At 62.8% G+C, this 60,948-nt stretch overlaps 7 protein-coding genes across 14 annotated transcripts; 2 read left to right on the forward strand and 5 right to left on the reverse strand.

The window, feature by feature from the left end:
* Positions 1-10,436: 10,436 nt before the first annotated feature.
* KAZALD1 (Kazal type serine peptidase inhibitor domain 1) lies at positions 10,437-16,537 on the reverse strand. Its single transcript, XM_037400198.1, has 5 exons — positions 16,399-16,537; positions 14,273-14,873; positions 12,910-13,070; positions 11,471-11,618; positions 10,437-11,259 (listed from the first exon to the last, which is right to left on the reverse strand). Exons 2-5 carry the CDS (start codon positions 14,772-14,774, stop codon positions 11,174-11,176), a joined length of 897 nt encoding a protein of 298 aa, XP_037256095.1. The 5' UTR covers positions 14,775-14,873; positions 16,399-16,537; the 3' UTR covers positions 10,437-11,173.
* A 6,069-nt stretch (positions 16,538-22,606) lies between these two features.
* Positions 22,607-28,739, reverse strand: SFXN3 (sideroflexin 3). Of its 5 annotated transcripts, none has more exons than XM_037400505.1 (11): positions 28,530-28,739; positions 26,832-26,998; positions 26,432-26,602; positions 26,203-26,301; positions 25,854-25,929; positions 25,314-25,399; positions 24,773-24,900; positions 24,598-24,647; positions 24,393-24,442; positions 23,877-23,924; positions 22,607-23,574 (listed from the first exon to the last, which is right to left on the reverse strand). In XM_037400505.1, the coding sequence occupies exons 2-11, from the start codon at positions 26,993-26,995 to the stop codon at positions 23,478-23,480; spliced, it is 969 nt and encodes a 322-aa protein (XP_037256402.1). In that variant the 5' UTR covers positions 26,996-26,998; positions 28,530-28,739; the 3' UTR covers positions 22,607-23,477. The 5 variants fall into 5 exon arrangements, with proteins under 5 accessions (XP_037256402.1, XP_037256400.1, XP_037256399.1 ...); XM_037400503.1 differs by lacking the exon at positions 28,530-28,739 and adding an exon at positions 27,803-28,523; XM_037400502.1 differs by lacking the exon at positions 28,530-28,739 and adding an exon at positions 27,779-28,523.
* PDZD7 (PDZ domain containing 7) lies at positions 27,632-36,915 on the forward strand. Of its 3 annotated transcripts, none has more exons than XM_037400500.1 (17): positions 27,632-27,677; positions 29,756-30,163; positions 30,349-30,489; positions 30,888-31,062; positions 31,411-31,587; positions 31,805-31,952; positions 32,178-32,238; positions 32,761-33,186; positions 33,686-33,889; positions 34,097-34,138; positions 34,320-34,477; positions 34,668-34,759; positions 34,905-34,996; positions 35,091-35,162; positions 35,667-36,161; positions 36,481-36,581; positions 36,713-36,915. In XM_037400500.1, the coding sequence occupies exons 2-17, from the start codon at positions 29,971-29,973 to the stop codon at positions 36,860-36,862; spliced, it is 2,727 nt and encodes a 908-aa protein (XP_037256397.1). In that variant the 5' UTR covers positions 27,632-27,677; positions 29,756-29,970; the 3' UTR covers positions 36,863-36,915. The 3 variants fall into 3 exon arrangements, with proteins under 3 accessions (XP_037256397.1, XP_037256396.1, XP_037256398.1); XM_037400499.1 differs by lacking the exon at positions 27,632-27,677 and adding an exon at positions 28,917-29,043; XM_037400501.1 differs by lacking the exons at positions 27,632-27,677; positions 34,097-34,138 and adding an exon at positions 28,918-29,043.
* A 171-nt stretch (positions 36,916-37,086) lies between these two features.
* LZTS2 (leucine zipper tumor suppressor 2) lies at positions 37,087-44,708 on the reverse strand. The gene is made up of 8 exons (XM_037400106.1): positions 44,679-44,708; positions 44,273-44,322; positions 43,850-43,877; positions 42,044-42,112; positions 40,489-40,956; positions 39,632-40,147; positions 38,823-39,092; positions 37,087-38,739 (listed from the first exon to the last, which is right to left on the reverse strand). The coding sequence occupies exons 1-8, from the start codon at positions 44,706-44,708 to the stop codon at positions 38,059-38,061; spliced, it is 2,112 nt and encodes a 703-aa protein (XP_037256003.1). The 3' UTR covers positions 37,087-38,058.
* Positions 44,709-45,022: 314 nt separating this feature from the next.
* On the reverse strand, positions 45,023-50,223 carry TWNK (twinkle mtDNA helicase). Of its 2 annotated transcripts, none has more exons than XM_037399518.1 (5): positions 48,895-50,223; positions 48,113-48,353; positions 47,341-47,448; positions 46,842-46,983; positions 45,023-46,126 (listed from the first exon to the last, which is right to left on the reverse strand). In XM_037399518.1, the coding sequence occupies exons 1-5, from the start codon at positions 50,144-50,146 to the stop codon at positions 45,908-45,910; spliced, it is 1,962 nt and encodes a 653-aa protein (XP_037255415.1). In that variant the 5' UTR covers positions 50,147-50,223; the 3' UTR covers positions 45,023-45,907. The 2 variants fall into 2 exon arrangements, with proteins under 2 accessions (XP_037255415.1, XP_037255414.1); XM_037399517.1 differs by having other exon boundaries at positions 45,023-46,162; positions 48,895-50,222.
* Positions 50,224-50,389: 166 nt separating this feature from the next.
* Positions 50,390-51,545, forward strand: MRPL43 (mitochondrial ribosomal protein L43). Its single transcript, XM_037399519.1, has 3 exons — positions 50,390-50,562; positions 50,989-51,095; positions 51,316-51,545. Exons 1-3 carry the CDS (start codon positions 50,432-50,434, stop codon positions 51,528-51,530), a joined length of 453 nt encoding a protein of 150 aa, XP_037255416.1. The 5' UTR covers positions 50,390-50,431; the 3' UTR covers positions 51,531-51,545.
* A 51-nt stretch (positions 51,546-51,596) lies between these two features.
* Positions 51,597-60,534, reverse strand: SEMA4G (semaphorin 4G). The gene is given in 17 exon segments (XM_037399515.1): positions 51,597-52,414; positions 52,497-52,615; positions 52,807-54,060; positions 54,158-54,219; positions 54,440-54,591; positions 54,950-55,065; positions 55,150-55,372; positions 55,451-55,595; positions 55,759-55,928; positions 56,078-56,244; positions 56,442-56,555; positions 56,787-56,880; positions 58,055-58,153; positions 58,238-58,300; positions 58,861-59,009; positions 60,248-60,432; positions 60,434-60,534. Coding segments are annotated over 15 exon segments (2,691 nt in total). The 3' UTR covers positions 51,597-52,414; positions 52,497-52,615; positions 52,807-53,209.
* Positions 60,535-60,948: the final 414 nt, after the last annotated feature.

Raw genomic sequence — 60,948 nt, forward strand, 5'->3', positions numbered from 1 at the left:
TTCAGCCCACTCTTATGGGAGGACTGTTTTTTTCCTTCTTGCCTCTTCATGCAGCTTCAAGGCTTCATGTAAGATTGGCAGAGATCTTTTCCCAAACATCAAGGAGAGCATGAGAAAGAGCACATGGTTGGATGCCTTCTGCTCCATGGACCTCCCATCACTGCAAGCACAAACACATGTTTGAGCATCTCTCCCTCGAGATTTACTGGAAGAAAATCTGGGATCAGGGTCCCAGCTCTGCTACCATCACAAGTCTCTGAAGTCCCATTCCATAAAGCAGCCTCTGGCTGGATCAACGTTCAAGTCTTTTGGGTGGAAGAAGGTTTGGAGGTGCTATTATGAGCAGTCCCCAGCAGACAGACAGCACTGAGCATCCCTCCTCCACACGCAGTGACAAGTGACTTGTCCTTCACTTTCCTCCCTGGCCAGTGGCTTTAGTGCTAACGTAATCATTGCCATTAAAAACTCGCTTCAACTGCTGGAGCTGAGATGACCATGATCTTTCTCTTTGTTTCCCAGGACACATATCTTTTCCCAGAGAAGCTTTCAGATTTGCTGGCCTGTTTTTCACCTTTGCCCTCCCAGTCAACAGACCCACTGCCCAGGAGGCACCCAGCCCCGTTGTCCCAACAGGGACAGGACACAGCTGCCTTCAAAGTAGCTTCTCTCCATTTTTCAGCCAGATGTGGAAAATCAGTTCCTATGCAGCAGACAGGAGCATATTGGGCTCTCCCAGGAAAAGCCAGCTGCTTTGCCTCTCAGGCAGTTTTTTAGTAGTTAAGGGATGCTGTGACAGGGGAGCACGTGCCCTGCTGTTGCTGGTTTTCCCCACTGCCCCCCCACAGGAATTCCCCAGGCAATGGGAGTAGAGGGTGACCTTTTCTGCTCCAGGAGGGTTTGGAGGGGTTCATCAGGAAGGTTGGTTCATGCCCCTTCCCCTGGTGCTCCCTGAAATCTGGCTTAGCTCTCACTCGTGTGGAGGGGCTGCCAAAGCAGCTCTCAGCATCTGACTTCAGGTGGGCTGCAGGCTGGGAACCACAAGCCTAGGAGATGTGCTGGCTCCTCAGGGCAGAGCAGCACCCAGGTGTCCATCTCCTGCCTTCCCCTTGCTCATGAGCACAGACACTGCAGCTGATTCAGAGTGGTAGAGCCACCCCCAGGTGCCCAGGATGGGAAATTACCCCCATTCCCATTCCCAAAGAGGTCTGGATTTTATCCCATGCCATGAGCTGAGGGATGAGAAATGCCAACATTGGCAGTTTTTATCCCCGTGGAAAGGTTTTCATGGATGACCCTAATGGGAAGGTGTGCCTCAAGCCATTCCCAAACGGTGCCTTTCCAGGCTTTCCGGCCATTTCAGTCTCGTTTGATGCCATTTAGCTGCAGTTGCTGAAGGAAACATCACTTCAAATTAAACCAAGGGGGAGCACTTCAGCTGGACAACTTTGAAGTAGGACGTTTTGATAAAAGCCTGCATTTCCTTCCCCTCTTGATCTTTTTTCCTTTCCCCTCTTCATATGGTGAGCTTTGGCATGGCTGCTCCTGCACAGCCAAGGGAAAGGCTGCGACTCCCCCCTGCAGCAGCATCTCCCCTCACTCAGCCAAACAGCCTTTGGCCCAGGATGATGTGCTCGGTACCAGCAGCTGAACCCAAATTCAATCCCTCCATATCACCCAGCAAATTTAATGCAAAGCCACTCAGAGGTTCTTTCTCCCTCCATGTGCACCCCAAACAGACCACCTGGGATGGTGCAGAGCCCAGAAGATATTTCAAAGGACTTAAATTCCGAGAGGAGAGGAGCAGCACAATGATCCTAATCCACTGCCAGCCTGCCCCACAGCTTAGACACTGAGATTGCCAAATTGCAGCCAGAGTAGGATGGCCTCTTCAGAGCCAGAAGTGCTCTTCCTCTTTTAAACCCTGAGAATAATTGAGAAGACACTTTTAAGCTGCCATTTAGTTACCCCCTGCCTTCCAGACAGCTCCCACAACCCCAGGAGACTCCTATCTCCCCAGAGGCTTTCCCAAGTCCTTTCAAACCCCATTGCTCAGCCCTGGGAAGGCTGGGCCATCAGTGCACTGAGCAAGCCAGGGCTCTGCCCATTTTCCCTAGCAAGCCCCCAGTGCTGTCCTTGGATGGAGGTTCATCTCCCAGCTCCTCCTCACCAACCCTCCTGGAGAGCAGCAGGAGCACCCAGGATGCAGGCAGCATGTGTGCCTGCCAGGGAGGACGTATAAGGAAGGCTGAAGAGCTCAGAGCGCATCCCTCCCCGTGCGACAGCTAAACAAGCAGAGACAATTAAATGTGCCATTTGATGGCTGCCTGGCAGAGCCAGAGTCTCTCTCTCTTTTAATAAAAGGCCTCTTTCCTGAAGTCGCTCAGGCTGTGGTGAGGGCTGCAGCTTGTGAAGTGCGGGAGACCTTCACATTTAATTAAACAGCCCATCCAAGCCTGCCTCACGTCAGCAGAACTTGCTGTGCTGCCAGAGATGCCCTGGCACCTTACACTGCATCCCTCACTGGGTGAAGCACCCCTACTTGGGCTACTTGGACACACCCCCCCCCCCCGGCTTCCATCTGCACCCCCAGCACAGGCAGAGCTGAGCCCCAGCTGCATGACGCCACCCCAAACTGGGCTGCCATGCCCAGATATCAGTGCCCAGAGGGTACTTAAACCTTGCAGAGCCATCATCCCCTATGATGCGAGCTTAACTCCCAGAGGAGTTAAGACCCAGCAGCTCATTACATGCCTACTACAGAAATGAGGTTCCCCTGGAGGTCTCTAGGGTGTGAGACAGCCAGGGACAGGGGACCCCCTCAGTGGGTCTGGCCCCATGGTGGACCTTACTGCCCCTCCACATCTGCTATCTGCGGCTGCAGAGGCCACCCTGCAGCCAGGACACCATGGCCATGGCCTCCCCAAGCCCTGCACGCCATCAGCGCTGGCTTCCGCCTGTCGCCAGCTCTGGTCCTTGTCAGCCCAAGGAGGGGAAATGCCCTGCTCTTGCCCAGGGCAGATAAGAGAGATGGATAAGGGTGGGGGCAGAGGGGAGACCAGCATTTGGGTAGCTTGGCTGGCTTTTTTGGAAAGCATTCTCTTTGCCGAGACCTGCAACTTAACCCTTCCTTCCCCAAGGTCAGGGCAACCTGGTGGTGGGAGAGAGGACGACTCCTGAGGACACCATGCTAACATGCTCAGTGCTTTCGGCCCTCTCCCCATGTTTAAAGTGAGCCCTTAGGCAGGACAGGCAGCATCCTCCCTCCCAAAATACCTTCGGGGGAGCTGCCACTCCCACCCTGCAACCCCAGCAGCCCAGCGGCTGTTGGCTTGTTACCTACAGACATGAAGGCTTCAGTCCACTGGCTGCAGCTGTACCCGCAGGACACACCGTACCTGCAGGACACACCACACCAGGGCTCCCCAAACCTCTTGGTCCCACTGACCCCAGCCAAGATGCAATAGCAGATATTTTTTTTTTTTCCTGTTTTTTCCTCCCTACCTGAGCTCTCCTGGCGGGGAAGGACTGGCTCCAGTAGATGTCTCAGAGATGCTGAATGGCCACCCCAGCCCTCCACCACACACAGCAGCAAAACAGGAGTGGTAGATGGGAACAGGAGTTGTGAGTCTCCTAGTGCTTCTGCCTCTCCCCCCAGCTGTGGCTGGGAGAGGGAGGTTATTAAAGAGGAGGGCTCAGGCTGTGCTTTGAGTGTGGCCATCCAGCCAGGTGATTTTTTGGGGTTCTCGCTAGTAGCCAAACGCTGCTGTCCCATGCTCCCTCCCATGTTTCCAAACCAGCTGAGCCCAGGCAGCTGGGGAAGCTGCTGATGGGTCTGAGCGCTCCCCAACCCATGAGGGCTCAGGGGCTGCTCTGCAGAGACCCCATCACTCACACTTTCAGGCCTGCCAAGCCAAAGGCACAGTAATTGCAAGCCAGATACCCCCCCACTTCCGAAACAGCGTGCTCCGGCAGGGACCAGGGGAAGGGGCTCCCATTTCCGCCTGCCTCTGGCTGTTATGGAGCAGAGAAGTGACAGAGAGCAGCGCCGGGGTGGGGGGGGGGCTGCGAGGAGAGACAGCAACCAGTGCTCAGATAAGGCAGGTCCCTGCTGAGCACCTCCTTGCCTCTGAGATAACGCACCCCAGGCACTCCCCGAAGGGTACCCGTGCTCTCTGCAGGCTGTGCCCTGGCACGGGTTATTTGCCACAGCCCCCCCGTGCAGAGGGGAAAGCCCAGCCCAAGGGGAGTGGTGCTGGGCACAGGGAGCGGACCCAGGACATCAGACTAGCATATGAGCAGAGGTATAATCAGGACCATCTCCACGCTGTCCCCACATGTTACCAAGGGCACGTCTTTCCCCCAGTTGACCATGGGTGAAGGTCAAAAAGCCACCTGTGTTGCAAGGAGACTCTACTCCATCTGGAGAGCTGCAGGGGACCTCCAGTTCTGCTTGGGCTGGTGCCACTCTTGACAACTTTGCACAATGATCGTCACCTCAAGGGGACAGGCAAGACACCATGCTCCTTCACCGGATCCAGGTTCAAGATCCCGTTTGCAGGCTCAGTAGTGGACACACGGAGTGACATCAGCAGCCCTTGGACTTTTAAAGCCAGAGGCAGCAGGGCTTTCAGCAAACACAGCTGAGAAAAAAAGCAGTATCAAGTTAAAACCTTTTACAGGCTCCACCAGGCAAAGGTGTTGGCAGAAGCCTGAGGGTGTTACTCAGCATCAATCCCAGCATGAACCCTCTGCTGTCAACACCAGCTAAAGAGCCCACGAAAGCTGCCCCACGCACAGCCCTGCCAACACTTCAGCCAAGCTGTAAGATGGAAGCTGCCTGTGTGGCTTTATCTGGCTGGAAAGCCCTTCTTAAGATAGGAGGCCGCTCACTCTGCTTGAAGCAGCTGCAGGTGCCCTGGAGACTCTGGCTCGGCCCCAGGCTGTCACTTGGCTGGACTGGGACAAAGCCTGCCATCTCCTACAACCTCGGTGAGGAAGGGACTCTTTGCTGTCTCATATAGGATGGGCAAAGCTTGCATCCAGGGAATTGCCTCTCCTTGAGGCCATTCCCCCAAGCCAGAGCACAGGCAGTCATACAAACCCCCGTTTCCCCAGAGAACCTGCACGGGCAGTCCCTGCACCACTTCTTACCTCTCTTCCAGCTGCTGTGCTAGTCTCTGCAGGACTATGTACTGGGGTTTGCCAGAACCCCTCCCAAACAGAAAGGATGCAAGACCATGGAGTGGAGACAAAAAGGCCACATCCCTGGGGGAACTGTCAGGATTCAAGTGCCCAGGGAAGCCCACAGCGAGAAAGCAGTGCCCACTTCCTTCTAGGTGATAAACATGGGATGCTGCCACCTCCTTCACCCCTCATTTTTAGATTAGATATTAGGAAGAAATTCTTTACTGTGAGGATGGCGAGGCACTGGAACAGGTTGCCCAAAGAAGTTGTAGATGCTCCCTCCCTGGAGGTGTTCAAGGTCAGGTTGGATGGGGCTTTGGGCAGCCTGGTCTAGTGGAAGGTGTCCCTGCCCGTGGCAGGGGGCTTAGAACTAGGTGATCTTTAAGATGCTTTCCAACCCAAATTATTCTGTGGTTCTGTGACTCACCTACGCACAGAAGTGCCTCCAGAGGTAGCTGGACTAGCTACTTCACACCCAGCTCCATCCTTCAGCTCAGCCACCTCCCTGCAGAGCTCCTGCTTTTCACCAGCCCTGGAGCAGATCCGTGGCACAAAGGGATAGCCATGCAGCCCAGTAGGCAACACACAGGCTAGCTGCAAGTGCCAGCTACCAGCTCCTGTACCCCACACCTTGCAGCACCTCACCTTCACACAGCCATACAATACACATTCAGTGTAAGGCTCAGCTGCTCCTTCTGCCTGTTTTTAAAGGCAGCTCCAGCAGCGGCAAAGGTGGAGCAGCTGGGCAGGGCTGCCCATGTGAAGCTGAGTTAAGAAGGGGTGTGGGTGAGAAAGTCTGGGGCAAGAGGGACAAAACCTAAGCCGTGATGCTAGGGCTAAAGCTGCCCTGGGTGGATGGGCAGCCGTAAGGGGCGTAGCACGCAGGGTGCAGGCATCATTTCATGCCTTACCCTTGTCCATGTATTAATTCCCATTTCCCCCTGGTCTGGCTCACATCTCCATGTCCTGCTCATGGTCCCTGCAGTCCCATTTGAGGGGGCACATAGCAAAGCAAACCGGCTCTGTGTGCCTCTGCAGTCAGCTTGGCCAGCCTCCCCCCACAGCTAGCACCCCGCCGCTTGCTGTGACTGATACAGGGATCCTGGTGCTTTTATTAAACTCTTTGCTTCCTGTTTTAAGCTTAATAATAAATTGCATGTCACATTATGGCTGTGTTTATTAAAACCCATTGGCGTGGGCTCTGCTCTGCAACAGCATTTGAATTATTGAAAGCAACCCCCCACGGAGACCTATTTGCTGCAAACACAGGAGGATTTATTTCCATTTTGTTTATCAGATGGCATAAGTGCTGGGTGGAGGTAGGGAAGTGGTCTTGCTCTTTTTATTTTCTCCCTGAGCCAGCACAGCAGGGCAAAGAGGTGCCATATAGGGGGCACAAGGGAAAATGTCACCTCCCACAGGGATGGGGACAGGTTGGCAACAGAAGTCCTGTGTGTAGCTGGCCGCTCTGCCCTGCTTGTCTCTCTGGCTCTGGTTGAGTTCCCCACACCTGATTGCTCTGTACCTCAGTTTACCCATTAGCATAGCAAGGTTACGGTGCTGCAAATCACATCCAGGCATGACCAGCACTCAGGCTGGCTGAGACCCCTGCCAGAAGCCTGGGAGATACCCACAGCACATGGGGATGGGCAGGGTGGCAACGAGGCGTTTTGACCCTTTTGCAGCCTTGGGTTAAAGCACACCCCCAAGGACAGCAACTGAACATCTCCAAGCTCTGCCCCATCCCAGCTGCGCTGGCCACAGCTGCCCAAAGCAGATGTCAAGAGGGTGCTCTGACTCCCGTCATCATCGCGGGGGACAGTTTATCACCCATGTCCCTTAGGTAGTATCGCCCCTCACAGCAAGGCAGAGCTGCTGCCGGGGGCAGGGGGAGGGCATGGGGCGGGCAGGGCTGGATGTAGGGGTCGGGGTGCTCCAGTGGTGCCTCTGCCGGCCCCCGGGCGCGGGGGCGCGGCTCGGCGCAGCCGGCGGCTCTGCCAGGTGGTGGCGCTGTTTAGCGGCTAATCCCGCCGGTGGCCCCGTCCGGACTCCGGGATGCAGGAGCAGACGTGCCTCCTGCCCGGGCCCAAGCTGGGGGCAGGTCCCGGCACCCCCGAGGGCACAGAGGGACAGGGACAGTGTGTTCTCGCTCCTGAATCATATTTACCTGCCAAACCTGGTGGGGTGTCCCCACAGACCACAAACCCCGTGGCTTGGTGGCTGCTGCCAGGCGAGCTCTGGGCAGCGCTGCGGGACTGGGGGGCAAGGATGAGGGAGGTGCTGGGGGTATTGGAGCGGCTGTTCGGGGAGCAGGGCAACCTGGTGTCATTTCTGGGTCAGCTGCCGACTGTCTCGGTGGTCTCCTGACCCATGGTGATCCCTGGAGTGGTCTGGGGACCTGGATGGTGCCCCCATACTTAAGGCTGGAGCAGTGACAAGTGCCGAGGTCCCTCCAACAGCCTGCAGCAGGGGCCGGGTGCAACACGAACTGCAAGCCTGGGGCAGAAAGCAGCTGTTTTAGAGGCTGGGGGGTCTGTTTTTCCTGAATAACCCCCCTTGCACCCAGTGCTGCGAGTACACAAGCAGCGTGGCCAAAATGCTTGATGGTGGCACAGCAGTGCCAGCCCTGTGCATCTCCTCCAGGGACTGGGGTCCAGTGGGTTTTTAACCACACAGTTTTGGCTCCATTAGCGTGTGTCTTCAAGGTGTTTCAGGTGCCAGCAGGATGAGCCCCGCTTTCTTTGCCCCCAGCCTGGCAGTGACCTCCAGTGCTGGGAGAGGCACCCGCACCCTGCTCACCCCAGGCAGCTGGGAGGTGCCAGGGCTGGTGCATGCCCAGGGCTGGTGGTGGCCACGACAGCACTTCCCAATCCTGCTGACCCCATCCCTGACGTCAGCCCAACATCTGGGCTGAGCTGCTGCTCTGAGAGCAGGCAGCTGGGCTAGCAGAAGCCACTCAGCCCCCTCTGCTCCCACTGCCCCCAGAAAGCAACCACTCCAAAAATTGGGCAACAAAGGGATTTGGTGCTGAACGCCATCAGGGCATACTCTCTGTCCCACACTGACACCAGGTTTGGTTGGGTCCATGGGACCATCCAGGTGCCCAGAGCTGAGGAGAGCACCTGCAGAGCCCGGGGGGACTCCCTCCCCAGGGGCAGGGGCTCTGGGAAGCATCTGAGCAGCTGGCAGCAGAGCTGACCAAACACTTTTAGAGCCAACAAATAACCTCAATTAAGGTCTGTGGCAGTGACCGATTCCAGCTGTGCAGCGATATTGGCTCCTTTAATTTTTAAGCGGCCGGAAATGGCAAAACTGGGAGCTGGGGCAGGGGGACACCAGCCACCTCTGTGCCCTTGGAGCTACTCTGCTGTCCCTCATCTTGGGGGCAGTGGAGCTCCAATACTGGCTGAGCTGCCAGCCTGCAACTCAGACAACCCTCTCGCATAGTGGGATCTGAGAAAGCTAGGAGAGACATCCCCCAGTTTGGGTAATTTTAGCCAAGGGCTCTTGTTCAAGCTCCCCCCTCTCTCAGCCACCACGTCCCCGCTGCCCACCCTGCAGGGCAAGAGCCGGAGCCGACAGCTTTCCCTGCCAGGTACCTGTGGGATACCACAGTGACCAGGTGCGAGGCTGAGGGAGGCTAGGAGTGCCACCAAAATGTGGATGCCCACATGTGTCCGGGCAGGGCATCACATGCAAAGCACATGGAGAGCCATGGATGGGGTCTGACCCATCCGTCACCCCCCAGACAGCCCAGTGCTGCACCCACACCCTGTACGACCTGGATCCGTGTGTACATGGGCAGGGGGGGCAGGGGGAGCAGGGGGAGCGGGGCCTGGCCCTGGGGAGGGTTGGCATGGCAGCCCTGGCTGGGGGCCAGCCCCAGGCACCGGCGGGGAGCCCAGCCAGCCGCTCCTGCCTGCTGAAGCTCTGGGCGCTCTCGGGTTTCCCTGCAGCAGCCTCAGCCTGAGCATGGCCCAGTTCCACCAGCTGATTTGTGTGCAAAACGGGGAGGAGATCAGCATGGGTGAAAACGCCTTGGCTTCTCTGAAGGTGGGTTTTGCACCCAAAAAAAAGCAAAATAAAAGCCAAGGGCACGTTTCTGTCCCTGGTACCCTCCTGACCCCACCCTGTGACTCTGATGTAGCAGCCCCAGGAGGATGTTATTATATGGAAGGAGAAACTGAGGCACAGGTGGCTCTTGCATTTCCCCAGCCACAAAGGGCTTTGCTGCCAGAGAGGACAGGCAGCCCAGCAGGCAGGCAGGCAGGGCAGCAGCACTGCTGGCTGTGCCCTGTCAAGCTGCAGCACAGGGGCTGGCCCAGCCTCACCGGCTGCAGGAATTTGGCTCTGCTGCCAACTCCAGACAAATCCCTTTTATTTGCTTGTTCAGGTTTCGATGCTGTAATTGCATCGCCTGAGCCAGCTCTCAAAATAAAGAGGAAGAAAAGAAAAAACAAGGGACGGAGAGCAGCATGGCACCCGAGCTGCCAGACTCATTGCATCCTGCCTGCTCCTGCCTGGGGTCTGGCTCCCTGCCGCAGCTCTGAGACCCCTGGAGCTGGGACCAAGTAACCAGGAGTGATTTGGTCCATGGAGAGGTTTTGAGTCCCAGAAGTCCTGTAAACACTGCTGGCTGGGGTGTGTGGGGTGGCAGAGCACCTCTTGAGTGTGAGCTTAGCCCTGGGATGCCCACGGGAAGGGGTCCTGCCAGCCCCCTCCAGGCACAGACAGCACAGCTCAGCTCTAGGCTTCCTTCCCACACTCCCCCAAAATGATGGTTTGCTCTAAATCACCAGCTTTGGAAGGCAGGTGTTTGTTTGTTTTTCAAATGGAGCATTTCCAGTGGAAATGGGAGCCTCTCTGTCCTTCCCCAGCCAGGCACAGAGCTGCTCTGCCCCCTCCATGCTGGCAAAGCTGTGGTCACCTGGGTGATGACCACAGTGTCATGGGATACAGAACCCCAAGATGAAGATGGGCAGAAGTGGGATGAGATCCGAATTGATGGGGGGTGCAATGAACCAGCTTGATGCACCCCCACTGCACAGGGGATAGTCTGCTGCGGACCCCCATCCTCACATGTGGTGAGATAGCCAGGACCTATGCCAAGACCAGCTGTGAGCACCAAGATGAGCAGGAGGGCTTCTCAACCCGAGAACCCCCACAATGGACAAGGTAGCATCCACAGCGTTTGCACCCTCCCTCACCCCCAGAATAATTCTTGTGGATGGAGGACAGCAGACTGGTCTGTGTTGGCTTTGACCTACATGTATATTTTAACTAACAGCTGAAATGGCAAAGTAAAGAGCTCCATGGAAGGAAAAGCACAATGTTGGCTGAAAAAGGCCAGAGTGTTTCTGACCACGTGGGTGGTTGGGCCAGAGAAAAGACAGTACTGAAGACCACAGGTGTCTGGTTTCCTCAAATCACTACTTTTCTGGTTAAAAACAAAACAGAAGAGAAGGATGTTTTGGCAGCAGGTTCCCCGGGTCCTGGGGAGAAGCCTGGCTCTCCCTGTGCTTGGGAGACACAGATCAGCCCCGGGGGTGATGCACTGGCTGTCACAGCCAGGTCCCAGCCCTACGCTCTGGCTTCCCCAAAACACTTCACACAGGGTAGAGATGCCTCTGCCCTGGCCTCCTTCTCCCGGGGGGCGCTGCCTCCACCCCCAGCACCAAGTCTTTGTCACACACAGTGTGGCTGTCTCCGCAGTGTCCCACCTGCCACCACGTCCCGCTCTCCCTGCCCCAGGCAGAGCCACCCTTGGTCTCAGTCTTGTGCCACCAACCACCCAGCATCCCCCCACCCCCAGCAACCCAGCAGAGGGATGTGTCACCCCATCTCCCACCCCAAAAAGAGGCTGCTGTGCCAGGACTGTTCAGAAAAGGAGTTTTGGGCTGGGGGGTGCTTGCTCTGGAGATGTCCCTGACCCCTGGGAACAGCCACTATGGCCAAGGTGATCTCTGCAGCCAGACATCCCATCTCCAGGCTAGTAATAGTCCTCCTCGCTTTCCTCGTAGTCCTCAGGCGTCGTGCGGGGCTTCGGCAGGGAAAAGCCTGTCAGGTTGAGCTGGTCTGAAACAGCAGCATGGGGACAATGTCACACTGTCCCCCTCAGTGCCTATCTCCTTCCCCACAGGACCAAAGCCAAACTGTGCATGGCAGCTTGCTGGGGCACCCCCAGCACAGCCCTGTGCTCCAGCAGCTCCCACCGTACCAGTGCACCCTGCCCAAACATCCCCTCCCTCGTCCCCATGAGAGCGTGGGGTAAGGACGTGGTGCTCACCCGGCGTGAAGACTGTCAGGCTGGCTAATGCCACCACCTCCCCGACCCTGTTCCTGGCAAAACACCGGTAAGTGCCTTCGTCTGTCACCCGCACACCCTGGATCTGGAGCCAGCCCGTCACTTCGTATTTCTGGGGACCACCTCTGAACTGGAAGACAGGGGCATTTTGGTTAGCACTGAGGCCAGAAAAGCCCCCCATGAGGCTTGGATGGATGGGAAGGGGAACGCAAGCCCAGGGACTCTTTGCCCCCCACGAAGTACCACTCTGAGGGTATGGGATGCAGGTCCCCCCTTTTCCCACTACCCGGGGGGTGGGGGGTGGGAATGGGCATCTTCTTGCCCTCAGCCTGGGAGTCCTGCTTTGGGCAGGACCCTGCAGATGTGACCAGAGCCCCAGCTGTGTCGCCAGTGCCACTGGTCCCCAAACAGCAGGAGGATGCTGGCATTGTTGCCCTGAAGGGTGGCAGAAGCAACAGGGCATCTGTGCCATGGGCACAGCTAGCCCAGGACAGCTCAGAGGAGCCCCAAGTCCACTGTTTCAGCAGACAGTGAGGTCCTGGGATTGCTCTGGCACCAACCATGTTATTTTCTGTTCGTCCCCAGCAAGAAATAACCTTTTCCTGACCCAGCTAGGCTGCAGCTGTGTTTGCAAGCTGCTATTATAGTGTGGTGGTAGGGTGGAGGCCAGCTGAGTCTCCTCCAGCCAGGCAGGGGTAGCATGGCTTGGGGTGAAGGCTCAGTCAGACTGTGCAACAGGCTATGGAGTGGCATGAAGCGCAGAAAGATGGAAGGGGACCCACACGTCACCCCACAATGTTGCCAGGTCCCACCTGCTCCCCTGCCTCCCCCCATCCGCCCCACCAGTTTCTCCCTGCTGGTGCCTGCCTGCGGTGCACGGCTCCTCTGCTCTGCCCACACCCTCTAATAGCTGGGTACTATATTTGGGGCAGCCGCAGGCAGGATGCTGACCCCGGCCAGCTCTGGGAAGGGAACCCTGCTTGGAGCAATGGGCAGAAAAGGGCACAGACTGCCTGAGTCTGCTGGTGGGACCAGTGGATAACCCAGGTGCCTTGGCAGGTCCCCTCTTTCAGCCCTGCTGGTGGGGCTGCAAGTGAAGCCAGCTGGCAGAGCAAACTAAAGGCAAGGAGGTGGGAAACTCCTTGCTGCAGGATTCTGCATGTCCCAAAGAACAAAAAGTTCAAAAACTTCTAGATACAATTGCAGAAGAGAGCTATGCTGATGGCTCCTACCACTGAGACACCAGCCCTGGCTCAGCCAGTCCTCATGGTGTGCAGGCTCCAGTCATTCCCTCCCATCCCCAGGTAGCCAGGCTTGGCCACCCCCAGAGGATGACCACCCTCAGGTCTGGTTGCCCCTGGGATCTGGGAAGGGCTGGGTAACCCTGGAGCCATGTCCAACACCCTAGTCACACCACTCACCTGAACAGAGATGTGGGGGTCATCTCCAGGCAGCAGCATCTCCATGCCATCCTTCCTCCACTCGATGGATGCCATGGGGTAGGCAAAGACCTCACAGCCAAAGATGACGTCCTGCCCAGTGATGTTCCATGTGTCATAGGGAGGAGAGGTAATCTGGGGCTCTGGAGAGGGGGGACAGGAGGGCAGGGTGGTCTCAGAAGAGGTCCCACCCTCAGCAGGCCCCCTGGGCTCTCCTAGGCTGGCAGCATTTGGCGCACATAGAAACGCTGGGACTCTTCCCATGCCCATCTCCTCTCGCACCCATGGCAGACCATCACTTTGTCCCAGGACACAGTCCCTCCTCACAGCTGGGACTGGAGGATCCTTCCCCAGCCCCCCCAGCCCATGAGGCGTTGCCATCCCTCCTGGGCTTGCTGTCCCTGCCTGCATGGTGGTGCTCAAGGACACACAGGCAGCAGGCACAGTTCAGTAGCAGCAATGCTACAGAGCAAAGCTCTCCTGCACAATCAGAGCACACTCCTGCGGGGGAAAGGCCCAGGGGCACCAGCCCAAGGCTGGTGGGGATGGATGATGTGAATGAGCTTCCAGCTGAATGAGGACTCTGCTCTGGCACAGGGTCAGGTCAGCAATCAAGGCAGCCAGCAGGTCCCTGGCTGCTGTATGGAGCAAATACCACCAGGTCCCACATCCCTTCCCTGGAGGAGGGATGGAGTGAGGTCTACTTTTCCTACCCACACCTACCCCAAGATCTGGACCATAGTATGAGCCAGAAGTCAAGGGAAGGTCTCCACCTCCAAATATATCTGGGGGAAAAACTCAAAGACATGATGATCTACAGAAAATAAAGTCAACTTTGATGCCTCTCAGGCTGTGGCGACAGCATTAGATGACCTGTACCCCCCCGCCACTGCCTGTCCCCCCCGCCAGGTTTTAAACAGGAGATGGGAACTGCGCAGCCAAGTCAAATCAACCCAGGTTTCCATTTGCAGGAAGCAGCCACGTTTCTCAGGAGCACCAGGCCAGTGTGAACCCAGCACTGCCGCCAAGAATTTGCTAACAATTCCTTGCAACTTCCCCATCTGCTCCGGCAGGATTTGCTGCTTCCCATAAACCCCACTCCCATTTGGCAAAGCTGCTCCCAGAACTCTCCAGGAGTCAGATCTGCAGGAGCTGCTCCAGAGCAGCAGAGTGGGGGCACTAGGAGGGACCTGTCACCGTATGGAGCAGCCCCCACCACTGCCATGCCCCTGTGAACACCATGCATTTGCTGCCAGGTGGAATAGTTAAGACCCCCTTGCTTGTCCTTTCCTGCAAGGTACAAGCCTCTGTACTGCTGCTCGCACAGCTGCTCCTGGGGCACTACCTGACTCGCAGGGACCCTCATGGGCCACGGTGAGATTGGCATCAGGGTGGGCACGGGCAACCTCCAGGAACCTGCAGATCTGGGCGTAGGTTTTACCATCGGAGCCACAGAGGGCCAGGTGGGAGAGGCAGGCACACTGGGGCTCTGGCACCTCTCCGTGCCGCAGGTCCCCGGTGTCCAGCCGGCACTCCAGGTGTTCCCCACACTTGCCATAGAAGTGGTTGGTGTTGTCCAGGTCACAGATCTGTCCCTCCAGGTTGGCACACTCCCAGCAGCAATCACAGGCGTCACGCACTGTGCCAGCAAGACACCCACGTGGTGCTGGGCAGTCCTCTGGCTGGCACTCAGCGCAGCCCTCCCCTTCTTCCAGCAGCCGCTGCCAGCCCCGCTGGAGGTAGTCGGAGGTGCTGGGAAAAGCCTGGCCCAGCTGGAGCACAGCCCAGTGCAAGGAGAGCAAGGAAAGCACGAGGCAAGAGGAGCTCAGGGTCTTGGCTTCAGACATCCTTGCGGCAGCTCCTCTATCCTGGTCCCACTGTCACTTGGACAGGGATCTCCAGCACTGCTCTGGCCTCCCTGGCTAGATCCGAGGAGCCATCCTGGCCTGTGAGGAAGAAGGATGTGTTACCCATGCAGAGAGCATCTCCCAGCCTTCTGGCTCCTGGCTGGCTTGCCCTGAGCTACAGTGCTGCATGATGTGCAGGGGAGGGTCAGTCCCAGCCCCTCTCACCCCCAGCCATGTCCTTCCCACCCTGGGCTCCCCAGCCAGCTCCTGCCCTGAGACACTGAGCATCCTTCAGTGGGACAGGGCTGCTGAACCCAGACCCACCAGGTTTCATCCTTCCCTGGCAGGCTGGCAGGCAGATCCCAGCCTGCCCTGTCCCCACCATGGACTGGGGAGCCACAGGGCTGGCTGGGAGCCAGACAGGCTTCTCTATACCGTCATGGCTCAGCTGGTTTGTACGCTGCTCCTTGTCTCCTCTCAGGAAGCTGCTCTCAAACCAGGCGTCCCTTTCCTTTCCCCATTGCTTTGCAAGAGTCACGAGCCCTTTTTTCCTCCCTCACCATTCAGATGAGTGCAGTGGAGTGGCTGATCCTGCAGACAAGGGGCTTTTTCCATGCTGGAGGCAGCCAGCCAAGAGGAGCAGAGCCAGAAGGATGCTCCTGGTCATGCCTGGCTTTTGTCCTCCTCCCCTCCCAGCACCCTAACCCCTTTTTTTAGGCACCATCCACCTGAGCAGGGGAAGAAACACCCCCCCAGAAAGCTTTGTGAACCCTCAGTTATCACACAGGCAACTGAGGCTGAGCACAGGGGAACTCAGTGCACAAGTGGGCAGTCAGCGGACTGGCAGCAGGCCCAGCATGGTCTGCCTGTGCTGACCCAGCAGAGACCCTGTCCCCAAACCCCAAACCTGCATTACCAACCCCCCTCCCCGAGTAAGCAGAGAGGCAGATCTGCCCGGGGCTTCCCATGTCTGCTGGGGGGGACGACACATGGGGTCCTGCAGCCTGTCCCGAGGGGGTGATGATGAACCAAGCCCCTCTGCAAACATCCCTGGGCCCCTGGTTACATCCTGGCTGCCTTCCCTGAGATGGAGTGAAATTATGGTCCCCTGCCCCTGGGCCACCCAGCACGAGTGGGGCTGGGGAGGGAACCCAGGCAGCTGGGCTGCTCCCAGCAGGAGAGAAGGGGGCAGCACCCACGGGCAGGCTGCAGCCCCCCAAGCTGCACCCCCCCAACCCCTCTGGGGCTAACGCAGCCCAGCGCTGGGCAGGGGTGACTGGGATGGCCAGGTCAATGGGTTACACACACACCTCCCGGATAACAAACTGCAAAGCTTTGTCCTGTTCATCGGAGACCACCGAGCGCCCAGGGGTGGAAAGGAACAGGGGATCCCGGTGCCGGAGCCCCCCTCAGCCCTCCCTATGCCGGGCTGCACTGAGCAAGGCTCCAGCCCCCGATGGTTGGGGAGGGGGGCATGCAGGGAAGTGGGGAGATAACGGCAAAGCCCGTCTCTGGCTCCCCAGGTCCGGGGTGCAGGCGCTGGGGGTCCTGGCTGAGGGCTGGGAAGGGGCACGGGTCCCCTGCCCCCCGCCCCCCCCCCCTCCCGCCGTTAGCCGCCACTTACCGGAGGTGCCGGCGCCGGGGAGCGGCTGTTCCGGGGGGCCGGGGGTGCGCAGCGGCCGTGGCGCGGGGCTGCTGGCCCCCGGCTGCTCCGCACCGCCGTGATGTCAGCGAAACGTGAGTCCCCCCGCCCCTCCCCGGGCCCGCGGCCCGTCCCTGGACCGGGACCCGAGCTGGCCGCCACCCCTTCCGTGCCGGGGTCCCGCCATCACCGCACCCCGGCCCCGGCGCTCTGCCGCTCCGGCCCCCTCCGCACCGGGGTCACCCCGAGCCGTGTGTCGGGACCTGAGCTGATGCTCAGCTCCATCCATGGGGCAGGAGGGGACCGGGCTATGGGGCAGAGACCAGTTTTTCAGGGGTCCGTGGAGACAAGTGAATGGGAAGGAAAAAACCAGGGTTGGGAATGGCTGGGGAAGTGAGCAAAAGCATCTCTCAACCTAATTTGGGTGGGAAACACAGGCTGAAACACTGAGCAGCTGCTGTAATTAAACGGGGGTATAATTCCTGCGGGATGTCTGTGCTCACCCCACACCGTGAGCCAGGTAAAAAGGGGTACTGGGGTGCAAGCAATGGCATTACCTTGGTTGGAGCAGAGCGGTCAGGAGCAGTGGTAGGGCTGCTCCATGCCACAGCAGTACAAAACCTGCATGCACAGAGCTGGGGCTCCAGAGCTGCTCCCTGCCTCAGTTTCCCTGGCTCCCAGAAGCAGGGGACCCAGCGTGCCTTTGCAGCACAAACACGTTGTGCATTTGCATCTTGCTCCCACTGCTGTGCCGGGGGGATCCCACAGCCCACTCCCCTCCTCCAGGCGAGGAATTTGTGGGATTTGCTTTCCTGGTAAAGCTCAGGCAAAGCGAAGTCGTTGCAGGACCCCTCAGAGGATCTGGTTTCCTTCACCACGCAGCAAAAATCTGCATTTGCTTTCAGCGCCCTCCTGCAAATTCGTTCCGGGCTCCGGTGCTTTCACTCAGTCACGTTGTGAATCCAGCCGTGCCTAACAACACAAAACGTGCCAGGCTTCAGCCCCCCTAAACCCACCTTTGCCAGCCACCCCCCCTCCAGCCCCTCGCTGCAGAGGGGGGCTTCCTGCCGGCTCTGCCTTCAGCCTTGCATCCCGCTCCCCCTCCGCGGCCCCCAGCCCCTTGGCTCAGGGCTGCCTCCCTCCCTGGCTCCCCCCGCCTGGCCCATCCAGCGCGGTCCTGGCGTGCCCTGCCAGGTTTTTGGGCCCCACATCCACAAGTTACCGAGCAGCTGGGGCTACAGCTGCTTTGTGAGCCAGGAAAAAATGAGGAGGGGCTGAGGTCTCCCTACATGCACCCCCAGAGCTGGAGCAGAGAGGGGATGGACAGGCTGTAGGTGATCCAGCCAGGGGTGCTGAGCCTTCCAGGCTGCCTCTGCCGTGCCCTGCTTTCCCACCCTGGGACAAAGCATTGCCTGCATATTTGGGTATCCCTCCACCAAGTGCACCCTCACTGCCCCACACAAGGGCCAAAGCAGTGGAGTGAGCCTGGCCCCAGATGCCAGCCCACACAGGAGCAAAGCTAACACTTAAACCCCAGGCACTGCTGAAAAGCGGGTCCAGCAATGGTCCCCTGGTTATTTGCTTCTCTTGCCTTTGGCAGGGGGGACAGCCCCCAGTGTTGCTGTCCTTCCCCACACACGAGGACCCCAGCCCTGGCTCCTTCTTGTGCGCCATGGCCCAGGGGCCTGGTGTTACCATGGCCTCTGGGTGCCAGATTCATCTGAGCATCATTGCAACATCTGCCACTCACAAGGTGGAAAGAGGACACATCTCTGGATGGACATCCCCCAGTCAGAGGTGAAATTCAACCACAGATCTGAGCAGGGCAAGCTCCAGCCATGGTGCAACACAACCCAGCACCTAGAAGTGACGGGTAGTGTGACTCAGCTACGTAAGATGGAGCTCAAACCTGACAGGTAATTAAACCTCCTACTTAATGAGACTATTGAATGTGCTAATAAATAGTAACAGCTATGAATGAGGGGTGGAAGATCTAACCTGTGCTTAACAAGTTGTGCTCAATCACACCTCGATTCAATCAGTGCAGCCAGGGGCTACACCTGGAGCTTGTGGCTTTGGTTGCTGGGACCAGATCTGGGGGAAAAAAGGGTGGTTGCAGCCCTGCGTGGCCTGGCACTGGGGTAAATTACGTTTCCTGCTCCCTGCCCATGCTGGCCAATTATCCCACCTTTCTCCTCACTTGCCGTGAGCCCAGTGAAGCTCCTGAAATTGGGCTTTGAAGGCACAGTGAGCCTCAAGCACCAAAGCCCCTCCCTCCCTCCCTGGCAGGTTGTTCCCCATCACCATTTCCCCTCCCCACGATGGCCCCACTGAAGCCAGGAGGCTGTGGATGCTCCCAGCAGACCCATGGCTATGGCATCCCTCCAGAACTCTGTCATCAGGATGTGCCCCTGATGGCAGAGATGTCTCAGCCGGTCTGGAGTGCCCCACTGCTCCTGGCTCCACTGACAGCCCCCCTTCATCCCGACCCTGGGCTGATCTCCTGGACCACCCCATGGGGATCTGGGTCTCACAGCAGATGAGGCCAAGGAAAAAACTCACCGTGGAAAAAAAGCCCTGGGCCAAGTGACTCAATGCATGTCATGTCAGGGAGGGCTGGCAAGCAGCTCAGGGGCTGGGCTGGCGGGGATGGGAATGCGGGTTATGTCATGGCAGAAGCAACTGTCACTGGGAGATGCTGGGACAGGGGTGCTGCCAGCACACACTGCCTGCAGCCACAGAGGTCTCATTCTGATCATAAACCAAATCTCCTTCATTTCACTTCAAGCACACTGATGCTCTGCTCTGTTTCCTGCCATTTGGAGCAGCCTCACGAAGCCAAGATCCAGCCAGTCCACTGCAAGGCCACATGGGTCTTGGAAGGTCCCACCCGTATCCTGGGGGTCTGTCACAGGGACAAGGAATGGGCAGCAGCCAGGTCCTTCCCACCTGCGTGCCAGGCAGGACCCATGCTGGGACGCAGCCAGACTCAGGTTTCCCCAGGCTTTTCCAGACCAAATTCCTCCCAAGAACAAACGCACCAGCAAATTCTCGGGGAAGCGGTTGCAGCAGTGTGCAGAAGGGACGCTCAGCTGGCCCCGAGGAGCCATGGCCAGTGGCGAGGGATGCTCCGGTCCCCAGGCTGCCACGGTTTCCCCGGCCGGAGCCCCCTGAGCCCCTCCGGTAGGAGCCGTGGCTCGCAGAGCTGGATGCGGCTCGGCTTCTTCCCCGCAGGAATCCGTCCCTCCGCTTTCGCTGTTGTTTTTTTTTTCACCAGCCCCATTCAAAAGCAGGTCGCATAACCCGGGGCCAGGAACCAAACGGGCGGCGGGGGTGCGTTCCCGGGGACGCCCGTCCCCCCGCCCGTCCCCTCGGGTGACACAGCCGTGCCAACTTTGACACCTCGGGGCCAGGTCGGCGCGGTTCCCACCGCCCCGCCACATGCCAGGCTCCCCCCGCCCCGCTGACCCCCCGCACACGGGGGCACCTCCTGCAGGTCCCCGCCTGTCCCCCCGCACTGCCCGGGGCTGCCCCAGCACGGGTGCGGGCAGGCGCTGCGGGCAGCGGGGTCTCTGCTGCCACCTCCAGGGCACTGTTGGCCTCGTCCCCGTCCCCTTGCTGTGGCACCGACCCTGTACCTGGGACTCGCAGATCCTGGAGCAATGCATGGCCACCTCAGCGCCCCCCCATCTCCCTGCACCCCAGAACAACTACCCTCCCCCTCCAGCACACCCTGGGGGCTCCCACCGAAACGTAGTGTCCTGAGGGGCTTGGGGACCCTCCTGGGGTGCGGGAACCCTCTGCTCAGCCTGCCCTGTGTGCACGGGGCTGCATAGCGCCCCCGATTCGGGTGGGTGCTCCAGAAGGTGCTGCCAGCTCAGTGGCGCTTGCCCGCTGTCCCCTTTGCCACCCTCCAGCAGCATCAGCGGGGCTGGGACACAGCCAAGGAAGGTGACCCATCATCAGTACCCCGGCACCCCCTCTCGCTGGGGATGGGCACTGGGGAGGGGGAGCCTGCCTCCCCCCCTCCCCCCCCCCCCCCCCCCGCAAGAGGCTGCCCATTTCCAGGCGTCATTAAAGAGCAATTAGCTGGAAATTAAGCTGAGAACAAGTATTGATTAGCTCATTAAGGCTGGGGGAGCCGGCTGTGGTGGTAGGAATTGCTGCTGCTTGCCCTCATTACGGGCAAGGTTAAAGCTTGTGGTCGGGCAGCTCATTAAAAATGCCAGGGACCAATCAATGTCCCCAGCCCAGCACACCCAGCACCTCTGAGGGCACCCAGTTGCTGCCTTTTGGGGACTGGCCTGTGACCTCTGGGATGAGCGAGCTCAGGAAGGGACCGAGCATCCTTGCTACCCTCTATCTACTGCTGCGTCCTGGGCTCCCCCGCAGAGGCAACAGTGTTCCCTTTGGGTTGTCAGTCCCCCAAAACTCACCAGCCAGTAGGTCATCTTTTTTTCCCCCCAACCAAGGGATCCATGGGGACAGGTCCTCCCTAGCCCAGCAAAGTGACAAAGCCAGTGAGCTCGCCGCAATGCTGCTAGCTCTGGGAGAGGACAGCCAGCATGGCTGGTTTGCAGGGCAGCATCCCAGACCTGCTCCCCACCCAAGCCAAGTTTGCCAGGTCTCAGCCTAGCAGTGCCAGCTTGTGCAGGTGGGGGACAGACCAAAGGGGATCTCAGGGATGGGATGAAAACAGTTGGGGACACAGGGATGGGTGAAAGACACCCAGTGGCTCTGTGTGGCTGAGTGCTGCTGTGCCACTCTGCCCTGCACCCCAGCCCCACAGCTCTGAGGGCTCTTGGGGTGAGCCCAGACCCTGCCTGCCCATCCAGCCTGACCCAGCCACCCCAAGCCCCTGCATCTCCAGTTCCCCTGTCCCCTTCAGTGTCTCTCTCATCCCCACCTCTGCTTCTCACAGCCACCAGCAGCTCAGGGCCACCTCCCAGCCGGTGCATGCCTGGGGAATGTCCCCATACAGGCTTGTGGTGCAGGGCCTGGGGGTGGGGGTTGGGGGTGTGCAGGTGTCATTATTATTTTTGTTTTCTTTGCACTGCCCTGGAAATATATTGTATTCTCAGCTAATCCCGTTCAATTACATCACAATAAAACACATAATAAAAACGTAATTCATTTTTCCCGAGCGCTCCATCTCCCTGTGTCTTGGCAAGCTATTAAAAATTTGTCTTCATTTTTCTGGCAAGAGCCTTGTACCTTTTCATCTTTAATTTATGAGAGCAGAATAGCTACTGACAAGCCCTTATTGCACGGCAAGGGGCTGCATTATTTATAAGCCGCCAATGGCTGGCTCAGGGGAGATATTTGCAATATGCTGGGGCCAGCAGGAGGAGGGGGACAGATCTCCGACATGCCTGTCCCAGTTACACCCCTCCACCCTGGGTGGGTGCTGGGTGCAGGTGTCCTGCTGGCTGTCCCTGCTGGGGGGAGCACCCCCAGCCAAGCCTCTGCCAGCCCCTGCCCACCAGGGAAGCCACAGGGTGGCTCTGGGCTGCCTGGCCCTTATCTCACCAGCTGCCATTTCTGCCCATCTTGGGCTTCGCAGTGACTCTCACTCCTCTGTTCTTTGGTGCAGGGGCTCTGCAGAGCACCGTTGCCTCCATCCCTCCTCTCCCTGCATGGACGTTGATTGCTGCTCCTGACTGCTCTGGCCAGACAGAAAGCTGAGGGGGAGGCAGCTGCTGCCCGCAGGTTTGCCAGGGTCCCCAACAGCAGAGATGTTGTGATAGATCCCATGTATAGAAAGCGGGATAAAAATAGCTTCACTGGAGAGGCAGGCGCAGGCTCGGGGCTGGGATTGAAGCAGAGCATCCTGTGAACGGGCTGCAAGAGGGGGTGGGAGCGTGGGCAGAGCCAGGGGGACACTCTGGCCTCTCCAAACCACCAGTATCCAGGGCAGCAGCTTAGCAGAGCCCCTCTGCACAGCAGCGAGGTGCAAAGCTGACTGTGCTAAAAAAAGCCCTCCTGACAGCTGGATGAGCTTAACCGCACGCCAAGCCAGCAGGAGCTGCTGCAAAGGGAGCAGGCTGGAAAACGGGGAGCAGAGGCCAGCTCTGGGGGGCACAGGGGCACCCTGGCAGCTGATCTGCCCCTCCCTCCCACTCCCATCCTCACCCCAACGGCAGTCCCTTTCCACCGTATACCAATTAGCAAGCAACACGCTTCTCTTTGCTTTTTGTTTTCTATAAACAATCTGCCTTTATTATTTGGTATATATAGGTACATTATATGTATATAAAAAATAACTAGAGGAAACCACAGTGCACTTAAAGCTATTTGAGAAGGTCCACCTGAAAGCAAGAACTCCAGGAAGGGGTAGTGACCCCTCAGGGGGAGCCCAGCCTGCACAGAGATGGCGTTAACATGAGAAGAAAAAGGGGCACTCTCTACTGGGATTAAAATGTGCCATTTGCTTTGGGGATGGAAGAAGCAGAAAGCCAGATTAAATCCCCAGAGCAGCCCAGAGGAGAGCAGAGGGTGAGCTGAGAGCACAAGCCTGGGCTGGGAGGGCCCCCTTGGTTTTGAGCCACCATGTGCACTTGAAATCACTCACACACAGACAGCTATTTTGGGTATGGGGAGCTCTCTCTGAGAGCTGCTCTGCCATCCCCAGGCACCAGCTGCTGAACCGCTGGGGAACACAGGGTGCCTGCAGAGGGTTCAACTCTCAGTCGCCATGATTGCCTGCTGCCTCCTAAAGCTGGGGAGCACCATTTCCTTCTCCACCCCACACCTCCGCTCGCAGGGTCCCTGGTGCTGCTGCTAGTGCTTCCCTGTGCACTGCACACAGCTATGGGCACACACAGGGTGAGCCAGCCAAGCAGGTCCCCAGAGCCGGGCTGAGCCCAGGTGTGGGGATGGGGTTCAGCGCAGCGTGGTGCTGCGTGGCTGCAGGCATCCCGGGAAGCAGCACAGAGCACCTGGGACCTACGGACAAGAGATGGCCAAGGGAAAGAGGTGGCAGCCCTGAAGGGATTCGAGGGGTGAAGCTCAGCAATGTGTTGGCTCTGCAGCACGCATCTCGGCTACCCCGGGACCCCTGTTCAGAGCCCTTTGTTGAAGTAGACGGTCTCCAGCCGTGGGTCTTTCTCCCGGATCCGAGCTTGGACTTCAGGCTCCAGGCGGCTCACGGCCATCGAGCTGCCATGGGGACATGGATACAGAGGATGGAGGGGGAATATCCACCAGTGGCCTCAGGCTGGGAAACCACCTGCTGCACCCCACAGGGACGTTGTCCCCATGGCCCAGTGCAGACCTTTGGGTCTGCATCACTGCCCGTGCACGGGGACATGTGTGTGCACAGAGCTTCAAGCCTCCAGCTGCTCAAAGAGCGAAAGCATCTCTTGGGAGTCAGGGAGCACAAGGAGCCTACAGACCCCCTGCCTGCACCCCGTGCCCTACCCCATGGGAGCCACACATGCAGGCAAGGTGCCCGTCCTTACCTTTTCTGTGGGAAGAGTGCGCAGCACAGCGGGGTCGCAAACACCAAACTGCCAGGGAAAGACATGGAGAGAAGCAGGGCTGCATCCATCACCTGCTCCCGCCCGTGGCCTGATCCCCAAGCAACAATGAGACAGCCCAGAGCTATGCTGGGTGCTCAGCCAGGAAAGGGGTAAGGAATGCCCTCTCCAAGCTCCGCAGACCCTACATCCGGCTCCTGAAGTGGGGCAAAGCCTGTCCCCATCAGTGTTGGGGAACAGCAATGCTGAGCAGGAGCCCATGGCAAGCTTGAGAGACATAAGATAGAGCAAAATAGCTCCCAGTCCCAGGATGTCTTATCCCATACCTGGTGCCTGTGGTGGGGCCACCAGCCTGGCCAGGCTCTGGCATCCCCTCAAGAAGCTCTGGGCTGGCCCTCACCTCCCTCCCCTGCCAAGCAGACCCCCCAGTAGCACTTCCCCCCATTCCCAGGCTCGGTCCGTTCCTGGGGTGATGCCCACCGGTGGAGGGTGACTTACCAGAGTCCCACCAGGCCAACCTGCAGGGGAGCATTCAGGTACGGGTACCGCTGCCGGGGACAGGGAGATGCTGCGTGTCAGTGGGGCAGACGGGGTGCGAAGGTGGCTGTTCCCTCATGGAGTACCAGCCCCGAGGGGTGCCAGAACTGTGACAAGTTACGGGGATGCACCCCTGCCCACCCTCCTGTCCCAAGACCACCAGTACCTTCAGGAAAGCTCTCTTCTCCAGCATGTTCATGATCATCGGGGGGATGGCTGCGGCAGAGGGGAAGGAGATGAGCACCCAGTGTTCACAGCCCCCTGCCAGCCTTGAGACCCCGTCCCATGCTGCCAGGGACTGGCTGCAGCCCCCAGACACAGGTGGAAGAGGGGACACTCACCCATGGCTGGGGCTGCCATGCCGATGCGGGACACCACCACCTGGAAAATGGCCTTCTGGGCTGCAGCCGTGGACTCGCCCAGGCGGTTCCCATTTTCATCCGTGACAGGGATCCCCAGCTTGAGCTCTCTGCAGGGAGAGCAGGGGTGAGGGGGATTCAGGGTATACGGGTGGGGGGATCAAGGGACAGGGCAGGAACACAGCACAGGGGCACAGCTCCAAGGGAGCTTGGCATCCTCGTGTATCCCCCACCCACTGCTTGCATAATAAGTCGGGGGGGTCACAGCTAGACCGACATTCTCACTTGAGGGGTCCTCCACAGGGCTGGATGGGGATGGGGAATTCACAGCCAGCTTAACCGATAACCCCTTGGGATGCAACTGGGTGCTTGTACCCTCAAAGCAACCCCCCAGGGTAAGGGATGCCAGCAGGGCCAGGGCAGAAGTCCCCTGCAAGCCCAGGGCACTGCTCCCCACATCCCCACCAGTGCCCGGTGAACCCTGATGTGAGCCCCAGCACCCCAGCCCAGCCCAGGGGCTCACCTCTGCCTCATCAGCGGGATGTTGATGCAGTTGGCAGCAGCCACAGCTGCAAAAGGTACGTACCGGCCAACGATAGCTGGCAAGTGCTGGGGGGGGGCAAGCAGGAAGCACGTCATGCAGAGGGTCTGGGGGCAGAGCTGGCTGTCCCTGGGTCTGCCACCGTCCCCCTGCAAGACCTCGGGGTGTCCCAGCCCCACTGGGGAAACCATTCCCTCCTCCCCTGCAACTCCCAGCTGCTGAAAGGCCAGGAGGTTCAGGGGGTCCCACATCCCCTTCCAGCCCTGGGGGGAGGCTGATGGGTAAAAGAAGCCTGGAGACATGCAGCAGGGGATGGAGCAGGGCTGGAGGGACAGGTCACCTCCAGAGCTGTCACGGGGGAGAGGGGCTGCCTTGTGTGGGTGTCCCCAGGAAGCCCCTTTCCTCCATTTTCTCCCCTGCCCCAGGTGATGGGGTGAATCCCCTGCTCAGCTCAGAGCTCCAGGGAGACCCCCCAGGGAGGGTCCAGGTGCCCTGGCCAGTGATGGCCAAGGGCCACCTTACCTTGGTAAGAGATTTGAGCCCCAGCGCTGTGACAACTGCTCCTGTGGTCGCACTCACATAGGCTGTCCCCAGCTGGCTGCCAAAGCAGGAGATGACACTGATAAGCCAGGATCCCCCATCCCACCCCCAGCCTCCACATGAGGGGACAGTATGGCCTCCAATAGCACCAGGGCACCTGGGTTCCTCTCCCAGCTCTACCACCAACCCTGACGGCCCCACTGCTGTCCATCTCTGGCAGCACCAGGTCCCCATCATCCCATCTCACAGCCCCGCACTATTCAAGAAGCTATTCAAGGCACCCCCTCAGCATTTTGGGGTGCCCCGAGGACCTGGTCAGAGGGGTGCTTACCTAGGAGTGATGGGTGCATCCCCGCTGCGGTTGGTGTAGTTGACAATGGCATTGAAGGACTGGTTGACCCATTGCCAGAACAGCACGGCCGGCGTGGTCCTACCAAAGAAAGGAGGGTGCTGGTGGGACTGGGGGATGCCAACTGGTGCTCCTACAGCACCAGCGCACTGTGGGGTTCCCCCAGCCCTGGGGCACCCTCCTGGCCCTGGGGTGAGAAGGGGACAGGTACCTGTAGAAGGTCAACATGCAACCGGTGATGGTCATGTTCATGGGGACCTGGGCAGACATGCGCCCCACCAGGAGCATCTTCTCGCCCGTGTCAGGGTGGAAAGCTGAGTCGTAGATGTACTTCGCCCGCCACAGCTGGTCCTCCGTAAGCCCCGGGGGTACCGTGCCCGCTCTGGCAGGTAAAAGTAGCACCCGTTGGGAGACCCTCTGCCCGCACCCATGTCCTGTCTGGTCCCCCAACCTACGTGGGGACCAGCCAGGCAATCTGGGGGGCTGGCTTTGGCGAGGGGGGCCAGCACCGCTCCTGCTCCCACCCATGGGGATGGCTCCGAGGCTGTATTCTGCCTGGGATGGGCGCTGGGGTATGCCCCCCCCCCCCCAACCCCCCCCCCCCCGGGTACCTGTACTCCTCCACCACCCGGCGGGCCTCCTCCAGCGTGGCCCCCGAGAGCAGCAGGTTTCGGGGGTCGGTCACCATGAAGAAGTGCTTGGCCCGGCCCTGGAAAGTGCTCTGGTCCCAGCGGGGCTCCCGGATGTTGATGGTAGCCGGCAGGGAGGGCGGCATCTCCTGGGGAGGGGGGGTGGCTACGTGGGATGCGGTGGGATGCAGTGCCCGGGATGCAGTGCCCGCGTGTGCATCCCATCCCTGCTGATCCCCAGCCTGGGGGGACACGGAGGGGGGGGGGACACGGGGGGGACAACGACGACACACGGGGAGCCCGATTGCAGCGGATCTGTGTGCGGCCTCCCAAGCCCCCCCAGCAGGTGGGGCAGCTGGTGGGTGGGTGACCCCACCACCGCACCCCTCCTCACCCTGCAGTCAGGCAGTGGGGAGCCCCCCACCCCATTTACGCCAGTACCGGGACAGTTACGGACCCCGACCCCAGCACAGCACCTGGCCACTGGGGGGAGGGGGGGGGCGGGGACCGCCACCTCGGGGGTACGGCTGCTGCCAGTCCCCGGGCGGGGCGAGGAAGGGCGAGCGGAGGCGGAATGCCCCTCCCGGCAAGGACCGGAACGCGCCCCACCTTCCGCGCGAAGCGGGGCTCTGCGCCCCGCGCCCCCCCCCCCCCCGGCGCCCCCGCACTCACAGCTCCCCGGGCCGCGCCCGCGCCACCGCCCCGCTGCCGCCCGGCGCGCTGACGTGCGGCCTCGTCACGGGGGGGCGGCCCCGCGGCGGGGGGAACCGGGCGGCGCCGCGCGGGGGGCGGCGGGGACACGCGGGACCGGGCCGACGGCGGGGGGCGGTACGTGCCGAGCTGCACGCGGCGTCTGCGCCCACCCCCCTCCCCCCTCGATTGCGCGCGTGGCTGCGCGGGAGTACTCGCGCGTGGGCGCGCGTGCTCACGTGGGTGTGCCCGTGTGCGCTCACGTGGGTGCGCGCGTGCGCGCTCACGTGCGGGTCTGTCTCCGCTTGCGCGCGCTCACGTCGGCTTCCGCTCACTCGGGTGCCCGCGTGTGTTTTCACGTGGCCGTCCACGTGCGGGCTCCGGCGCGCGGCCGGGCCCACCCGGGCGGCCGCGCCGCCGCCGCGTGCATCCGCGGGCTCGCGCGGGTTTTGATGCCGGCGCCAGGCGCCGCGCGCTTGTAACGTCGCGCCCCCACGTGCCGCGTCAGCGTCCGCGCGTGGCGGGGCAGCGGCGAGCGCGCGCGTGCCGGGCAGCGCCTCCTCCGCAGCGGCGGGCGGCTGCTCGTGCGCGGCTGCGCCCGCCCGGGGGTGCGCGAGCGGGGCGGCGTACACGCGTGTGCGCCCGTGCGCGCGCAGCGGCGCTCCGTGGCTGCGCGTGAGTGTGCGCACAGGCGGCGCGGCCCGGCTTGCACGCGTGCGCGTGCGCAGGGGCACGGACACGCATGCCGTGGAGGTGCGAGTGCATGGGGTGTATGTGCTTGTGGGTGCGTGTCCCCACGCCCGTCGGGCCCCCCCCGCCCCTACCCCAGGCGCTCCCCCCCCACCCGGTGTCGCGGTTCCCCGCGGGGGCTGCGCCGGGGCGTCGCGCGGACCCTGGCCCCGTGGGAGTGGGGGGACCCCCCCACCCCGGTCAGCGCTTCCGCCGCCCGGCGGCAGCCCCCCCGCAGCCCCCCCGGCCGCCGCGCATCACCTGAAACCGCCGCGGTGTCGGGTTCGCGGTGGCGGCGCCGGGCCCCGCCGGGGGGTCACGGCCAGCCTGGGGTGGAAGCGACGCCCCCCGGGGCGGGGGGCACGGGGGGACGCCGGCTCGCCTCACCGGCGTGAGCGGGGGAACACGACACGCCCCCTCCCTTGGCCGTGCCTCAGTTTCCCCCGTGTGCCCCCGGGATGCTGCGCGCGAAGGGAGGGGTTCGGTGGGGCACCGCTGCCCTCGCCCCACGCAGCCCCGCGGGGGGACGCGCCCCCCCGGGCCCCGCCACGCCGTGTCCGTGGGGACAGACACACGCAGGGCTCCCCCCCACCAGCCGCGGGGCCAGCCCTGGCCGCTCTTGATTGACAGCTCCCGCGCCCGATGGCCGCGCCGGTCCCGCAGGGGCAGCCAATCCCCGCGGGCGGGGGGGCGGGAGGCGGCTCTGCTCCCCCCGGCCTCTCCATCCCCCCCGCGCTGCCAGGTGTCTCTTTCGCAGGTGGCACCATGGGGACAGGTGAGGAGGGCACGGGGCGGGGGCGGGGGGAGACGGCGGTAGTGGGGGGTCCCCGGCGCCCCCTCGGGGAGCGGGCAGCGCTGGCTGGTGCTGAGGGGGCAGCGGGGGGGGGCGCCGCGGGGGGCTGCCAGGCGTCGGGGACACCGACGTGTCCCTCTGGCACGGGTCATCACTTATTTATTGAGGTCAGGCTGGGGCGAGCGGGGAAGGAAGTGGGGCGGGGGGCGGGGGGGTGCGCGTGGGCGTGGTGGCGTTTGACCCACGCCTGGAAAATCCCCGCGGGAACTACCCCGGGGGGCCACGGGGCCGCCCCTTGCCCCACGGCAACTCTCGGCGGTGTAAATCCGGAGGGGCGCCGGGCGGGATGGGGAGCGGCTCTCCCTCCTCTTCTGCTGCAAAGCCTCCCCAGGGAGGGGCCGGGGGGATCACATCCTGCTCCCCGGTGTAAAGCTGAGGTCCCCGCAGCCCCTCTCCAGAGCCTTTCCAGACTTACGCTGCCAGGCAGAGCCCCTGTGCACCCCCTATTCCGGATTTACGCTGCCAGGAAAAGCCCCTTTTCACCCTGGCATCCTTGCCCCAGGGCAGAGCGGGCTGTGCCCATGGCCCCCTTGGTGGTCCCCAGGGGTCCTGCAGCAGTTTGGCCCCCGGGGTGCTATAGGGCAGGAGGGTACAGGGCTGGAGAGGGCGTCATGCAGCTCCTTGTCCCCCTCAGGCCCTGCCGCTGCGCCCGGGACCCATCCTGCCAGCACCAAGCACCCACACCAGCTGGCTCCAGCATCGTGCTGCTAAGAGGGAGCAGTGCCCGAGCCCGGGCATGTGCTGCTGGACTATGCCATGTCCCCTCCTGGCCGGCGGGCAGCCCCGGCCCCGTGAGGACGCAGCCAGCTCCGAGCCGGACACCCGGACGCCGGGGTGCCCAGCGCCGCCATGGCCCAGAGCTGGGACATGGCATACTCGGGGATGACGGCAGGCAGCTGGTCGCGGAGCTCCAGCAGCGAGGCCAGCCTGGCTCCCCACTGCCTCCTCAGCAAGCAGAGCCGCCTGCTCAACGGGGCCGCCCGGGGCAGCCGAGCCCCGTCCCCCATGGGCCGCGTCATCCTCATCAACACTCCCATCGAAGGTGAGTGGGGTGTCCCAGCCCTCTGCCCACCGCGTGGCCGGGGGGCTGGATGCCTGGGTTCCCTGGGTCTGGGGGCAGGGAGAGCTGTCCTGGGACTGGGGACATCCCCGGCAAGAGACACCCTCCCTGCCGTTGCTTGCACCCAGCCTGGGTGACATGTTGCATGTTGCATCCCATCCCCACAGCTAGCAGCAATGAGAGCGACATCATCAACGCCATCACAGTGGAGAAGAGCATGGACGGCAAGCTGGGCTTCAGTGTCCGCGGTGGCTCTGAGCATGGGCTGGGCATCTTTGTCAGCAAAGTGGAGGAGGGCAGCGCTGCTGGTAAGTGGGGGCAGGGTGAGGGACACCGGTGGGGACAGGCAGATACCAGCAAGACCCTCTTGGGGAGCTCCCAGTGACACAGTGCTGCAGCGATGATGCCACCCTTCGCTCCCTGCTGCCTCTGGCTGTGTGGGGTTTTCAGGCTTCCCACAGAGAAGGGCAGGGGACAGGAGTGGGCAGCCCCATGTTGATGGATCTGAGCTCCATCCCCAAGCCACAGCAAGGTGACAAGCTCCCCATACCTGCCATGGCTTCAGTGTGATTACCAGGCATCCTCAACTCTGTTCCCATGGGGTTTGGATCAGGTTGGGGATACAATTAGGGAGGGGATGTCAAACAAGGGCAAACAAGGAGACATGCCAGGTGAGGTGCCCAGCTGAGCCATCTGTCCCATGCAGAACAGGCTGGGCTGTGTGTTGGTGACAAGATCACGGAGGTGAACAGTGTGAGCCTGGAGAACATCACCATGAGCAGTGCTGTCAAGGTCCTCACTGGCAACAACCGCCTCCGCATGGTGGTCCGGCGGATGGGCCGTGTGCCAGGCATCAAGTTCTCCAAGGAGAAGACAGCATGGTGAGCAGGGCAAACCCCATGCCTGCACCCCAAAGTCTAACGCCATGGAGGGCGTGGTGGGGAGGCTCCGTGGGGGATGCTGGGGGACAGGAAGGATCCCAAAGCTGGGGGACACCCAGGGTGGTGGTCATCAGAGGCCTCTGACAAAGGTGGGGAGAGCCCAGAGTGGGGCACAGGGTAGGATAGGAAGGTCTGGAGCAGGCAGAGTGGGTGCAAGCCCCGTCCTCAACACCCCCCATCCCCATCACTCTCTGCCACTGGGTGACTGGGTGACACCAATGGCCTCATCCTGCTGGAGGGTGAGAGCCGGACTCCCGAGCCCCCCCCAGCACTGTGCCCATGCTCCAGGGTGGACGTGGTGAACAGGCGCCTGGTGGTGGAGAAAAGCGGCTCAACACCATCAGAGAGTGGCTCCGAGGATGGACTGCGGCGCATCGTCCACCTCTACACCACCTCCGACGACTACTGCCTGGGCTTCAACATCCGCGGCGGCAGGGAGTTCGGCCTCGGCATCTACGTCTCCAAGTACGACTGCGCCAGGGGGCACAAGGGGCACGTGGCACCCCGATCCCTGCGGTGCCCGTGCTGGGGCTTGGCAAACCCTCCCTGGTTGAGCCTCCCACCCTCATCGTGGGCATCACCACTGTGGGTGCTGGGGCACGGAGCTGCCTGGGCGGAGGTGTGGGGTAGGAGCAGGGCTTCGGGAAGGGTCTGGCCCCATCCTGCCCCTCTGCTGCCCTAGGGTGGACCCCGGGGGCCTGGCAGAGCAGAACGGCATTCGGGTGGGAGACCAAGTCCTTGCAGCCAACGGAGTCAAGTTTGAAGACATAAGCCATAGCAAGGCAGTGGAGGTGCTCAAGGGACAGACCCACATCATGCTGACCATTAAGGTACCCGCGTCCAGCCCCACAGGACTCCCAGGCAAGGAGGGGTGTCAATGTGTCCCCACACTGGCGCTGCCCCAGCTCAGCCCGGCGCCCGTGGGGCTGGTGTGGCTGCCGGCTGGTTGGGTTTCAGGCGGGTGGCGAGCGGGGGCGATGCATTATTCATGGCTGGCACCGGATCGGGTTCGGCTGCCATGCACTGACCCCCTCATCCTCTCCCTCTGTGCCTAGGAGACGGGCCGGTTCCCTGCCTACAAGGAGATGGTGGCCGAATACTGCTGGCTCAGTCGCTGTAAGGGCAGTGCCATGCGGGTACTGGCAGGGACACGGCTGGGGTGTGGGGGGGCTGGGACCCCCGTGCAAGCGGCATCTGGTCACCATGGGGAGGGAGAAGCTCTACATGCTATGGAGTCCCGTGGCCTTGGAGGGTGCATGAAGCTCCCGGTGTCATGATTAGCACCTGCAGTCCTCGTGGGCTTGCAGGGTCTCACCTGACCCCCATCCTTGGAGGAGACATGAAGAGCCCCGTGCCATGGCCAGCAGTGCTGTGATCTTGCAGGGTCCTACCTGTCCTCATCCTTGGGAGTGGACATGAAGATCCCTATGCAATGGCCATTAGCCCACTGGTCCCCATGACCCTGTGGGACCCCACATGTCCCTTGTAGGGGATGCAGATCTTCCCCTGTGACCACCAGCAGGCCTGCAGTCCCTGTGGTTCTGTGGGTCCCCTTGATGTCCCTTGTCCTCAGGGGTGATGTGGAGCTCCCTGTGGCCCCACGGTATGTCACCCCAAGTCCCTGCTGTGCCTTTGCAGTGACCAACGGGCAGTTACAGCAGCTGTCTCAGGCCTCAGAGACCAGCTCCTCCATCTCCTCCTACTCTTCGGGGCCAGTGCCGGGGGCAGTGAACGGGCTGGGGATGGCCACCCCGGGGCCCCCTGCCCGCACCGTGGACGTGGCCATCTCCACAGAGGACGGGCCACGGCGGGGCTGGGTGCGGGAGCATGCTGAGCGGGCCATGCAGACTGAACCGGCTGCCGAGGGGCTGCCAGAGATGCGGCGCACGGTGCGGCCCCCTGAGCTGCTGCGGGACACGGCCATCCGGGGCCAGGGCGCCCACGAGCCCCCTGCCACCCACCCACGCCGGACCTTCACCCACTCGCCCAAGACAGCGCTGCTGCTGGCACTGAGCCGGCCCCGGCAGCCCATCACGCGCTCCCAGAGCGACCTCACCGTCGCCGGTAGGCACCGGGACATGGCCCCACGTGTGGGACTTCCTCCTGGCCAGGGTCCCTCTCCAACCCTACACTCCCGGCCCTGGGGGTCCCATGGCTCAGCCCCTGCCCCATGTGGAGCCTGTGCCCTGCTCAATCGTCCTATAGCCCACAGATACCCACACAAATACCTGGCTCACATGCTCCTGGGCATCCTGTAGCCAAGTTTCTGGCCCCTACCTTGGCACCCTATAGCCCCCAGACCATATGGACCCCTGGCCACCAACCCTGGGCATCCTCTAGCCCTCCATAGCCCCAGCCCTGTGTCCTTGGGGCTTTCTGGGCACTCCAAAGCCCAGCTCCATGATCCCTGGAGAGCCCTACACCACACAGCAGGACGCTCTTCCAGTCAGTGCCCCACAGTAGCCCCTCCAACGCCCCTCCCCTCCCAAGTTCCCTGCCCCCAAACATGATTTGGGGTGGTATCCCCTGGCCTTTCCACTCCAACCCCCTGCTCTGTCCCCAGAGGAGAAGCGGAAGAAGGAGAAGCCAGAGGGACAGGGGGCACGGGGAACCCCCCCGGGGCTGCACCGCTCCAAGACCCTTGTCAATCTCTTCTTCAAGGGGGGCCGTGCCACCACCCACAGCTGGGCCCCCCCCAGCCAGGAGCCCTCCGCCTCCGACCGCCGGGCACGCGCCAAGTCCCTGGGGCGCCCCGATGGGGACAGAGGTACTGGTGGGGGACAGGGCGGAGACGGACCCAATCTGGGACTTGTCCCCCCCTTCTGTGGGCACCATGGCCCTGTTGTGGCAGTCCTGGCATGGAGGGGGTGCATGGGGGGCAGGGGGTCCCCAGCCATGCAGTTTTGGCAATGGGCAGCGATGGGCCCAGCTTCCTTGGGCACTCACCGCTCACCCCTCTCCATCTCCCTTGCAGTAGGTGCTGTGCAGAAGTTTGTCATCCGGAGCCTGAAGCGGGGTAACGGGGGTGCCTGTGTGCCCGGCGGGTGGGGGGGTGGGGGCAGGCTCTGCATGCGCCTGGCTCCATGCTGCATGTGCCTGACTCTGGTGTGGAGCGATCTGTTGGGGTGGGGGGCTTTCTGGGGTGTCTGGGGCAGTCCCTGCCCCACTGGCCACCCCTTCTTGCTGTGCTCCTCCAGAGAAAAGCCGGCGTGCCAGCATCCTGGGTCCCATGGGCTTTGCCACCCTGCAGCCCAATGGCAGTGACCCCGAGGCCCGGCTCCCGCACATCCAGGACACCGCCACACGCCTCCTCAGCCCCGACGAGGTGACAGCTGTGCTCCGCCACTGCTCCCGGGTATGGCACTGCAGGCAGAGTGCAGGCAGGGCACAGGCAGAGCAGTGCTGGCACCCCGGGCTCATCCTTGGGCAGCTCCTGCATCCCGGGGGGTCACCGCAGTCAGCGCTACCTGCCCACATTAAGCTCTGGGAGCTAAACTGAGGCACGTGGAGGCACCCATCCACTGACACCCCTCCTGCACCCGCAGTACCTGCACGAGGGCAGCGTGGAGGATTTGGTGCGGCCACTGCTAGCTATCCTGGACCGGCCTGAGAAGGTCCTGCTGCTGCGAGATGTGAGGTGGGTGGTACTGGGGGTACCCCAGGGTATCCCGATACTGCCCAGCTGGGTGGAACGGACCCAGACCTTCACACATGCTCTCCAGCCCTGATCACACTCCATCCCAGAGGCTGCCACAACCTGTCCCCTCCCTTTGCCCTGGCAGGAGCGTGGTGGCCCCCACAGACCTGGGCCGTTTTGACAGCATGGTGATGCCCCTGGAGCTGGAAGCCTTCGACGCCCTGAAAAGCCGCTCAGGTAGAGCCTGGCCTGCTGGGGACCTTGGCTGGGGGTGGTAGTGGGCAAGGTGGGTACAGCCCAGGGGGTAACTGGTGGCTCTCCCTGACTGCAGTGCACTCACCTGCCCTCCGCCCAGCCCACCATGACGTCCCCCCCAAGAGACACCTCATCACACCAGTGCCTGGTGAGTGCCACCCTATAGGGTCTGCCTGGTCACTGGGCTGCCCCATGGTGGGGGTACAGGGTGGAGGGGGTATGGGGGCAGTTTGGGGGAGGAGAAAGGGAGCTGGCATGTCTTGGTGCAGGGTGTCCCAGGGGAGAGGGCACCTGGCGCGCCTGGGTGCTGGGAGGTCCTGGAGTAGCAGGATCTGTGGATCCTGGGTGCCAGGGGTGTCTTGGGGAGGAGGACTGGGAGTCTGTGGTGAGAGCTGGGGTGCCTGAGGGTCTCTGAGTGTCAGAGGTGTGAGGGAGGGTGGCTGGGGTGTCTGAATGTCCCTGGAGGAAGAAGATCTGGGGCCTTTAGCACCAAGGGGGTCCCAGGGCTTTGGGGTTCCCAGGGAATCTCTAGATAGTGGGGGTCCCAGACAGCTGGGTTGTGGGGTCCTGGGGGATCTGTGGGTGGTGGGGGTCCCATAGAGTGGGGTTGTGGGGGTTTCTGGGGGGGATCCCTGAGCCCCTCTTGTTGCAGACTATCGGGGAGGGTTCCTGCTGAAGCCGGTGGGGGCCCCAGAGCCGGAGGAAGCTGGGGGGCTGCAGGCAAGCCCAGCCCGGCTGCGGGCCTCCCCCAGCCCCCGCCGGCTTCACCCCCGCACCTACACCCCACTCCCCGACGTGCCAGTGGATGCCTACGCCTGCACCAGCCACCCCCCACCTGCCGCTGGCCCCCGTCCCCCCAACTGGCTGCTGGCCGAGCCCCCGCCGGGTGAGGGGCACGGGCATTCGCGCAGTCCCCGGCCCACCTGGCACAGGGAGCCCCCCAGGACAGCGCCCGACAGAGGGGCTGAGGTGCTGGGGAGGCCCCGGCGGGCACGATCCCCCCTCGCACCTCTCTTTGGGGGGCCAGGGGGTGAGAGGGGGGCTGGGGCAGCCACCAATGGCCCTGGGGATGCTGGCGGGGAGGAAGAAGAGGAGGAGGAGTATCGGCTGCTCACCGTCACCCTCTCCAAGCTGAAGCACTCACTGGGTGGGTAGCACATGGGTGGTACCCCAGAGGTGGGGTGGGCACCCTCCTCCTGGCACCAGCATCACTGGGATGGGTTGCACCTCCTTGGCAAGGGGCATCCCATTTAAGGGGCAGGGAGCAAAACCCCAAGTGCTCCTCTGGAACTAGAAGGGAAGAGGACCTGCCCCTGCCCATGCCCCAGCCTGGCATGTCTGTGTAGGGCCTACCAAAACAGGGCAGGATGGAGGCATGGCTGCCCACGGGAGGGGGTGCTGTGTCTGGGAGCGAGTGCGGGGGTCTCAGCCTACGCAGGTCTGAGGGTCTCATGGCTCCCTCACAGGGATCAGCATCTCTGGCGGCATCGAGTCAAGAGCGCAGCCTGTTGTGAAGATCGAGAAGATCTTCCCTGGAGGAGCCGCCTTCCTCAGTGGCATCCTCAAGGTATGGGGACCCTGGGGAGTGAGCAGGCATCCAGACACCCCCATCCCACAGTGCCACTGGGTGCTGGCAGTCCCCTGGCACCTCAAAAGGAGCTGCACTTCACACCACTGCTTTCCCTTGGGGGGGGGCAGGCTGGGCAGGAACTGGTGTCAGTGGATGGTGAGAGCCTGCAGAACGTCACCCACCAGCGGGCTGTGGACATCATCCGCCAGGCCTACCGCAACAAAGCCAAGGAGCCCATGGAGCTGGTGGTGCGGGTGCCTGGAGCCCCCCAGGAGTGATGCTGTACCCCCTTGCTTCGAGGAGCCATCCCACGCGGCTCATTCCTGCACCGAGCTGTGGCCAGTCAGTACAGCCGGAGGATGCGAGAGCCAGACCTGCCCCACAGGCGCAGGGGAGCTGCCTGCAACAGGACCTGAGTAGGGGGCACCACCGGCAACATTGTCAAAGGACAAGCAGCCCCTGACCCTGCTCCGGACACATAGATGCAGCCCTGAGAAAAAAAAACCGCAGCCAGGGGCCTGTTTTTAATCGGCATTTCCGCATGGTACACAGGCGAGCCGGGCTCTGGGAACGGGACACAACCGAAATAAAGTACAAAAATCCCCCCCAGAGCCGGGGACGACCAAGCCAGAGCTGGGCACGGCCAGGCTTTTCCTTTGGTTTGACACCCCTAGGGGCCCAGCTGGCCCCCCACCTCTGCCCACCCTGGGGATGTCCCCAGGGTGCCCCCAGCTGGCACCCCTGGCAGCGTGCCCCTCTCCCCTAGCAGGCTGGGCATCACAGGGGCATGGACCAGGTGGGTTTTGGTTTTTTTGAGGGGGGGGGCTGGGAACAGAGGGATGCTGGGGCCGAGGGCATGGGAAAGGCACTGGGGGCAAGCTGCCCCATGACAGGGGTGGGGGGGGCACAGACAGGCAAGGTGTGAGCTGGGAGAAGGTGTTATGTTTTGGTAGGTCCTATAAAAATAGAGTTCTTTAAAATGGCACAGAAACAAATCCCCTGACAAACACATGGGGGGCAGAGGGGGAGTCTGGCATGGGCAGGGACAGTGCACAGGTTCTGTCCCTCTAGAAGTGGCTGGGTGACAGTGCCAGCAGGAACGAGAGGGAAGGGACGAGCCAGCCCTCCCGCTGCCCAAGGTGACCCCGGCTGAAGCCAGTGCCGCTAATCTCCTGGGCGCTAAGAGGATCAGCAGGAACCAGCTCTGGGCAGCCCTGAGGCCAGGAGTCGGCCCCCACCTGGCCTCACATCTCATGGGCACCCCCAGCTGTGGTGGGTGCCAACACACCCTCACCCCAGCACCTCCAGGCTGGGAAGGGGGCAGCACCTGCAGTCCCCTCTGCCCCCTCCCGGTGCCAGCAGTCCTTCCAGAGCTGGGGGGAGAGCAGGGATCCCCTGCAGCCCTACAGGTCCCAAAATCCCAGGGGCTGGAGGCCCCCCCACCTCTAAGCACAGGGCGAGGGCAGGCAGCATCTCAGATCTCGGTGGCTGTGATCTCCTCGAAGGGTGGGTCAGGGCCAGGGGGGTCGCAGGGCTCGGGCAGGGGGTCCTCGCCCTGGAGCCGGAGATGCTGGAGCCGCTGCTCGAGCCGTCGGTTGCGGCGGTACATCTGGATGTAGCTGTATTGCAGCTGCTTCTGGTAGCGGATGACCCGCTCCTTCTCACCCAGCCACGTGCCACGTTCCTGCTCAAAGGCATCCTGCTGCTCCTGCCCACGCTGCCGCTCCAGGGCCACCTCTGCACGCAGCCGTTCCAGCTGCCGCCGCAGCCCCACAGTACCCCGGGGCTCCTCGCCAGGCTGGGGACATCCCTCACTGGGTGGGGGGTACCCCTCGCTGGGTGGGGGGCATCGCCCGCGGGCAGCTTCACGCAGCCCCGCCACCTCCTGCTCAAGCCGGCCAGCTTTGGCACGGAAGAGGTCGGCCTCGCTCTTGCGCCGCTGCAGTTCGTTGGCGCAGACCTCCAGCTCCAGCGCTTTCAGGCGGGCGGCCTCCTGCAGCCCCTGCGCCCGCCGCTCACCCACCTGCAGCTGCGCCCGCGCCTCCCGCAGCTGAGCCCGCAGCCCCAGCAGCTCGGCCCCCCGCTGCGCCAACTCTGCCTGCGCCTCCTTCAGCTGCTGCTTCAGCAGTGAGATCTCCCCTGACTTCTGGCACACCTGCAGGGATGATGGGGCTCAGGCGCCGGCCAGGACCTGCCCCTGCCAGAGTCTGCACCCCCCAACACTGTCAGGCGACTCACCTCCCACTTGGTCTCCTCCAGCCGGGGTGCCAGCTCAGTGCGCTCACGCTGGAAAGAGGCGCAGCGACGCTCCAGCAGCTCCCGCTCCTGCAGCAGCTGGGCAAAGTCCTCCTGCAGCTGCTTCTTCTCCTGCTGCAGCTGCAGCACCTGGAGCTGCAGGACCTGCTGCCCCCGCTGCGCTGCCTGGGCTGCCTGCCGTGCCTGGGCTGCACAGCGCTGCCGCAGCCCCTCCAGCTCCTGCTCGCAGCGCCGCTGCTTCTCCTCATACACCTGGGCAGGGGGGGCACGGACAGACACACGCTGGGGGGATGGCACAGCACCCCCCCACTTCTGCTGCCCTCTCCAGGACAGGCACCCTCTGCCCACAGGAAGGGGGCCAACTCATCCCCCATAAATGGAGGAGGGGTCCAGAAAGGGTGCAATGTGGTGGTGCCCCCCCCCTCCCTCTGCATGCTGGGCCCCCCGTTTCAGCACCCCCAAAGCCCACAGGGCTCCCCCAGCTCTACCACCAGCAGGGAGAAGCTGCAGGTCCCAGGCACACTCATAAAAGGGCACCCCAAGATGAGACACCCCAGTCTGTACAACTACCCCCCCCCAGACCATACAAGGCTCCCCCAGGGACTCCATGTGACTGCCCACCAGTGGGAAAACCCCCGTTCCCAGACCCACAGAAAAAAGCATCCCCACACAAGGGTCTGTAGTAGGTCCCCAAAGGGGGTCCCTCACCCCCCAACCAGGGGGGGTTGTCTGCAAGGGGCGCCCTGGGGACAGAGGGACAGGGACAGGACGGGCTGACGCCAGGGGCATACCTGGCAGATGGCCACCTCATTCTCATCCAGGCTGTCACGCAGGAGCTGCAACTCGGCTTCCCTCTCCCGCAGCTTGTCCTCCAGCTCCCGCACCAGCATGGCCTCCTCGCCGGGCAGGGGGGAGCGGCCGCAGGAGCCGCTCTCTGAGGAGGGCCGGCCCTGGCCACTCAGCGAGCCCGTGCTCTTGCTGGAGGACGAGCGCCCGCTGTCCGAGTTGGAGGGGCGGCAGCCCCCCGGGGGGTCAGGGGGACCGTGGGGGGTGGCCGGCAGGGCGCCCACCTCGGGGTGCTGGCTGCAGCCTGTGCTGTAGGTGGGCAGGCTGGAGAGCGAGTTGCGCCCCGAGTCCGAGAGGGTGCTGGCATGGCAGCTCAGAGAGCTGGGCTTCTCGGCAGCCAGCAAGTGGGTGAGGCTCACCTGGCTCTCCGAGAGCCCGGGACGCGTGCCTGACTGGGCACTCCGGAGCTTGGGTACTACCGGCTTGAAGGCCATGGGGCGGATCAGGGTCTTCTCCACGTTCTGCCAGGGGAAGAGGGGAGAGCAGGGGGCTGGGGGGGACCCACCACCCCTCCTACAGGCTGCCTGGGGGGCGCGCCCCCAGCCCCAATGCCTTTGCACCCCAAAGGAGACAAGGGCCAGTTGCTGTCTCCTCCATCCCCCATCCATGGGTGGGCTCCCAAACACACCCCTGGCACGAAGGGGGAGACATCAAGGGCACAGGGACTGCCACCTCCCCAGGGACAGCAAAAATGTAGTCACGTGGCCCCAGTTCACACACTCGCACTGACAGCCCCAGTGTGGCATAGGGAGAAAAGTCAAGACCCCAGCACGCGCCCGCCCTGCTTCTGCCCCCACCTCACCTCCTCCAGCTTGCCAGAGACAGGGACGAGCTTGGGGGGTGGCCCCCGGAGGTGATCACTCAGGGCCTGGTCATCGCGGGGCTCATCCGAGTCACTGCAAGGGCTGGTGGGAGAGGGGGCATCTAGCCAGTCACTGCAGAAGCCCCCATTGGCGTAGGCATGGGCGACCCCAGGCATGGCCACGCGGGGCTCCTCAGGTGACAGGGGGTCCCGGGGGGTGACCCGGAGCAGCCCCTCCTGCTTGCGGAAGGAGGTGCTGGGTGGCTCCTCGTCACAGGGCTGGCTGGCATGGTCGTGGCGGGGCCGGCTGGGCAGGAGGCTGCCGACGCTGCCCATGGTGGTGGTGGGCGAGTGGGCAGTGGTGTGGAGCTGCGCAGCCCCCTCAGCAGCAGCCTCGAGAGGCACAGGCAGCGTCTGCACGATGGCCATGGCAGGGGGGCCCCCGGCAAGCAGGGGCACGCAGGCAGCCTGTGGGCAAGGGAGACAAGGCATCAGAGCTGTGGGTGCTGCTGGCCATGCCCCACCAGCTGCCAGCATCCCCAGGTGGGCATGGGGGCACCCCTGGACCCCTGGCCGCTGTCCCTGATCTTGTGGGCACAGGCCAGCCCAAGGGAAGCAGGCAGAAGGAAATGCCAAACAAACCGTAATAAAACCGGGATTAGCTGGGGGGGCAGCACCAGCACCCCTCCAAGCTGGACTCAGCATCCTGGTGTAGCAGCCTGGGGCTGCCGGGGGCTGTGGGGTGCTGGTGGCACCGTGGGGCAGCGAGGATGCGGTCCTGCCCCCTGCTGTGCCCCGGTGTGACCCTGCCACGGGAAGCATGCCAGGGCTGGAGGCGAATCCTGAGAGGCCTGCAGAGAGCCGACTCCCGGGCAGCCTGCCCGTCTGCCTGCCCCACAGCGCTGCCTGTCCCGTGGCACCCACCAGTACAACCCCCACGGAGAGCTGGGGGCAGCCCCACACACTGGGAACAACCATCTCCCCTGCCCCACAGCCACCACCTCTCTGAAGTGACCGCACAGAGGGTGCCCCCCACCCCCAGCCATCCACAACAGGGTGCAGGGTCCCCCAGGGAGTGTGACTGAGGGGGCAGATGCTAGGTAGACAAGTGGTCCAGAATGGGGGCACCAGGCCCTTTCCCAGCCCCTACACAGGTGCCCCTTGTTCCCACTCCGCACACCCCCCTTGAGCCAGGGCACTCCGCCAGTGCCCCGCTGCACCCCCCTGCCATACGCCTGCGTGACGGGAGCCAGCTGACGGGACGGATCTGTCCCCTGCTGCCTCATCGTATCTTGCACATGGCTGCGGCTGGCATGGGGCACGGGTCAGGGGGGCCACTGCCCACACGGTCTCACCTGCAGAGCTGTCACCTGAAATCAATCTGCCTGCCAGGGCCCAGGGTGGGGCAAGCAAGGGAGAGATGCCGGCGAGCCAGCCCTCCTGCCACCGTCACCCCCACCAACACGTGCCGTCTCCGTGTACCGTGACCTCACACTGTGCCCCTGACACCCCCAGGTGGGAAACTGGGTGACACCCCCTGCCCAGCTCTGCTCACCTCGCCAGCTGCTGCCCATCCGTCCGGTCCACTCTGGCCCCCGCACTGCAAACACAGCTCCGCCGGCCCCTGAGGCAGGAAGGGGAAAGAGGAGGGGGTCAGGGTGTCAAACGGCATCAGGGGTCCCTGTGTACCCCACAGCCCCCCCCCCGCCCAAGTGCCTCAACATGCAGATCTGGGGCAGGTGGTGCCAGCGTGGCACAGAGGGTGGCAGGGGGGGCCAGCAGCAGGTACACCGCTCTCAGTGCCCTCGGAGGGCTGCGGCCACCTCAGGAGTGGTGGTGGGGACAGTGGCCCCTCACAGGGACCTGCTGCTGCTGGAGGGGCAGGAGCAGGGATCAGGGACCAGACAGGGACACAGAACTCCCAAAGGGACATTTTGGGGTCCCCCAGCCACAGCCAGCCAAAGCACAGCACCCCACCGCAGTGAAACTCCCCTAGGACGTGTGGGTCAGGGGGACACCCCTGGGAACAGCCGGGTCCCCGCACAGCCACGGAGGGGACACTGCCACCGCTGGGGCCCCGCGCTCACGCTGGGAGGCGCTGGGAAGGAACTCCATCTTCTCTCTCCTGCAAGCCCCCACGGCCCACCGAGAGGGTCCCACTGCCCCCCGGGCAAGTGGCTGGGGAGTGAGGTGGCCAGCCCAGCCGGCCGCCAGCACCCTGGGAAACCTCCCTCCAGCCACCCAGTAAAACCAGTCAGCAACTGGAGTGGCGTCACCACTGGCCGCTCCGGCCGGAGCACAGCGAAGCCGGATCCCACCGTTCCGACCCCGAAACAAGGGAAGCCTCGGCCCCTGCTCGGCTGGATCCCAACCCCGAGCTGTGGGTGTTCCAGGCCCCCACGGGTTCCTGTGCCTCGACGGCACCTCAGGGCCCCCCAGGGCAGGGGGGATCAGCCCTTCACCCCTCCCCACGCACCCGGCGCTTGTGGGGTGGGCACCCCCCCATGCCAAGCCATGCTCCTGCCAGCCCATCCCACCCCCCGAGGCTCCCTGGGTGGTGTTGCCTCCCTTGCCCTGCCACCCACCCCACACTGCCCCACTGAGCCCCACAGCACCCAGCCTGTCCCACAGTGCTTCCACCTGCCCGACCACATGGCACCCCTGGGCCCCTGCTGCCCCACAGCTCCCCCAAAGTGCCCTAAACCACACTGAAAGTTTCCCATGACACCCTCAAAGTGCCCCACGGAGCCCCGCGGCCTGTACTGCCCCACAGCTCCCCCAAAGTGCCCCATGACACCCCCAAAGTGCCCCATTGGGCCCCTGCGTTTCTGCTGCCCCACAGCTCCCCCAAAGTGCCCCTAAGGCACCCCCAAAGTGTCCCACAGAGCTCCTGGGCCTCTGCTGCCCCACAGCTCCCCCAAAGTGGCCCTAAACCACCCCCAAAGTGCTCTGAAACGCCCCCAAAGCGCCCCACGGCGCCCCTGGGCCTGCGCTGCCCCACAGCCCCCCCGGAGCGCCCCTAAAGCACCCCCAAACTGCCCCGCGACTCCTTAAACTGCCTTGCAGACCCCTGGGCCTCTGCGCGCCCAGGACACCCCCGAAGTGCCCCTGAAACACCCCCGAAGCGCCCCACGGACCCCCAGGGCCGCAGCCGCCCCCCAGCACCCCCAGAGCGCCCCGGCCGCCCGCAGAGCGGCCCCGGGGGCCCGACTCCCCCAGCGCCGGCAGCTCCCTCATCCCCCCCCCGCCCCGAAGCGGCCGCCGGGACCCCGGCGGCTCGGCCGCCCCACAGCTCGCCCCCAGGGCCGCCGCAGCGGCCCCCGGCCCCGCGGGACCCCCCGGCCCCGGCCCCCGCACTCACCGCGGCCCCGCTGCCGCCCTCCCGCGCCGCGCCGCGCCCCGCCGCCCCGCCCCTCCCGAGGCCACGCCCCCTCCAAGAGGCCACGCCCCCAGCGGGAAGGAGATGGGGGTACGGGGGGGGCTGCAGGGTGCGTGGGGCAGCCCCCGCGTGGGTCACCCTCGCCCAGGACAGTGCCAGACGCGTTGATACCGGGGGATTCCGGGCTTGCGGGGGGGGCGCAGAGCTTGTCCCCTTCTTTGCATCAGCCGAGACACCCCACCTCAGGGCTCTGCGTCCCCCAGTACAGCCCCAGACCCGCGGGGTGAAGGTCGCCTCCGAGGATATGCCCCCCGAAATTATTTGGGGAGCCCAGCACCCCGCCAAGGGGGATGGGGTGCGTGTGTCAGCCCCACTGGACATCACCCTACCCACCCACCCCCCTACCATGAGATGTTGCAGCTATTGCCACCCCCTAGCTCCGCAAAAGTCCCAAACTGGGGGACAAGGGAGAAAAACCAACATCAACCCACTCACAGCCTGGGGAGCTGTGGGCACCTCCATGCTGCCCAGGGTCTGGGGTCACCCAGGCTCCCCCTCAGCTTCAGCTCCATCACCCCCTCCCAGCCCCAAGAAGGGATGGGTGGGAGTTGGGGATCCTGGGCTTTCCCACTGCCCCACTTCCACTCCATAGCCCCATGACAGCACCTGCCCCGGGCTACACTGGGGGAAAATGGGGGCCAGAGGGGGCTCTCGGGCTGAGGGGGGACACCCGCAGCCCCTCCCCACCCCCACCCCCCCATGCAGATCCTGACCCAGCTCCACTGGGAGCCTGGCTACCCGCTTACCTTACCTCCATTTCCCTGGGACACTCCTCTGCCATCACCCCTGGCCTGCCAGGGCAGGGGGGCGCTTACACCCGCACCAGCAGCACCCAAGGGTGCTCTCCGGGAGAGCCAGTGCACCCCGGAAACCCGGGGCTGGGTGTGTGCTGCCTGCCTGCCCCGGCCCCTCATTATGGCTCAGGTTAAAACTATGCCTGGTGCGGAGGCTGGCAATAACCCGCGTGCCAGGGCCAGGCAGGATGCCCTGCACAGAGGGGACAACCCCTGGCACTGCATCCCCCAAGTCCTCTGGAGTCCCCCTCCCACCCCCCAGCCTCAGGGTCTCCCAGTCACAGGGTCAGCAGCACAGAAATGGCACTCGCATTTATGTTTTAATAAAACTAGGAAAGAAAAAAACAACCCCAAAGGGATTAGACCAAGATCCAGCTGTGGACTTGTCCTACCACAGCAAGGACTGGCCAGGTCACAGTATTCGCTGCCCCCAACCCAGAAGGCACGGGGGTGGCCACCCCCCCAGTCCCGCAGAACAAGGCAGGGCTGCACCCCCCGAGGTTTTACTGCTGGTGACGGCCCCCCGAGGGGCCGGGTGAGACCCTGAGCCGACGTTAGCCGAGCGGCCAGAGCAGCTGCCGGTGCAGGACAGTGCTGCCTTCCCTGCCACGAGCAGTGGTGCTGTGGGGGTTCAGCTCCCACCACGTCCCACCGGGAGTGCACAGCTCTGGGGCAAGAGCCATCCACGATCTCCCACGCTTCCCTCCACCTCCTTCCCCTCGCTGGCTCCATACCAGCCAGGATCAAGCCCAGAGGGCCCCACCTGTGACTGGAGGGTTCCCACTATGTTTCCCTCTGCACAGCTCCCCCCACCAGTGACAGCCCAGGACTTTTGCTCCATTTTAGCCACAATTTAACAACCTGCCCCAGGTCCAGAGATGACCCTCACTCAACCCTTGCTGACTCAGTTCCCCCGCACGTAGCACCAGTACAGAGCGGCCAGTGTTTGCCAAAGCACCTTCCCCTGGCCACTCTTCTCTGGGATGAGCCCATTTCTCTCATGATGGCCCCACATCTCAGAGACACCATGCTGGTGGCCATGAGGCTTGTTCACACAGGAGGAGAAAGGGCCACAGCAGCATGCGGCTGCTGCTCCTGGGGCAGGAGGGACCGACACGCCCCAGGTCCATGCCCCCAGCACCAGTCCCCATCCCTCCTGATAGACCAAGGAAGAGACCTGCCAGGCTCATCGCTTCTTGGAGCTTCCCGAGCCTCCCTCCGGTGCTTTCTTGGCTAAGACCGCCTTCTCCTCCTTCATCTTCTTCACCTTGACCTTACTTTTGCTAGATGAGAAGGTGAGCGAGGCCTTGCTGAACTCCAGGGGGAAGACGCCCACGTCTCCATCAAAGCGGTTCTTGGATACCTGCAGGTAGCGCTTCCCTGGCCCTGTCACCAGCTTACGGTCCTGCAGGATGAGCACGTTGTCAGCCTCCTGGCTGGCCTGGGGGGGGGGGGAGGAAAACATCTCCAGGAGGGTGCTGGGGATGCAGCCAGTCACAGGGCTCAGAGGTGCTCACAGGCTGCCTGCCCAGCTCCTTCGAGCACTGTAACAGGGCATCCCAGACCCCAGCAGCTTCAGCACCTCCCAAACATCTACCGCTTGTGTTCCCCCAGGACTTCCCAGGGACGCACTGGGCAGACAGACATGAGCTGAAGCCACAGCATGCCCTAGGGAAACAAGCGAGCACGGGAGGGCCATGCACTCAAGAGTTCCTCCTGTCCACCACTGCAGGATTGTTCAGCATCACAGCAGACTGGAGCACTCAGAGAGCCCAACCCTGCACCCTCCCTAGCTCCTTCTTTAATTATTTCATACTACATTCCACTCACAGCTGATGAGTATTAATTAACTGCACCTAAAGGGCCAGCAAAGCTTTAGCTGGCAAAGGGTTTCCTCCCTGTCTGCATCTCCCTACAAAGGCCTGGCCAAATTGGGACTCCGCATCTTCAGCAGGTGACAGGAGGCCTGGGGATGTCCTGCCTCTCACAGCATCCTTCAGGCCCTGAGTGATGACTCGGGGTGCTGGGGGCAGCTGTGGACGGCTTCCCAATGTATCCCAGCTTCTTCCTGGGAACATGCTGTGCCTGAGGGACAGGAGGGCCACCCCAGCCCAGCTCACCTTGGCAGAACCAAAGATGGAGGCTGTCTGCAGCTCCTTCTCGTCATCCTCCTTGCGGGGATGGATGACCAGTGTGATGTGGCAAGTGTTCTCCGTGGCGAACTTGCGGAAGGCACCAACGATGTAGTCCTGGGCAGCGAGCCTGCCACAGCAGCAAGAATGGGGTCAGGGGCTGCCACTGCTCGGTGCAGGGGAGCAGCAAGATGCTGCCAGGTTCTGCCCCACAGCAGGAAGCATCCAGGGGTCTGGGCTCACTCTTTGTGAAGCAGCCAGACCCACACAGCCAAAGAGATAGGGCACAACAGCGGTCACAGGTAACCAGCTTACCCTTCCCCACTTCTCCCTCCCCAGGGCGGTAGTTGCCCTTCAACAAAACAGGGCTGCCGTAGAGGACTAAAGGGGACCTGCTGCGTGGGTCCCCAGCCCTTGTGTGACACCCAACAGGGCCAGCTCCAGTGACAGGTTGGCACAGGAAGGAGGTGGTTTGGAGAAAGGCTACCTGTCCACAGAGAGGTGCTCGTGTCCCATCATGAACTGAAGGTTGTCAACAACCACGTGGGTGATGTCGTACATGTAGACGGCATGCTGCATGGTGTCAATCACTGTCCTGGGCAGGGGGAGACCGGGATCAGCCCCAGGGATCAGCAAAGGCAGGGATGGGGATGCTGAGCCAGGCATGGGGACAGGGAGAGGCAGAGCTAGGAGGTACCAGGCTGGCTCCCACTGGGCCCTGGGCATGTCCCACCCCCACATCTCCTGTCACAGGACAGACACAGCCCCATCCCCACAGGTAAGGCCAGCTGCTGCCCACATGGCCCCTGCCCACTATTCCATGATCCCCCAAGCCCACAGGGACCCTCAGAACACATGAGGATGCGTGCACACACCACAGCACCTGGTGAATCAGAGGAGGTGGAGGTGCCTGTCCTCGCTCCTCAGCAAACAGCAGCGCTGCCAGGTGACCCGGGGCAGGGCACATCCTGCCAGGGGCAGAGGGTGGTTGTAGAGCAGCCGCCTAGCGCAGGGACCTGTCTCCTCCCTTCACCCCCACTACACAGGGAGGCTGTGACAGTCCCCGCATCAGCAGGAATGCAGCCAGGTGAGCCATGCAGTTCCCACAGGCCAACACCGGGACTTGAACAGCCCCAACGTGCCCCCTACCAGCCCCAAGTCTGTGACCCACTGCAGGAGACGAGCCCTGGCTCCCCACGGTCCTGCAGCACACGCCATGACGGGTAAACACTACTGGGGATGAAGATGTGGGATCATACTTGATGTTCTGCTGGCCATGGAAGGTCATGAAGTAGAGCGGGAGGTCCTCAAAGCGATCAGCCCACTCGTCATACAGCTCCAGCTGGTCCTCCAGGCGCTGGGCGGCAAATTGCGTCAGCATGATCTTGGCCAGGCGAACGTTGTTAATCTCGAAGCTGCCCCACAGTGTGCACACCCCCTGCATGCACAAGTCCAGTGCGTACTCACTGATAAAGGTCGTCTTCCCACTGCCTGTTGGGCCTGGCACAGGGACAACAACAGGATGAATTAGCTGGGGGAGATGACCTGACCCATCCTGAACATGCTTGGGGGGAGTTGTTTGGAGGTGGAAGTGACAGGGAGAGGGATAAGACCAGCCCATCCACAGTGCTCCCACCATAAACAGGCAGCATCTTGTGCTAGGCTAGATGTCTGGGCACACATTTGTCATCTTCAAGAGCCAGCAGGTCCCTGTGGGGTGTAAGGAAATGTTTGGCAGCCAGTAGCGGGGGCACAGGGAGGGCTCAGACAGTAGATGGTGGATGGAAGCAGGGGTAAGGGACCTCTAGGGACATCTCAGGACATCCTGTGCCACCCCAGGCAGGGACCCATCGCCACACTGGCATGCCCAGCCCCACGGCACCTAGGAACGTGCCCCAGCCTCTCACACATCCCCAAGACGGGCTCAGCTGAAGCCATGAGCAGAAAGCAACCTGGAAGGCTCGTGGTCTGTCACCACCAGGAGAATGAAGCCACTGAAGAGCCTTCTGCTCCCCCCATCCACTAGCTGTTTGCCCATCACCTGTGAAGATGGTGAGCTCCCCTCTGCGATGCCCTTTGAGAAGCTTGTTGAGCTCGGGGAAGCGTGCCCACTTGATGCCAGCCACCTGCTCGGTGTTGACCAGCTCCCCAAACACCTCCTCGCGCAGCTTCCGGAAGGAAATGATGGATTTGTGGCTGGCAGGCAGGGCGGCACGCAGGATCCTAGTGAGGTTCAGGCCCTGGTTTAGAGCCTCCAAAGGCCGGGGCTGCAGGTCACCAGGGCGCACCAGGGAGCAGCGCTTCAGGCTCAGTTTGCGGGCAAAAAGCTTGGCGGCCTCCCAGGAGCGCAGGTCCTCCCCCAGCCACAGCGTGATGCGCTTGAACTGCTCCAGGTAGGGCAGAAGGGCAGGGGGCAGGCAGGTGGCCCCCCGTGGCAGGGCCAGGCTGGCTACCCCCGTAGCTTGGTGCAGGGCCAGGGCGTCCAGCTCCCACCCAGTTAAGACCAGCTCTGTGTCTCGGCGGCCGATGAGGGGCAGCCCAAAGAGATTGCGATAGGAATCGAAGCGGGGTAATGTTTCTTCCACGTAAGATATCACATCTCCCTTCTTCTCCATTTTCATGAGCTTCAAGCCCTTCAGCGTCGCATCGCGGGGGCTGAACCAGGGAAAGACGAGTGACTTGGCAGTCCTCAGATAACGCACCCCAAAGCGTTTCAGGGTGGTGTCTGTCACCAGGGAGATACCGAACATGGCCTTGGTCTTGTTGGTCTCCTCCTCATCCAGCAGCTCCCAGAGTGGCACCGCCCGGTCCCAGATGCTGTGGGCATCTTTGCGAGCCTGTTGTGTGTCCTCCTCCGGCTCCTCCGAGCTGGCAGGGGGAATGCCGCGGTGCCGCAGCTCCACGTTGGCCTGGAAGTCCTGCCAGGTGCCCTCAGCCAGAGTGGCCGTGCAGAGGAAGCTGCCCGTGGTCTTGTCAATGAAAAGCGTGTAAGAAGAGCTGGAGGGCGGCGGCTGGGCCTCTTGGCCACTGGTGAAGAGGCTGGGGGTGTGCAGGCAGCTGTACCCATCGTGGAAGGGGATGCCCTGGGCCCGCAGGTACTGCCGGATCTCAGTGATGGAGACGGAGGGCACGGGCCCCTCGGGGGAGGGCAGCACGTCCTTCTTGTAGCGCCGCTGGGTGAGGCGGCCCGGCACTCCGGGGCTCAGGGAGGCTCCCTTGCTCCTCGTCCCCCCGCTGAGCACCGGCAGGAGGCGGACAGCGGTTCTGCAGGGCCGCAGCGGCACCGCCGCCATCCCGCCGGCGCCCGCCCCAGCCCGGGCCGCCGCGGCACCCGCCCGCGCCGCTGCCTGTCCGCATCGGCGGCTGCCCCGCGGTCCCCGGCCCCCCGGCCCCTCGGCCCCCCGCCCCCCGGCCCGGCGCCGCTCAGACTGCCCCCCTCACGTGGAGCTCCACGGACGCCGCCATTGCCTGACCCCGCCGCCGCCGCGCTCGGAGCGTCACTTCCGCGAGCGGACCCGGGGCGGATGTCCTGGCCGCCACGCGCGGCTCCGCTTCCGGTGCCGGGTGAGAACGGCGCCATGACGGGCCGCGGGACGCCCAGCCGGTTCCTGACGGCCGTCCTGCACAACGGCGTGGGTCGCTACGTGCGGCAGCTCCAGCGCCTCCAGCTCCTCTTCAGCCCGACCGCGGCCGACGCCCGCGGCGCCAGGTACCGTCGGAGGCGTCGCACCCGCCGCCCCTGAGCGCCGGCGATGGCGGGGGGACCCGGCGACCCGACCTGCTGCAGGAGGGGCCTACGGGAAGCTGTGGTGACCTCTGTATAGGGAAGGGGAAGGTGCTGCTGACCTCTGACCCACAGAGGCGGGGGGAGGGGCGGCGCCGTGACTCGGGCCCTCTTCCGTGACGGGGGAGGCGCTGGAAGGCGGCGCTGCGACCTGACCTCGGCCCCCCTGGCGCAGGGGTGGGCTGGTGGTGGCCTCCGACTTGCCCCGACCGCTGCACTATGACCCTTCCCGCGGGCAGGGGCACCAGGGTGGGGGTGACCCTACCTCTGCTCTTTGCTCTGGGGCGGGGGCTGCGGTGATCGCCACTCTGTGACCCCACTGGGGCCGACGGCCCCCCCATCCCCCCACAGGCAGTTCGTGGAGGAGGCGGCGCTGGACTTTGCCCGGCAGCACCCCGATGTCGTCCTCTACATCAGCCCCCGCTCCGGCCGGGCCCCGCTGCTGCTGGCCGAGTACTGTGAGTGCTGAGAGGGGCACGGAGGTTTGGGATGGGGCAGGATGGGGACAGGGTCCTCCCCACCCTGCCCCAGCTCTGCGCTGTCTCTGCTCAGCTGCAGTCGGTGCTGGGGCTGGCAGCCCTGTGGGATGGGAGAACAGCAGCTGCTCCCTGGGAGGGGGGGGGGGATGTGGGCTGTGGGGTTGGGTGGGTCTGGCCTGACCCCCCTGCTCTGTCACAGTGAACGGGACTGTGCGGGAGGAGCTCGTCGCCAGCAAGACGTGTGAAGAGATCGTGCAGCTGGCCACCAAGCTAGCTGGGCAGTCTGGCCTGGACATCATCCGCATCCGCAAACCCTTCCACACTGACAACCCCAGTATCCAGGGCCAGTGGCACCCTCTGACCAACAAACCCTCCATCCTCACTGTCCAGGGCCCACGCCTGCAGCCCCAATAAAGCCTCTGCCCCCAGCCTCCGCATCCATCTCTCCTCCTGCCTGCAGAGAGATGCCACCACGCCGTGTCCAGACAGAGCCGCGTTTATTGCCAGGGCGCATGTGGGGGCTGTGCACGAGGGACGCCAGACACAGAGGGCAATATCCTTCCTGGGGTGGGGTGGAGGGTGTGTGCATATGTGCTCGGGGGTGGCTCACCCCACCCCTTGCATCAAAAGCAACAGTGGGGGCAGGGTGGGAGAGCCCAGCCATCCAGCTCTTGCCTTTTCCCAGTAAGCCTTGCTCTTCTAGGGCAGGAGGCCCTGGGCTCCAGCCTTTTTAGGGACCCCAGGGGCTGCCACTCCCTCCTGCCCCCTCTGCAGGGCTGAGCTCCAGATGATGTCCTGATCCTGGAGGTGCCAGCAAGGAACACAGAAGGGAGGACACACACCCCAGCAAGTCTGTCCCTCCCCAGCTTCTCTGGTGTTACTGCACTGTCCTCAGGCAGAGATGCTTTTGTCACCCTAATCCCTTGGGTCCCCCAGGAGGCGGCAGGAGTAGAGGTAGTTGGGGGGATTTAGGGACAGTGGCTGCCCCTGGAAAGTGCCATGAAGAGCAGGAGGCCCCACAGGGAGGCAGGTCCTTGTCCACAGTTCCTCCTCCTTGCTGTGTTGAGGATTTTTCTTCTCCCACATGTTGTCCGCAGGGGATAGGGCTGTGTCTGAACCCCAGTTCTCCAATGGTACCACGCAGGAGGGCAGAAACGTGTTTCCCAGGGCCATGGGACTGCTGCAGACGTCGGGGGGATGTGGGTGGTGTGCTGGTCCCTTGCCATGCTGCAGGGCATGGCGGTGCTGGTCCCGCTGCCGGTGCATCTTGCTGCATCCCACTCTTCTTGTGCAGCACCCTGGGGAGAGGGGGCAAAGCCCTGTCAGGGTCAGAGGCTGCAGGGGTGCCACCTCCCCAGGGCACCTAGCCCTGCGTTTCACCTGGGGCCTCCTCGCAGCGGGCATGCACCTCTCCACCAGCTGCTCTGGGGTGTCTGGGATGTCAGCTCCTTGCCCCGGCTCCATCCCTTGCCAAACCATCCTCTCCTGGAGAGGAGACCCTGAGGGGGCAGATGTGGGACAGCGGGCAGGGGCTGGCAGCCACCAAGGCCACCCTGCCCCATGAGATGTGTCCGCAGCCCCTCTCCCACCTGTGAGTGGGCAGCTGGGGAAACCCCAACCTGGCCCCATGCTGGGAGGGAACCCTGCGCCCTGTGAGAGCCCCCAGCCTCCCTCCCTGCTCCTCACCCACCTCTCAGCAGCCATCCCGTTCCTGTGTGCCGAGGGATGCCCAGCAGGGCAGGCTGAGTCCACGCGTCCACAACAGCGTCTCACACCTGAGCGGGCAGACAGAAACCCTCCCCCCAGTGTCCACCTTCAGCCAGGTGCCAGCTCCTGCCTCCAGCTCGTGGCCGCCGTCAGTGGGTTTTTATACATAAATAGAGCTCCCAAATTTAAATAGATTCTTTTTCTTTTTTTCTGTACAGTGAGTCTCAAAAGGAGAGAGAAAAGCCAAAGGAACGGCGGAGCCCGGGCCCGGCCCGGCTCTGCCATCCAGGAGGTAGTTTTGCCTGAGTCTTGTAACACTGTTGGCAGGGGGTGGGAGAAGGGGCTGGAGGGGAGGAGGGTCCCGCTGGCAGGACCCCCCCCAGCCCCTACACGGAGCTCTCATCCAGCTTCTCCACCAGCTGCGTGTGTTTCCGCTTCTCCAGGATCTTGCTGAGCTCCTCAGTGAAGGACGCGCTGTAGAGCGGCGAGGCCAGGGGCTCCTCCTGCTGCTGCAGCAGCATGTAGCTGTTGCCGTTCATCTTGCGGAGGACGTTGGGCAGAGCCCCCACACCGTTGGTGAGCTCGGCTGGCAGCGGCGGCGGCAGTGGGGGCACGGCGGCCGGCAGCTCCTTGACTGGGGAGGTGGCAGCTGTGGGTGCCTCGCCAGGGATGATCCGCAGGCAGCCGTCAGGGTAGGTGAGCCCTTCCTTCTCTTCCTCCTCCTCCTCCCGGCGGCCCTTGCGCAGGCAGTTGGCCGAGATGGTCTGCAGCTCCACGCTGGCTGGCCGCGGCTCCCCCAGGACATACTTGCCCTTGCGCTTCTCCAGGCAGGACACATAGAGGAGGACGGTGCTGAGCACGGCGCACAGTACCACCAAGGTGACAATGGCGGAGATGTAAGCCACCTTCATGTCACCGGACACCTGGCTGGCGGTGTGGGGCTGGGGCGTGGCCGTGGGACCACGAGGCAGCTCGGGCAGCACGGTTAGGCTGTAGGTGGCCAGCAGCATCCGGAGACCCCGCTCCTCCCCGTAGCAGCGGTACTCGCCGCTGTGCTGGGGCAGCGTGTCCGTCACCAGCAGCCCGTCCACCCCGACGCGCAGCCGGTCCTGCCCTGAGCCCAGCGCCTCGCTGCCGTTCAGCAGCCAGATGGCTCGTGCCAGGTTGGAGCGCTGGTCGCAGGGCAGCAGCACGTCGTCCCCCTGCAGCACCGTCCGGTTCTTCCACAGCAGGGAGCCTGCGGGGACACACACCGCCTCACACCCATCCCAGCCACCCTAAGAGATGCTGGACACTGGCATCCCCCGTGGTCCCGAGGGGCAGCACAGACTCACCCCGCCCCGAGCTGCTCCGGCATCCATCGTTGCCGTTCTGAATGTCCTGCACCAGCCCGGTGCTGCAAGGCATAGGGGGCTTCAGCCATACAGCCCTGGCTGAGCCCACCCTTACGGGATCACAGCCACCGGGAGAGCCACCACCAGATGCCAGACTCGGTGGTGGCACCAGGGCGGCTGTGCCATGGGGTGATGTGACGGCACGGGATGGGGCAGGTGGAAGGGATGGGGCAGGTGGAAGGCTCGTAGGGACGCCGCTAGGGACAGGCAGCCTGTTCCTACCTGTCTGCGGTGGCGGTGGCGCGGCAGGCCCTGCCATCCCAGGCACAGTAGGGGTCCCGGGCGAGGATGCAGTCATAGCAAGAGGTGTACCTGGTGCAGGAGGCCAGGGGCACCTGCAGGATCCCACTGGCTGCCCCCACATACAGGCTCCTCTGGGGGGGAAAGGGCTGGCTCAGCACTGCCCTGCCATGGTGCAGCTGGGCTGTGGGGTGCCCCATGGTGCCCAGAGATCCCCCCCCCCCAGCCCCACAGCACAGCTCTCCCTTGGTGGGGGTGCATGGGGCAGGGCCCCCAGCTCCAGTCAGTGCCCATGGCTGCAGCTGGCACCTGCCAAGGAGGTGGGGGCCAGGCCGGTCCCTTTCCCCAGGCTGCCCTGCCGGGCACTGGCACGTATCCTAGTTGGGTGACCCAGGTGTCATGTCCCTCCCTGTGCCTCTAACAGCCCAATGGCAGCTTCGCAGCACAAACATGCCCCGCGTGTGGTGCCCCCCTACTAATTCCACCCCTCACCTGGGTGCGGGAGATCACCAGGCTCTCCACAGGCTGCGCTTCCCTGAACACCTGCATCTCCTCCACAATGTGGATGCCAGAGCCCAGCACCACAGCCTTGTGGATCCAGCCGTCTCCTGGAGAGGAGAGCAGGGGTCAGGAGGGACTGTGGGGTGCATTCCCGGCACAGAAGAGACCCCGCAAACTCATCCCATGCTCACCTGTCCCCATGAAGAGCACATCATAGGAGCGGCCATCGAGGGCTCGCACCCTGTCCACAGCCAGCTGGCTGTACGCCACGCTCTTCTTCACCAGCAGCGGCTCCCCGCCAGCTGGCTTCACCTCCTCGAACATGAGCGGATGCAGCTTGACAAAGTCCAGGACGCTGTTGGGCAGGTCCTGTGAGGAGTTGTAGCCCTTCCTGCGGGAGTGGTCCGTGATGCACTGCCCGGGGGAGATGGGGGGTCAGGGGGGGATGCGGCTGCCCCATGCTCCCCTCACTCTGCACCCCATGGCACTCACGGAGCCGGGCCGGGGCTCGGGTACCGCACCATCGTAGCGGGACCACTTGCGAGCTGAGTCCTGGTATTCCATGTAGGGGCCCTCGAAGGCATGCTGCACTGCTGAGATGCTGTAGCGGCATACAGCCGAGGCCTCCATGGTCCTCCTGGGGGGCAGAGCCCTGCCTGAGCCCAGGCAGACACATGGCTGCGCCCCACCGATGCACCCCCAGGTGCTCAGCATCTGCCTGCACATCCCCTCAAGCATCTTCAGTCCTCCCCGTGCTGCAGACTTTTAGCCCCAGCCGTTTTGGCCACTGCCCCACTCACCACTGTGCTGAGAGTGTGAATGCGGCATAGAAGACGGTGCTGGCCCAGCCACCCCCGTCCAGGCTGCAGACACTGCGCAGCACCTCATAGTAGGGGATATAGCAGACCAGGCGTGCCTTCATGAAGGACGTCCACTTGCGCTGCAGGATCTTCTTGCCCCCCACGTCACTCTGGAAGGGTGCAGGGAGAATTTCTGCACTGGCTGGCAGCGGTGTGTGCCCTGCTCTGCCCGTGCCTCAGTTTCCCCCAAGGTGCAGGAAAGTAGAGCCTGCGCTGGGAGGAGCAGCACTCGGCTCCCTGTGGCTGAGGACATGCTTACCTTGCAGACACGGGCCACCCGGGCCACTCGAGCCACCTGGCTCTTGTCAAAGAAGGACGTGGTCTCCTCGCCTGCCCGCTCCATGAAGAAGTAGTAGATTTTGTCATCGTCACCCACAGGGCTGTCCTTGCTCTCCTGGACCAGCACAGAGGCCACAAATTCAGCATCTAGGGGACACAAAGCAAGAGGTGGAGATGGGGGATCCGCCACAGGATGGGGGATCTGTCCCCGCCTCGGTTTTCTCTCATGGCAAACCACACAGGACCCCAGGGCTCCCCCCAACCCCTGCTCCAAGCTCCCCAAGGCAATACATAGCATCCCACAGTCCGTGACGCCCGTCCCGCAGGGGACAGGGACATCTCACCATTCAGCCAGTGCAGCGGGGACTCCTCCGTCTTCAGCGGTCGCTGGTGCAGATTCCTCCGGATGTCGGGGAGACTCCGAAACTCGTAGCGTGTGGCCGTGTACAAGCCACCATCTGGGTAGGGCAGGCACCCATCAGCATGGCTCCACACCCCTCGGACAGCCCTGAAAGCCACCAGCACCCCCACGCCCCACACAGAGGGGGAGAAGGGCCAAGTCCTGGCTGGCTGAGGCCCCCGCACACAGAGCCCACTTGGCTGGGGACCCCCATGGGGGTGTTGGGGATGGGGCCAGGGTTGGTGGCATCCCGCATGTTCCCGCCAGCCCTGAGAAAGGTGTCGCTTACCCACGATGAGGCCGGTGTAGCCACGGGCAGGGTCATACGGGCACTTCTCCTTGCCCTCCTCGAAGTGGGATGGCAACATGAAGCTGTTCACGTCCTTGAGGGGGACAGGGGACCACGTTAGACAGGAGGGGACAGACCCGACATGCTTGCCAGCCCCAGGCTTTGCAGAAGCTGCCAGTGGGGACAAAGTGATGCTCACGGCTGTGCCCTTGTCTGAGCAAGACAACCCCTCCCAGCACCCTCCAGCTGGTCAGAAACCACATGGGCAGCCAGAGCCCCCAGCCAAGAGCAGGGGAGGGCGAAGATGTGAAGGGGAGCCGCAGCACCCCACTTTGGCATCATGTGGGCACCAGGCAGGGCCTGGCCAGCACAGCTGATGTTCCTGGGCTGTGCCTGGCCAGCAGACGCTGCCCAGCCGGGCTGGGTCCCCCCAGGTGACGTCCTCATCACAGCAGGAGTTACGTTCTTTGGGGTTTGCAGTTCAAAGCATGTTAAATAATGATGGGGCCTTTCCAGCTCGGCAGCTCCTCTGCCTGGCTCCCAGGGTGTGCAATGGCCAAACCGGACCGGTGGCACAGCCATGGGAATGGGCATGGCCCCTCCAGGGCTCCCCGGCCACACTGGGGACATGACCCCCAGGCCTCTTTGCCCCCCAGCTCAGGGAGGGGAGGTGGGCAGTTGAGTCACTGAGGAGCCACTGCACAGGGCTGAAAGTCCCGCTGCCAAGGGACGTGGCTGTCCCCAGCCACTCTGCTGTGAGTCACGGCCACACAGGGACCCCCCGGCCTCACCTGGGAAATCCCCAGGGAGAGGCTGCTGAGTCATCCCTGCCACTGTCACCCTCCCCTGGCACACCTGCCACCCACCACCAGCCAGTCTGCCCCCTACTTTGGGAAGGGACCCTGCAACAGCAGGCGCTGGGGACCAGCTCCAGTGCTGGCACATCCAAACCTGCCGGCGCCGCTGAGCCCATGTGTCCCCCTCCAGCACCGATCCACTCCCAGCCACCTTGCTATGGGATCAGAGTCCAACTCCAGTACCGGGGTGGGGACTCTGGGCATCTGTGTCACGGTGGCTGCGTCCTCAAACCCACCCCTGCCAGGCTGGGGGTCACTCGCCTGCCCCCAAGCTGGGGAGGGGCTGGGATGAGGGCAGAAAGGGAGTGGGGCTGTGGGTCGGGAACAGTGGGAGAGGAGGAGGGCTGCACCACCCCAGGGTGACACTGTGGAAGGGGACAGGGGACAGCCGTGGGGCTGAGCAGTACTCACGATGGCGGCGCAGAGCGGGTGGAAGGCGTAGGTCCCGCAGGCGTAGAGGTGGGTGCTGTTCAGCCTCTGCAGAAACCGCACGTGGTTGAAGCACTCGGTCTGCAAGGGGGAGGACAGGCATTACGAGCTGTGGAAAGTGGCGGCAGCCCCCCCCAACACCCAGCACCCACCCACCAGCTCTACCTTGTTGTTTTTGCCCTTCTGCAGGCAGTCCATCTGCTTCTCCGGGGAGGCTTCCCAGTGGATCTGCAAGGGGAAGAGGGACTGCCACTGCATGACCCCCCATCACTGCATGGTCCCCCTGTCACTGCAGGCTCCAGACTCTGCCAGAGCCATCAGAGATGCTAAAATCCTCTCTTTTATTTAGAGAGAGGACAGCAGTTCAGAGCGTGAGATGGCACCTTGCCTGCATCCCCCCCAAGCCCAGGGCAACAGCAGTCCCACACCCTGACCTGCAGGCAGAAACCCCAGAGCACCCACAGGACCCTGGAGGATTTTGGGGTGTCCTTCCCAGGGGGAGCAAATGGGTGTGCTTCGCCCTTGCCCCTCATCCTGCTGGGGTGTCCCTGAAGCAGGCAGCTCTGAGCTTGGGGATATCTTGCACTGCTGTCCCCACGCTGCCTGGCTGAAGGACCATGCACACACGGGGGATCTGGGGACAGAACTGGGGACAGCACCTCCAGGCAAGACCTGAGATGGCAAGTGGGGAGATGAGCAGGGATAGGGTGGCCACAATTCAGGCAGGGACCGGGCAGCGTGGGACAGGAGAGGACAACCAGACAGCAGCGGGCAGAGGCCGGGCTCACCGTGCGGTGGGAGCCGTCGGCCACATCACTGGAATTGAGGGCGAAGATGGCTCCCCTGGCACCCACGTAGAGGATGCCGCGGTCGTCCTCCAGCAGCAGGGTGCTGTAGTTGAGGGTGTGTGCGCTGAAGTGCCGGACGCCCAACAACTCTGCAAAGGGAATAGCGGCCTTAGGGGGGACCCCAGGACAGGCGTAGCACAAGCCACTGGGAAAAGACAGAGGATGGAGCCAGGGGTGTGTGGGAAAGCACCCACCGAGGTTATCAGACAGACAGACAGAGGATGGAGCCAGGGGTGTGTGGGAAAGCACCCACCGAGGTTATCAGACAGACAGTGGTGGGTATCAGCGGTTACGGCAGGAGGAAGGGAAAAGGGGAGGTTTGGTAAGAGGCGAATGGCACTAATTCAGCTCAGGCTTACAGGGCAGATTTCTCCCTGCAAGTTAAAATGGCAGCTCAGGGGTGGGAGCTGCAACGTCCATGCTCAGCACGGACCTGTCATGCAGTTTGGGGAACTGCTGGAGGAACCAAAAACACGCTGGGGCAGTGACCCCTGCTCCAAACCAAACCCAGCCAGCCCAAAAGGAAGGATGCAAAAAACTGAACCAAAACTGCCCTGCCTTGCACAGGTTGGGCTTCTGCAGTGTGGCTGGGTGCTCCCTGCCCACCGAGCCAGAGAAACTACCCAGTTTGGTGGGCTGAGAAGCGTGAGGTGGGACTCAGCCCTGGCCACAGGGACCCCAAGCCAGACTCGGACCCTCCCACTGCAGGAGAAGAAAATCCCACAGGGCTTGTGACCCCAGAGGGAGCTAGGGAGGGAATGAGTCCCCCAAAAGGAGGCATTGCCTGGGGAGAAAATGGCACCCCAGCTGCAAATGAAATCCTCTCCCGCTGCTGACCGCTGAGCTGGGCTTCACTAACAAGATCAAAAAAGTTGTGTGGATGCCCAATGACACTGCTGGGTCTGGCTGACACCACAGAGCTGGAGGCCAAGCTCCCTGCCGACTATTTGGGCTGTGAGAGCCCAGCCCGGGTGTGGTGTCCAGCTCCGGACACCCTCCAAGGGCTGCTGGGCAGGGCCAGGGGCTGGCCCAGGCTGGCTCCCTGCATGTCCTTGTCCCCCCTGGCTTTCAGGGAGATGCTTTTGCCCTGCTCCATCCATTGGGGCACATTGGCTCTGGGCACCCAACACCGGACAGTCACGCAGGCTCCAGTTTCTGAAGCCTAGGGGACCAGAGGACCCCTCTCTAGCCCACCTCCTACCCCACCCCCCCATGCTGAGCCACCCACTCCGGGGGGCTGGCGAAGACTGGATGCAGCCATGATGCACCAAACTCGGTGTTGGCATCCTAAACCTCATACCCACCACCAAGACCCGTACCCCCTTACCGTCAAAGGTGACTGTTGTCCTGGGGGTGGCATCCAGGTCGGTGGCAGACCGCCGTGACGGGTAGCCCATCACTGCCACAGTCACCATGAAGAGAACTGTCAGGAGATGGGCCGTGCCTCCGCTCATCTTCCTGCTCCCCTGGCAAGGGCAGCCACCCAGCCTGCTACTGCCAGGCTGGCACAGGCTTGGGACGGGCTCCCCAGCTCCCCAGGATGGGACTGGCCACCAAAACCTCCTGAAACACACAGCACCGAGTCAGACGCTCCTGCTGTCCCCAGCATCTCATGAACAAGCGGGCTTGGGAAGAGGCCAGCCATGCACAAGCATGGACACCTGACCAGGCACAGCCTCAGCCCAGGGATGGCTTCAGGGAAAAGCAAACCATCGTTTGCCAAAAGGGAAACTGAGGCACAGTGCCTGCAGCCAGCACAGGGGAGGGGGAGGGGAGTTTGAGCAGAGCGACCCCCCAGCATCCCCCTGGCTCAGTATCTGCTCTGTCATGGGGCTGCAGTCACTTGCTGAGTGCTTGGTTTGGTTTGCTTGGAGGCTTGTTTTCCTCCAGGTCTGCTCCGCTCTGCACTCCTCCCTCCCTCCCTCTCAGCCATCTTTTCCTGCAGCTCTCCCTGACCGAATTACATGCTTCAGCAGAGCCAGCTGATCTCCCCTTGCACTTTCACACATGAAAAGCAGCCACATTTAC

This window comes from Falco rusticolus, chromosome 9 (genome assembly GCF_015220075.1).
Source record: "Falco rusticolus isolate bFalRus1 chromosome 9, bFalRus1.pri, whole genome shotgun sequence".
Lineage (NCBI taxonomy): Eukaryota > Metazoa > Chordata > Aves > Falconiformes > Falconidae > Falco > Falco rusticolus.

Bases quoted from the DNA above. Each gene is read 5' to 3' on its own strand.
- KAZALD1 (XM_037400198.1), bottom strand. From the start codon at position 14,774: ATGTCTGAAGCCAAGACCCTGAGCTCCTCTTGCCTCGTGCTTTCCTTG. The intron at 13,071-14,272 runs GTAGTGCCCCAG...CCCCCTCTCCAG, and splicing joins TGAGGGTCCCTGCGAGTCAG to AGCCCCAGATTACCTCTCCT. The intron at 11,260-11,470 runs GTGAGCACCACG...CTGCTGTTTCAG, and splicing joins CCTGACAGTCTTCACGCCGG to ACCAGCTCAACCTGACAGGC.
- SFXN3 (XM_037400505.1), bottom strand. From the start codon at position 26,995: ATGCCGCCCTCCCTGCCGGCTACCATCAACATCCGGGAGCCCCGCTGG. The intron at 24,443-24,597 runs GTACTGGTGGTC...TGTCCCCGGCAG, and splicing joins AGAAGAGAGCTTTCCTGAAG to CGGTACCCGTACCTGAATGC. The intron at 23,925-24,392 runs GTAAGTCACCCT...TTTCCCTGGCAG, and splicing joins GTTGGCCTGGTGGGACTCTG to TTTGGTGTTTGCGACCCCGC.
- PDZD7 (XM_037400500.1), top strand. From the start codon at position 29,971: ATGGCCCAGAGCTGGGACATGGCATACTCGGGGATGACGGCAGGCAGC. The intron at 30,164-30,348 runs GTGAGTGGGGTG...CCATCCCCACAG, and splicing joins CATCAACACTCCCATCGAAG to CTAGCAGCAATGAGAGCGAC. The intron at 30,490-30,887 runs GTAAGTGGGGGC...TGTCCCATGCAG, and splicing joins GGAGGAGGGCAGCGCTGCTG to AACAGGCTGGGCTGTGTGTT.
- LZTS2 (XM_037400106.1), bottom strand. From the start codon at position 44,708: ATGGCAGAGGAGTGTCCCAGGGAAATGGAG. The intron at 42,113-43,849 runs GTGAGTGCGGGG...TTCCTGCCTCAG, and splicing joins AGGGCGGCAGCGGGGCCGCG to GGGCCGGCGGAGCTGTGTTT. The intron at 40,148-40,488 runs GTGAGGTGGGGG...TTCCCCTGGCAG, and splicing joins TCTCTGGCAAGCTGGAGGAG to AACGTGGAGAAGACCCTGAT.
- TWNK (XM_037399517.1), bottom strand. From the start codon at position 50,146: ATGGCGGCGGTGCCGCTGCGGCCCTGCAGAACCGCTGTCCGCCTCCTG. The intron at 46,984-47,340 runs GTAGCCTTTCTC...CTGCTGTGGCAG, and splicing joins GAGCACCTCTCTGTGGACAG to GCTCGCTGCCCAGGACTACA. The intron at 46,163-46,841 runs GTGAGCTGGGCT...CCCCCCCCCCAG, and splicing joins CCATCTTTGGTTCTGCCAAG to GCCAGCCAGGAGGCTGACAA.
- MRPL43 (XM_037399519.1), top strand. From the start codon at position 50,432: ATGACGGGCCGCGGGACGCCCAGCCGGTTCCTGACGGCCGTCCTGCAC. The intron at 50,563-50,988 runs GTACCGTCGGAG...ATCCCCCCACAG, and splicing joins GCCGACGCCCGCGGCGCCAG to GCAGTTCGTGGAGGAGGCGG. The intron at 51,096-51,315 runs GTGAGTGCTGAG...GCTCTGTCACAG, and splicing joins GCTGCTGCTGGCCGAGTACT to TGAACGGGACTGTGCGGGAG.